General features: G+C 34.0%; 4 protein-coding genes and 1 pseudogene across 8 annotated transcripts in view; 3 read left to right on the top strand and 2 right to left on the bottom strand.

Annotated features, from left to right (window-relative positions):
• Window positions 1–6,809: 6,809 nt before the first annotated feature.
• On the bottom strand, window positions 6,810–7,304 carry LOC110453245 (octapeptide-repeat protein T2-like). The gene has a single exon (XM_021502112.1). It carries the CDS (start codon window positions 7,302–7,304, stop codon window positions 6,810–6,812), a length of 495 nt encoding a protein of 164 aa, XP_021357787.1.
• Window positions 7,305–9,761: 2,457 nt separating this feature from the next.
• Window positions 9,762–17,113, top strand: LOC110453206 (annotated as a pseudogene).
• An 11,903-nt stretch (window positions 17,114–29,016) lies between these two features.
• LOC110453236 (protein CLN8-like) lies at window positions 29,017–32,401 on the top strand. Its single transcript, XM_021502102.1, has one exon. The coding sequence runs from the start codon at window positions 29,241–29,243 to the stop codon at window positions 30,078–30,080; it is 840 nt and encodes a 279-aa protein (XP_021357777.1). The 5' UTR covers window positions 29,017–29,240; the 3' UTR covers window positions 30,081–32,401.
• Window positions 32,402–50,433: 18,032 nt separating this feature from the next.
• Window positions 50,434–58,232, bottom strand: LOC110453217 (mitochondrial import inner membrane translocase subunit Tim17-B-like). Of its 2 annotated transcripts, XM_021502073.1 has the most exons (8): window positions 58,123–58,232; window positions 55,030–55,135; window positions 54,643–54,706; window positions 54,076–54,204; window positions 53,433–53,468; window positions 52,912–52,986; window positions 52,611–52,674; window positions 51,643–51,953 (listed from the first exon to the last, which is right to left on the bottom strand). In XM_021502073.1, exons 1-8 carry the CDS (start codon window positions 58,146–58,148, stop codon window positions 51,944–51,946), a joined length of 510 nt encoding a protein of 169 aa, XP_021357748.1. In that variant the 5' UTR covers window positions 58,149–58,232; the 3' UTR covers window positions 51,643–51,943. The 2 variants fall into 2 exon arrangements, with proteins under 2 accessions (XP_021357747.1, XP_021357748.1); XM_021502072.1 differs by having other exon boundaries at window positions 50,434–52,674.
• Window positions 58,233–58,290: 58 nt separating this feature from the next.
• Window positions 58,291–60,948, top strand: part of LOC110453218 (dolichol-phosphate mannosyltransferase subunit 3-like) — a 5,939-nt gene continuing 3,281 nt past the window's right edge. For 3 of the 4 annotated variants that reach the window (XR_002463270.1, XR_002463269.1, XM_021502074.1), the window contains exons 1-2: window positions 58,407–58,666; window positions 59,804–59,923. Coding sequence is in view for 2 of the 4 variants with exons in the window: in XM_021502074.1 (XP_021357749.1) it covers window positions 58,484–58,666; window positions 59,804–59,923 (303 nt within the window). In the remaining 2 variants the exon portion in view is untranslated. The other variant, XM_021502075.1, reaches the window with a different exon arrangement.

Raw genomic sequence — 60,948 nt, 5'->3', positions numbered from 1 at the left:
AATAGTACCTGGTCCTACATTAGGCCAGGACATAATGATAAGGTGGGTAAAGATGCCATAATCATCTTCACTGTACAAGCGTTCAGCATAGTTCAACCAATGGCTTCTAATATACCATTGGCAGAGTTTCAGCGCAAAGCACATGTCGGACTCAAAAAAGTGTTCTGTTAATAGAAGTAAGGAGGTGATTTTTACACTGTAAAGACTGTGATGTTTTGACATGTCTTTCGTGTAGTATATCAACTCAGAATGGTCATACACTTATATCGGACATAGCATTTAAGAATATGGTGCAGGATGTTTCTCGAGCCTGACGTCACTAGAACATTTTTGCATTTCAGTTAATTCTTTTGCCACAAAAAAGGCAAAAACTAAACAAATTGGAAGTTAAAATTTCTATTTAATAATGAAAAGATAACATTCACCTACATTTATATTATGTATTTAAACAAATTATATAAATAATATTTACAAAGTTTATAGGTTATGTACATATTCAATAGGGTCAAGTTTTGGACTTAGATGAAAAGAAAAAAAAGCAAGCGGTGTCTTCTTTTTCACGTTTCACCTCTTACTCCTTATTAAAACGTTTTTCTTTTGCACAGTGGTAGAAAGACACACCATTAATACGACACTGGTAAGCAGCATCATGTTTTACATTTTTCATTCATATTCATACTATAATCAAATGTCTATGGTTAAAGGACAAACTTCGAACTCGGTACTGATACACAAAACAACAGGAGAATACCGAAGTGTTAACAAAAGCTTAACTCGAACTCACTATAGATACAAATAGGGCAAACATTGAACAATGAATGTAAACGAGACACCAAATCAAAAGGGAACACATCATTACGGTGGCCCAGGGCATATGCTGCACCGACTGGGACTGGTCAGGAATCTTTACAGGTTCAATTCCTTTACAATAGGAACATCCATTGAAAATGGGCATAAACTAAAGCTTTACGTTAGGCGATTCTTGTAAGCAAGTTCACTTAACACAAATATATTTAAAATGGCGATGAGAGGATACGGAACACTGAACACGGATGTTCTACATAACCTGGGTTTGATCCTTACGAAGAAAATTAAATCGGCTAATTTTGTTTCTGAATCAGAGCATTTTATAAAATATGATATGCCAAAGATTTATAAGTTTGTCTTTCTTTGAAGGGAGATTGTTCGAATGTTATGTAGCAATAAGCAAAATGATGTTCAAACATAACATTCGAACATTGACAAATAAAATGGCTCTGTAAACCTTGCATTATTTTGAGTGATGAATACCCCCGTCTCAACCCAAGGGTGAGACAAGGATATCTCAAACAAATATCGCAATGATATAAACTTGAATGCAATTATTTCTTTCCTTTACGTTAATTCAACAAAATGATATCATATTTCAACGCATTAGTCATAACCATAACAGTAAAACTAAGAGCAAATTACAAACAAAAGACACAAAAAACAAAAGAAAAAGAAAAGTGAACAAGTAGCTTCAATAAACAACAGTACAAAACACTTACCAACATTAAATTAAAACAACAAAACATAAGAAGATCCCACAAATAAGTTGGAGGATGATAACCACGCACTTTGGGAGGGTAAGCGTTTACTGAACCACATGTGCAATCCATCAAGATGTCTCATATCGTATCCAACATGTAGGTGTTCAGGTATATCTCGTACACTTGTTTAGTTTTGTTGAGATTTCTAAAGCGTTTGATCGAGTGTGACATAAGGAGCTGGTAGTGAAATTAGCTAGCTATAGAATCTCAGGAAATTTACGGGTCTGGCTAATGAAATTATGCTACTGATATATCCCAACCAGTTTTCTTTGGAAAACAGAACATTTTCTGTTTTGGCAACTAATAAAGGTGTGCCATAGGGTTCGGTTCTCGGCCAGCTATTTTTCATACTCTATATTAATGATAAAACAGATAATTAAGAAAGTCTATCGACACTTTTTGCCGATGATACTTCTCTTTTATCTTTGGATCATGTAAAGATACAACTGTGGGCAGATAAGTGACTAGATAAATTTGATCTTGCAAAAACAGAAGCTTTACTTATCTCTTCCTTCTTTTCTTCAACACTTACACTGTGGAATCATTTGCCTGTTAATAATAAACATAGTCTTACATTACAATCATTCAGAAACTGTATCCAGAATACAAATTTGACAAATGTTCCTAAATACTATTTCTATGGCGATGAAAAACAAATTTCGCATACAAAATTAAGAAACCGTTCAAGTCTTTAAAAAAATACCTATATCGAGTTAATTTGGTTGATGATCAACAGTGTACAAGTAGCTTACCTGTTGAAGACAACTACCATTTCTTTTTGAGTTGCAAGAAATATATAGAACCATGTAGATGCATTTATGACCATGGCTAAAGGGCTTATAATCGGAAGCTTAAATTGTAGAGGGTTGTCTTCAGATCCAATAAAACGAAGGGATTTCTTTGAAAAATGTAGGAATAAATATGACATTGTTTTTCTTATAGATACACATTCAGATTTAAAGGTTGAAAATCAATGGAAAAATGAAAGGGGATATGAAGCCTGGTTTAGTTCATATACGTCAAATAGCAGAGGAGTAGCAATCCTATTTAAAAACTCTTTTGGATTCAAATTTTTGTCAAAAAAAGAGGATCAAAATGGAAATTTCTTAATTTTAAATATTCTTTTGATTTCATCTGATAAAAACTTAACTTTAGTGGCAGTATATGGACCAAATAATACAGATGTTAATTTGTATCATCAACTTTCGCATCATCTTGAATTATGCGAGAATACATCTATCATCATAGGTGGTGACTGGAATGCACCACAAAACTATGTTAAGGATACGAAAAACTACATAAATAGAAACAATATAGTAAATCAGGGTAAAATTATAGATATTATAGATACTTTTGATCTCATTGATATATGGCGAGAGCAAAACCCAGATGTAAACTTCTTTACTTGGCATGGACCAAACAGAAAACAGGCAAGATTAGACTATTTTCTAGTGTCTTCAGATTTGGTTTCTACTGTTGTTAAGAGTGATATTGAGATAAGCTATAGGTCAGATCATTGTCCAATATCAATAGAACTCGAATTCATAACACAAAATAGGGGTAAAGGAACATGGAAATTTAACAATAGTTTATTGAGAGATCCAGATTATGTAAATTTAGTAAAAGAATGTATAAATGTAGTACTTAATCAATATGCAGAAAATCCTGAAGTAGAAAATAGGGACTTATTAACATTTACGATTAGCAATAACTTGTTATGGGAAACCATCAAATTCACAATAAGGGGAAAGACTATTGCTTACTCGGCCAAAAAAAAAAGGGGAAGGGGCCTAGAAGAAAAACAGTTAGAGTTCAAAGCAGAAAACAGACAATTAGATATTATTGAGGAATTCGAGAATGAATTAAGATTACTTAGGGAGAGAAAAATTAAGGGTATTATTTTAAGAGCAAAATCAAGATGGAAAGTAGAAGGGGAAAAAAAGTACTAAATATTTTTGCAATCTAGAGAAAAGACATTTTCAGGAAAAACTCATCCCCAAACTTATTAAAGAAAATGGACAGGAACTTACTGATCTTAAGGATATAATGGCAGAACAGAAACTTTATTATGTGAATTTATATATAAAAAAAACAGAAAATAATCAACACAATTTTTTCGATGATTCAAATCCTTTCATAAGCAAATTATCAGCTGCACAAAGTGATCAATTAGAAGGTATATTAGAGTACCGGGAGTGTCTTTTCTCAGTAAAAAATATGAAAAAATGATTGATAAATCACCTGGTATTGATGGATACACTGTTGAATTCTACAAATTCTTCTGGGCAGATATACATATTTTTTTAATTCGCTCACTGAATCAAGCACATCTAGATGGTTAATTCTCAATTTCGCAACGACGTGGTATGATAACTTGTATCCCTAAAGAAGGTAAATCTACAGTATATATGAAGACCTGGAGACCTATAACGCTTTTAAATGTGGATTATAAAATTGCTTCATCCGTTATTTCAAACAGACTAAAGAAAGTGTTAGACATCCTCATTAGTGATACACAGAAAGGGTTTTTAAAAGGAAGATATATTGGGGAATGTACTAGATTAATTGCTGATTTAATAGAAAAAACAGAAAAAAATAATATTCCAGGCCTTCTTTTATTGATTGACTTCGAAAAAGCCTTCGACTCTTTGGAATTTAATTTTATTTTCGACTCTCTACAATTTTATGGTTTCGGGCCATCCATTATCCAATGGATTAAATCTCTTAACAAAAATAGTTCATGTTGTATTATAAATAATGGACACTGTTCTGATTTTTTTGATGTACAACGTGGAGTACGACAGGGGGACCCTGTAAGTCCCTATATATTCATTTTATGTGTAGAACTACTTAGTTCAGCTCTAAAATTTAACCCAAATATAAATGGCATTACTATCAATAATTCAGAATATTTAATTAACCAATTTGCAGATGACACATCTTTCACATTATCTGATGATCCAGTTTCCCTTGCAACAACTTTAGACATTTTGGACAATTTTGCGAAAGCATCAGGTCTCAAAATAAATGTTGAAAAAGCAGTTTGGATTGGGGCGAGACGGGGTTGTGGGTTGGAACTTCTACCTTAAAGAAATTTATTATGGAATCACCAGGGAATTTTTGAACTTTTGGGAATAAAATACAATTTTCAAAAACCAAATATATTTGAAGACAATTACAATGAAAAATTAAAATCAGTCAAAAATTTATTGAAAAATTGGTCTTTCCGAAATCTCTCATACATAGGAAGAGTAACTGTTATACGAACTCTAGCATTACCTATCCTCATCCAGACATTAACTGTTCTTCCAGACCCACCTTCATATATCATAATAGAATTGCAAAAATGTTTTTTCAATTTTTTGTGGGATGGAAAGCCTGACAAAATCAAGAGAAATGTAATGTATAGTGATTATCATAATGGGGGACTACGTCTCCCACATGTTTTAACTTTTTGTCATGCACTCAAGATGTCTTGGATTAAAAAAATATTAACCCCCTCAAATCAGGCAGCATGGAAAACACTATTATTAGACAAACTAGAGTGTTTTGGAGGCGACAAAATTTTCAAAATGACAAAAGACGGATTAACGTTATTAGCCAAAAAAATTAATACCTTTTGGATGGAAGTGTTTACGGCTTGGGCCTCTATGCAAGAAAATGTGTCCCCCACAACCCCAGAGAAGGTGGTCTCGCAACCAATTTGGTATAATTATTTAATTAAAAGAGGCAATAATTGCATTCTTTATGAAAACTGGTGTAAAAAAGATGTATTTTTTATTTCTGACTTATTAGAAAATAATCAATTCATGTCTTGTGATATTTTTTCTCAAAAGTATAATATAAATGTAAATTTTATAGATTACTATGGAGTTATTAATGCCATACCAAGAAATTGGAAAGACATTTTGCAGAATATAAATGGTGACATACCTTATATAACTTATAAATCAATAATCTATCTTAATACACATGATAAAGGTACTAATTATTTCTATCATATTCTTCTCCAAACTATCTCTGAAAAACCGATGAATAGTCAAAGAAAATGGCAAGAAGATCTCCATAGTAATATTAGTGAAGAATCTTGGGAATATTTTAACTCGATTCCAAGGGCCATAACTGATGACACAAAACTTTTTAGCTTTCAGTATAAAATCATACACAGGATCATCTACACCAACACAAAATTAATGAGATGCAAATTAGCTGAAACTGAAAGATGCACATTTTGTACAAATGAGAGAGAAACTATTATACATCTTTTTTGGGAATGCAGTATAATAAAAAAAAATTGGTTATGGCTGATAGATACGCTAGAAAATAAGTACCAAATTACCTTGCCAAGACACCCAACAACTTTTATTTTTGGTGTAATAGAAAAAGAACATGGAGCAAGATTAATTTTTTATTGCTCATTATGAGATACTATATTATATTCATGTAAGTTAAAAAAACAAAGCTCCTACCATTCTGGAAGGGAAAACATACCTTAAGTTTTATAATAAAATAGAAGATATGGGTCTGTATGCCTATAACAACAAAAAGGCAAGAAAAAATCAAATGCAAATGGATTTTTATCAATCATTTACTTACTTAACTGAGCTGACATTGTTAATGTATTTTGGGTAAAGTCTTTAGAGCCATATATTCATGTCGATAACTTCACATCTAAATGTATTCAAAATAGAAATGATCTGTCTTACTTACGGATGTCATGGTACTCTGTACTTGTCTTTAAAAAACGTGAAATATCCGATGGAAATATAATCTAAATTAATATAAACTTTGTACATGCATGAGTAAACAGTTAAACTCATATATATATATATATATATATATATATAGAACAAAGAGGTAAACTTTATCGTGAGCCTAACAAGTCAAATACATACCTCTTAGTGCTCTTACCATGAACCTACTTCATTTGGCGATTCAAATAATTCGGAACGAGAAATCATTGGCATTTTCATGCACACTCAGCATTACATTCATGAATCTAATCAATTTAAATTACTACATCTCCCCTTCTCCCTCTCTCTCCTTCTCCCTCTCTCCCCTTCTCCCTCTCTCTCCTTCTCCCACTCTCCCCTTCTCCCTCTCTCTCCTTCTCTCTCTCTCTCTCCTTCTCCTTCTCCCTCCTTCTCCCTCTCTCTCTCCTTCTCCCTCTCTCTCCTTCTCCCTCTCTCTCCTTCTCCCCCTCTCTCCTTCTCCCTCTCTCTCCTCTCTCTCTCTCCTCTATCTCTCCTTCTCCCTCTCTCTCTTCTCTCTCTCCTTCTCCCTCTCTCTCCTTCTCCCCCTCTCTCCTCTCTCTCTCTCCTCTATCTCTCCTTCTCCCTCTCTCTCCTTCTCCCTCTCTCTCCTTCTCCCTCTCTCTCCTTCTCCCTCTCTCTCCTTCTCCCTCTCTCTCCTTCTCCCTCTCTCTCCTTCTCCCTCTCTCTCCTTCTCCCTCTCTCTCCTTCTCCCTCTCTCTCCTTCTCCCTCTCTCTCCTTCTCCCCCTCTCTCCTCTCTCTCTCCTTCTCCCTCTCTCTCCTTCTCCCCCTCTCTCCTCTCTCTCTCCTTCTCCCTCTCTCTCCTTCTCCCCCTCTCTCCTCTCTCTCTCCTTCTCCCTCTCTCTCCTTCTCCCCCTCTCTCCTCTCTCTCTCCTTCTCCCTCTCTCTCCTTCTCCCCCTCTCTCCTCTCTCTCTCCTTCTCCCTCTCTCTCCTTCTCCCCCTCTCTCCTCCTCCGTCATTCTCCCTCTCTCTCTCCTTCCCCTCTCTCACGTTCAGAAAATATTTAAAAGCTATATGTCTATCGATATTCGATTATCAAAACAATATACACTGTCGCAATATCGATATAATTGTATGTGAAAATGTATGTGGAAAATGAGCTTGGTCTTTCTTTGTTTGAGCGGAATAGTGAAAACGGAAATACAAGCAGACAAGGATTGAACAGGGGGAATTTATTAGCACAGGAAATGATGAACAATTGAACAGCAAAACGCTATTTTAAGCTTTATTTTCCGTTCAAAAGTAAGCCCTTCTAGGCTTTCGTAGATTATTATGCACGCTTTGAAATAGATCCATACATTTCGCACCAACATGTAGGTTTTGTCTCATTATTATCGGTATGGCTTGTGTCACCACTGTAATAAAGTTGATAATATGATTACTACTTATACATTATTGAATTGCATAATATCAACAGTATTCCAACTGCTCCGCCATTTTAGTATAAAAACAGAAATTGGTAGACGGGATCCCACAAGTTTATTGTTGTATAAACTATGTTTTTTTGTATGAAACTAAACTTTAACATATCCAACTAAGGGAGAATACTCTGAACATGAAATCGACGAAAATCCGTATATATATATATAATCAGAGATAGGATATCACTGACTGTATACGGGAGGTTGAAATCACTTTACTTTGTTAATGTCAGGTAACGTATATAACGTGAGATATAATAAAAACCATTTTTGATAAGATTTTCCTAAAATTGAAAAACTGAATTTATTAAAATGGTATACTGTATTATATTTGTGCAATTCATTTGGAAATAAAGGCAGTCTATAATATTTACGACCGAAAATCTAAACACTGTTTTTTAGCATAAATGCGCAAATGTGTTAACGCTTGCACAATACGAAGTACATGTAGAAGGGAAGTTACTCGCAATGAACGCACATATATATCTTATAGTATCTTAAGGATCCCCGTACCACAGCCAAAATGTATCTAAATATTGGTAATTGTTTTCCGGTAATTATAATAGCTTTGATAAGTCATTTCTGAAACGGAGTTAAGGGGAGGTAACTATATATAGAACAAAACGCATTGTAGCGGGACAGGGACCCTTAAAGTGGATTTTCAGGACTTGTCAAGGTCTTTATTACCAGTCACCTCTTCAACCTCATTAAAACACAGAACAAATCTGGTGCAGTTTGTTCTATTGCTATGGAAACTGTTTTAATATTCTTGCCACCAAATTCAACAAAATATTGTCAACTATTTTAGAAATATATGTATATCATTCTCACGATATCATAAGTAAATTTTGTCCATGCATTTGTTGTGGGGTTTTTTACACAAAAAAATGCTCATAAATATTTTTTTATTTTTTTTGTATTATTTTTATTTTTCAAAGGTATTTCTTGTACAATATGCATAAATAGATACATTATTTTTTCCATACTCCCTTACACCCATACACACGCTCACTGCATTCACATATACTCATTCATCATTTCATAATGTTTTGTTATCATCATCATCATCACTCCAATATCTTTATCATGACACTCGAAACATCATCATCATCATCATCATCATCCTCATCCTCATGACACTAAACACTGAAATCATCATCATCATCATCATCATCATCATCATCATCATCATCATCATCATCATCATCATTATCGTCATCATAATTATCCCACTGATATATCCATCATGACACAAAATCATCATCCAATTGACATAGACTTTTTCATTATTATTATTATTATTATCATCACGACTGAAATCAACATCATTCTCACAATAATATCGTAAGCACACTGTTGCCGTCATCAATCTGATATCATTATCATCATCATCATCATAATCATGACTGAAATCAACATTATTCTCATAATACTATCAGCATCATCACACTGATGTCGTCATCATCAAACTGGTATCATTATCATCATTATATGACATTTCAATCATCCTCATCATTACCCAGACATAGTTAGGATAATACTCTCATGATGTTAATCTGACAACAATGACACATGTCGACTTTAAAGGAAAAGCTGCATAAATAGAACTTATCTAATTTGACACAAGTTAAGGAGAAACAATTTACACAAACAGTTATAGAATATTGATTATATTTATGTCATACGATGGTATAGATTAAATGAAAGTTTGTAGTTTAAAATACGCCAAATAACGAAGATAATGAGATATTAAATTAAAGTTCATTTAGCATTTTTATCATAAATTTCTTTATGATAATTTCCCTAGTTCTACAGACCGAGTTGTTGGTTATTTGCTGATAGCACCTCTTAATCTTTTCCTCTACATAAAACGGGAGTGAACCTGTAAGCCGTGTGATAGCAGTATACATTATACATATAGTATATGTCCTACGACATGTGTATACATCTTATCTGGTCATAGGCCACCCCGTGATTTTATACACCTCGTGACTGTCGGTGATACACCACTATGGGGGCGAGCTGTAGACGAGACTGTACATAACACGGTATGTACATATACTGGACACTGGATACATCACACTGACCAAACAGCAGGTATGCATTTAATCGCTGAACACTGGTCTTGGTGATAACGGTTGACGACATAACGATATATAACGTGTATCCATTCTTACGAAATTGACCCTTGTAATATAAATTCTTGGGTCAGAACATAATGAATAACTAAGTTCGCTATGAGTACTATGTGCAGATTTAATGAGAAATGAAACCAAACTCTTTAAAATATTTGATCAAACGAATTTTCTTTTAGTTGAGGTCCCCTGCACTGCCAAAAACGGAAACTTTGTATTAAACACTTCTTTTTTCGGCTAGAATATAGCTTTGATAAGCCATACCTTACCTTGCGGGAATGTTAGAAACCTTTGTTTGAAATGATAAAGATGAATTGAACGAAATATAATTAACAAAAATGTTCTGAATGTAAAAAATTCTGCTGGGACCAGAACGCAATTCAAACCGTGGGCTTCAGATTGTTAAACTATCGCTCCAGTCTCGTTCAACCAGACTCTTGTTGTCTGCGCAAGCTACGCCGATCAGAGAATTACAAGTGATCAAGCGTCTGGTTGAACGAGACTAACTATCGCTCTAGCCGGTGGTATCCAAACGGAAGTTAAGGGGAGGTTACTGTATATATCATAAAGATTTTTATGATAAAAGTGCTTTTGAACTTTAATTTAATATCTCATTATATTCGTTATTTGGCGTATTTAAAACTACAAACTTTCATTTAATTAATTCCACCCAGTGACATAGTTATAATATGTGGAACTATTTGTTTGTACCATTAGCTCTCTAAACTTACGAAGCTTTTTCTTTGTTTGTCGTTAAAATAAAATAATAAACACTTAATTGTCTGTGTATCAAAATGATGTTAATAATTAAAAAATAATTTATGCATATACACATGATACGTCATACATGACTAATAACTAAATAGTAAGAGTTTACAGTCAACCAAATACAATACAAGCTAAAATATGTACTTAAAGAACTCCCCATATTTCCCCAAGTCGGCATTTATGAATACGGGAAAAAAATAATGAGTAAAAAATAGATATCAAACCAATTGAATATGAATTTTTGAACTGCTGTAATATTGGGTATTGTTAATATTATACTGTAAATATAGCCATATTCACTATATCTATTAATGTAATGGGGTTTCCCAGACTTAAACAAAATAATTTCATCACTTTCCCATCAGAGGACCAACTTTTGAATAAATGTTTTGATTCCGTTAAAATAAATCGTATGACAGTAACGTGCTCAAAATCATGAAAAACATGGTTGATCAAGTTTTTCAAAACTGTTTTTAGGCTAAAACAGATTGTATTTCCATATTAGTGTAGCCGAATGCGTAACGCAATTTCATTTTGACCAGAAGAAGTGAACGGTGCAAGTTCGAATCCACGTTCAGATTTATTTATTTTTAACATTTAGGCACGCGATCTTTTTCTTTAAGTAATGAATATTTTTTTCAAATCAACGGAATATTTTATTGATAATAACATACATATTGATTTATCTTCTGTGGAATCATGTCATCACATTTCTGCACACGTGGACAGTACAGCTAAGCTTTGTAGATAAGACGTCATTTTAAATAATATTTATGAATTGATTTACCCTCCAATTGCACCAGTAACTTTATGTATTATTTAAACACCAACAAATGATGCCGAAATACAGAATATGTGGAATTGTTGCGTCATAATTAGAAAAAGGCCAAGCAAAAAAAAAGATCTGTTATTATCGCTAATATGCACTACATTCCGACAGTCAAGTGTCACACATTTCTGTTGTAAATTATCCCAGATGTAGGAGATTTGATGCTGCGTTCGCGTACTCTATAAAGTCCATCGTCCGGTTCTCAAGGTGTGCTTAGATAATGGTAAAACTCATCGTTATCTCACTAATTAGCATAGGCTGTGATCACTTCCAGCTCACCAGGATGGAAATGATAACTTGAATAATTATAGATATTAAAGGATTTTTATGTGATAGTTATAATATACTTCTAACATCTAGGAATTTAGATGAATCTTTCTTTTAAAGTTTAATTATCAACTGTTAAACACCACACTCTTAGTCACACATAACCATTCTTCCTAGGTATTTAGGTATCTTATTAATTATTACAATAATAAAGAAAACTTTCATTTTATGATTATTTGTATTGTTATTTTAATAATATGTTTAAAGTACAAAATTATTACAAAATAAAATAACACATTTCATCTTATGATATGTTATATCAGCAGCACAATGACTACAGACTGGATATATTTAATATATATATTTATATAATTAATTTTGAAATATTTTAAATTTTAACATTTGCTATTGAAAATTTGAAAGTCTTATGTGATGTATTATTAAATTATATATGATCAGCTTCCAGCTTAGATAGAACACCACCCTACTAGATAGNCCTGATTATGCTTGTAACATCAGTTTGGACCAAGGCCTTGGACTGTACGGTTGTTTTTGGATACTCCAGAAATCATTCACCGATCCAGAGAAAGGTATTCTAATAAATTTATATAAGGACCATATTCATCATCTCCAGAATTTTATATTTCTGATAAGATAACAACGTGTCACAAAATTGTTGTTTTATATATAGGAAAACCCATAGTGCAGTGGGATAGGGACCCTTAAGTCACTTAAATTGTAGACACAGTTTAAACAATTCTTGACCTAGAATTTCAAGTCTCTCCAAATATCAAACATTGAAAATCTTGGAATTTGAATAATCTATCATCGTTATAACGAATTTGACTTGATCACAGGGTCCATATACTGGCCCAGATCTGCCCTCAGATTACAGGGTCCATATACTGGCCTAGATCTGCCCCAGATCACAGGGTCCATATACTGGCCTAGATCTGCCCTCAGATCACAGGGTCCATATACTGGCCCAGATCTGCCCCAGATCACAGGGTCCATATCCTGGCCTAGATCTGCCCTCAGATCACAGGGTCCATATACTGGCCCAGATCTGCCCTCAGATTACAATTATTTATCAAATCGATAGTATAACTATGTAAATAGGTGAGGTAAACTAATTAGATTAGGAATGCAATTCCTTAAATACGCAACATATTTCCTAATTTGTTTCCAATTGCTAAAATGTGTTTCTGTTTTAATAATTTGTTCTTGTGTGATGCATTTGTTGTATATTTTGATAGTTGGTGTTGAATTTGTTTTATTTTGTCCTTAGTGTAGATGCCGTGGTATATTTTGTCTGCTAGGGGTTGACTCTTGTATTTGTATCCGTAAGTGCTCATGCTGTGGGTTTTTATTTATCAGCGTTGATATGGTATTTTGTTATTTATCAGCGTTGATGTGGTATTTTGTTATTCCTAAGTGGTTATGTTGTTGTATTTCTATCTTAAAGTGTTGATGGTGTGGTATATTTTGTCCATGAATATTGACTCTGTAGTCTTTTTTCATCCATAAGTTTTCACGTTGTGATATCCTTTATCAATAAAGGCTGTTGATGTATTTTTATCCATAAGTGTAGATGTTATGGTTTTTATATTCATAAGTGTTGATGCTGTTTTTTTCTTTGTACATATTGATGCTTTGGTATTTATTCCCGTAAGTTTTGATGCCGTGGTATTTCTTAACAATAAGTGTTGATGTTATGGAATCTTTTCATTCAGAAGTGTTAATGCTGTGGTAATTTTTCTCCACAATTGCGGTTGCTGTGTTATTTTTTATCAATACGTGTTAATGTTGTGGTATCTTTTCAATCATAAGTGTTAATGCTGTGGTAATTTTATTTTCTCCTCAATTGTTGATGTTGCGGTATCTTATCCATAAGTGTTGATGTTGTGATCTCTTTCATCATTAAGTGTTGATATTTTGGTATAGTTTGTCCGTTTGTATAATTCATGTTATATTTTCCGTCAAGTGTTGATGGGTTGGTATAACGTATTTTTATCCATTGTGCTTTATATTTTAGGTTACCACATCCCAGTACAACACAGGGATTACAGGATGGGTTTAGTAGAACATATTCACCCTTACTTGGCTGAAGCAGACTACCGTAATCCTTATGTCAAACTCAAGTTCGTTGGTTCATCCTTTGTATTCTTCGCTGTCCTATGCGTCGTGTCGGGTACTCTGGGATCACTAACAAAAACGTACAGAAACCTCAGGCAAAAGGAGAAGATCTTCTGGAATCTGGCGGTAGTCCGCGGGGCCTATGGAATGTTCTGTATTGTCGTTGGGATATGGGCCATTTTCTACGACACAGAACTTGTAAAAGATCCAGTGTTCTCTACAACTCCTACTAGTTACTTTGCTTTGACAACGACCGTCGGGTTTTTCGTGTTTGAATGTGGAACTTTACTTATATCTGACTTCGTGTTCAAGAAAGCCAGCGTTCTCTTAAACATTCACCACTGGCTTTCTCTGAGTGGGTACTCGTTACTCCTGTATCTGGATAGTACACACTGTTTCGGTACGAAGGGTCTTATTCTGGAGATGAGTACGCCTTTCTCCGGAATCTGTTGGACTCTCCTCAAAGCCGGTCAGGCGGACTCTCTCTTGTGGAAGGCGAATCAATTCTTCTTGGTGCACACTTTCCATCTACGATCTGTGGCAGAATGTTATTTGTGGTACTTGACCTATCAAAACTGGGAGCGAATCTGGTCCGCCATGCCCACTGCCATGTTTATTTCCCTGTACACCCAGCTCGTGCTCGTCACATTCCTCATGACGCCATATTGGACTTACAAGAAGACGCAGCAGATGATCACCCCTGTCGACTGGAACTTTGAGGACTCGAACAAGAACAAGTCGCAGAACGGTTCAGTCACCAAGAAGGATGTTTAAATGACAATAAACAATAGTATGTGCCTTCTATCGAGAACTTTAAATGCAAACCAAATTAAAATCGAAAAGATGTAGAATGCATCATCGGTGATATTACTTCCTGTTTGGATAGAATCCTTGTTTTCAGGATATATGACGTTATCAAAATACTAAATTGACAGCGTGTGAGCGATTTCAGTTGAATTAAGATACTCACTGTGCTTTTTGAATGCTGAAACAAATGTAAACACTGTGCAATAGCTGCTGTTTTTAATATTTACATGTTTGTGTGTTTGGCATTGTCACTCTGGAGTGGAAAATTGTTTGCTTTTGCTTTTTGACCTTGATGGTGTAACAGTGTGTGTGAATATGACTTTGAATCAATGTTGTGTTATAAACATGATCGTAAGATTAATCTGTATGATCTATGAGTGTAAACCCGACGGAAAATTATTCTTATGTGAAGTGTAAATCTGGCGGTGATTCAGTGTTGAGCATGGGTGTTTATTCTTGTGGTTGATAAAGTTAAATTCGTGGTGTGAACTTGGAGGTTGATAAGGTTATGTGAGGTAAAACTTTCAGGTAGATCAGTTATGTGTTATGTTAACCTAGAGTGTTATCAATTATGTGCGAGTGTGAAGCACCTGGCGAAAGATTATTATTATGTGCGGGTTTAAACCTGGTGATATATCAAATTATTGGTTGTTGTAACTTGGGTGATATATCAGTATAAGTGTGGTGTATGGTGTAAAGCTGACGTAGTATTAATGTTATAGAGGTTCACATTTGGTCATTAATCACTGTATTATCTGGTGTAAATTTGGTCGTTTATCAGTGTTATATGTGTTGTAACTATAGTGTAAGATCAGTGTTATGTGTTGTGTAAACGTGTTTGTGTATAATCGCCAAGTTTGGTGTAAATATAGTGTAAGATCAGTGTTATGTGTTGTGTAAACGTGTTTGTTTGTTGGTGCCATGTGTGGTGTAAATATAGTGTAAGATCAGTTCTATATGTGTTGCGAATCTGGCGATATATTAAACTTATGTATGATATACATCTAGCGTAATTTAAGTGTTATGTATGGTGTAAATCTGAAGGTATATTAGTGTTATTTGTAGTGTAAATCTAACCATATATCTAACGTGTATTAGTGTTAAATCTAGGGAAAATCTAGGTTGGATACATAAAGATCAGTGTAATGTAAATCTAGCGGTGTATCAGACTAAATATGTGGTGTAAATCTGGCTATGATCTGGCATGATGCAAGTATTGTGGATTAAATCTGGTAGTATATCAGTATAATGTACACACAAACGATAATTCAAGGCTTCATACACACATGTAAAGAGAACTGCTTAGCTGTAGAAAATTGATATTATCTCATCAATGACGCTATTCGCCCTAACTGATATTTGTAAAGTCATCTGTCCTATCGGCGATGTCCGGAACACTGATATAGATACCCTGTCTACGGACAAAGGTTAAATGTTATCTTTGAATATTTATAGCATTATGACAGCAATGCGATTGCAATGGTGTGAGAGTGAAAATTATTTTTCTTGTGTATTTATTTGTTTTACTAATTAACCCGTAGGTAAATAGCAACTTGTATGATGCAGTTACATATACATGCATTTACAATGAAATACTAGATAGTAAATGACTAAAATATTATTCTTTTTACTTGTTTCTTTAAACTTGACAGATAATGAAAATGACACATGCTATCAAAATTACATCGATCCATGACAAGGTTTAAATGTCATCTGAGGAAGGGTGTGTTGATGATCTTTAAAATGAACTGTTAAATATCGTCTTGGTATATATCAAAAATATATTTTAACCACTGAACACATCAAAACAGTAACATCTTAATTTCTATGTTTACATTTCAGATTTGGTAAATTCAAAAGCAGTTACATACCTATTAAAAACCTAAAACATCTTAAAATTCTTAAAACCGTATGCAGTAGGTAAAATGCTTTAATAAGTTGTCAAAACAATTTAAACATTTAAATAGATTTTGACTAAGTTTATCAAACCGTCTATGTGTTTTATGGACAAAAAGACTGAAACTAAATAAATTACACAACCGGAAGTTCCACTATTAATTGTAGCTCGTTGTTGTCTTCTATGTAGATATTTAGTGAACGAATTAAAATGATTGACTTTAGTCTATAATAACAATGTGTTTTTAATTTATGTATCAGTAAGATATCACTAGTTTTGCCATTTACCTCTGAAAAACAATTTGTATATGACATGGACGCCAATCGTTTTTGTCAAACACGTTCGTTTGAATTGAATTCAGTAAAGCAGGCCAGCAATATTCTTTTTTAAATATAATTTTGAATGTGGAAATATAATGTTGTCGTTTTTGGGACACAATACGTACATCGGTGTATACAGTTCCAGCACTTTCTTTCTTTATTTTTTTACTTTTTACTTTTTACTTTATTCAACAGATACATTCCATCGGTCCTTTCTGTTCTGTTGCCTGCTAGCCTTTTCAGCGGGGTTTTGCTAAGAGGCAAGCTTGACGCCTTATTGTATTGGTCAGAAACGGGACGTGGCTTGAGTGCGATTGGAGGAGCTTAACAGGGTTGATCATGATTCTATCTCAGATTAGAACATGGTCCGTGTCCAATCAAAGCACGCGTTGCAAACGAATAGTGTTTGTATATTACAAGAAATTAATACAGTTTAAACTTAAGTGAAATTGTATGAATTGACAGAAATTTCCTTGTTGTGACTTAACGCTATCTTAACATGCAAATCTTTAAAGTTAATACTGAAAGAGATTTAGTCATCAAACTAGAAAGAATGAAATTTGAAAATTGCAGCAATCAAAATAAATACAAACATTTAGTAAAATTGCGTTCCGAAAAACCTATCTCAATAATATATCAAACTTCATATATTAAACCAATCATTTTATTGTAATTGTGGTGACAAATGTTATTTTTTTATATGTAAGTTGACTTTGCTAAGTAAGAAAACATCACAGGCCCTGGGACTCACTTCAGCCACAGGTGCTGAGCAAATATTATATGATACATAATGTGAGTCACTATATGACAGTGCGCCTTGCGCAATAATAGGTCCTATACATCAGCGTTCCTTGTCCACGATGCTCTCAGCGTAATTGCTGCCTTCGGCTGTCTTTAGCCGAGGGGACTATTGGTTTTATATAATAGCTATATTTTCAATTATAGTATATCAATTCTATCTTCTTGTAATATGATGTATATGTACATGTAACTGTTCTGTTTCACTGTGTCTTGAAAAAGGAGCCGATCGCTCCGAAAATTTAACAACCTAAACTTGTCCACACTGTTGGAATTACTTCTTTGCCCCATATAATATAATATACATATACATCTTAAACACTCCGATATGTGTTCTGAGTCTCACCAACCAGTGGCAACATAATTATTAATTACGTTGATTAAGTACACTTTGAAAGCAATCAGATTGTATTAGAAATTTTCATTAGTCAGATTTAACGGCCAAGGCTTTAATTAGAGGTAGTAGCCGCAAGCTATTTGGTTCCTTTGATTGTAAAAATAGGCCGGGGACAATGTTATCATAAAAGAAATCTTTGTTCTCTGTTATTCCACACTATTTGTAGTCAAGGACATCTAAATGTTTGCAGCCAAAGGGTGGTATATCATAAGACGGCGATTTGATTAATGGTCAACACACAGCGAAACAAACGCGGTTTTAACATCGATCGATCCTGGAGTTCGGCCACTACTGATCGACCCTAACATTCGTTTACTACTTTAGATTCTAAACAGTATTTTACATTTCGGCCTTCCAGAAACACGTCTGGTATTCTAAAGTTCTGCATACATTTCAGAGAAACTTACCTTGGAAGGTGGCTATTCTATTTATTAAACAGACATACACGATACATACACTCATTTGAACTATGTGCTGAATTTTATTAATTTTTTGATGATATTTAAATACTCAAAAAATGGTAAACATCAGTATTGAATTGTGTCTATGGCATCTACGGTCTAAAAGAATGATAGAGCTTTGTAAGCAAACAAAACATAAGGCACCTGTGTCTGCAAAGCTACAAAACTACAATGCCATTGATCAAAACTTTACACCCATACATGAAAAATGGATTGTATGCTGCTCTATAACGTAGTGAGTCATGTTATGTTTATTCATTCAGAACAATTGTTCCAGCACGTTCTATCTGGGGCCTCATCATTTGTCACCAATGCACTCAGCAACTAGATGAGTAAGGCTCCTAACACATAATCCTCATGCATAGCTTCCAGCAACAATCCCTTCATCATAAGGAAAGACATTGATTGACAGAGCGTAACCCCTGGAATATCAAGGATGGATAAAGAGCGACGACAAAACAAAATCTCTTAAGATTAGGATTCATTGAAGAAAATCGCTTTAATTAGGGAGAGACAGAAAAACAAAATCGCTTAGGATTATCAGAGTAGTTGAAAAGACAAAAATAGGAGAAACTAAAATACATAAGGAGAGAATTTACCGAACAGCTTTAGATATAGAAAGACACTAATACACAATTGATTTAGATAAGGAGAGGCACTGAACCAAAATCTTTTTACATAAAGAGAGATACTGAACAAAATCATTAAAAATAAGGAGACATTGAATGAAATCGCTTTTCATTAGGAGAGACACTGAATCACAATCACTTTAGATAGGGAGAGACGATGAACAAAGTCGTTTACATTGACAGAGTCATTGAACAGACAAAGATAAGGAGACATTGAACAAAATCGCAAACATCCCAGATAATAATAAAAAAAAAGTACAGCAGATCTATTTAGTTCCTACAGCTGGTCCCACATTGGTCGCTCTATCCAATTTTGCAATGAGATACAGCAAATCAATTATTTGTTATGCATGTTTTATAGTTAAATTTAGTACTTAATCTGAAATAAAGTACATAGCATACATTGATTACAATAATATTTTTGTACAATGGAAACAGCATAACATGTTATACAATATATACAATAATTTGTCCGATATCTTTACAGTTTCATTACATACAATGTAAATAAGATGGTATACCATGTAAACAATTATATTCCATAAAATGAATACATAAGTATTCCATCCAAATTGAAGGTGGATTTTCCAATGACTGAAAGTCGGGTGCTATGTTCATCAAACTCGAGTCAGTTAATTTTATAACTTTGAAAACAAACACCCTCTTTGATTAAAGATTTAGGAAAATTGAAAGGGAAATTCATGGCAAGAAACAACACTTCCTCGGCAACAAAATATGTTACTGATCGTGTTTATATTTCTTCTTCTTCTTTCTTTACTACGGTAAATATGATGTTACAGGACCTGCAATATTGTCCGCGGGTTTCATTTATTTAAATACACATTTAAGAGCAAAACATTAAAGCTAAAAGAACCGTGAGGTTTAAACGTCGTTTATTGTACTTTTGTACGCTGGCCACATCTAGAGCAAGTGTCCGAGTTTTCTGTCCATACATATATGTCAGCTGCATAAGTACCGTTCGATCTGTAAGTGTATACATATCCAGTCCTACGATAAACTTTTACTGGTCAAGTGGTCAAGAGGTTATATTGGCACGACACATATTGTGACCTGTACGTTCTTATCTTATCTCTGGTCAACCAAATATCACCACTTTCCATGCTGGTATTTAGCGTAGTATATTATAAGTGACAACGAAAATGTGTCTCAAAGCCACTGTTATTTATTTACTGCCTAATATCACTATCTATTAAAATCAAAAATATGTCGGAAACAACGTTTGAAGCTACCAGGAAGATAAAGATGATGGACCGTTCTCTTATAACTAGAGTAAAACTGGTCAGGTTTTTTACTACTTTACATCAATACAAAAATAGTCTTATATGTTAGTGGGGTTTTTTAAATACTAAAAGCTTATATTGTTTAAAATGTCCATGGCATATAGAAGGATTACAGTCCGTACTTTCTTCTCCACATTGATAATGAACAGCAGGCCCGGTTGCTCGAATAGTTGGTTAACATTAACCAGTGGTTAATGAAAAATTCCAAGTTTGGCAAATAAGAAGCAGAAACTTTCAAAGCAAAATAAATCCTCAAAACATGTTATCTTAATTGCTACAACCAATCTTAAGCAGTAAATTTGATGTCAGAAGTTCTGAATTTTGTTGTATTCATATTTTGAAGTTTTCCCTAACGACTGGTTAACCCTAAACAACCTTTGAATAAACCGTGGAGAAGTGCGCTAGCTTAGTGATATATTTTGTTTGTAGTGCATTTCCCATTTTATTATCTATTGTAATGCAGTAAGTTTTATTCATGACGACTTTGAGGAAGATAAATTCATTGGTTTTATTAAGGAAACTATTGAGCAATGTCTGCCTTAAATTATGCAGTTATATTTTTTTACTAATGCAGTTTGCATTCATATTGACTTAAATATCTTTGATAAGTGAAGAAGAACGAACGTTTGCTTTATATTACGAGAAGAGCTTACCCTCCGGAACGTTTGGTACTCAGTTTATGTAGGAGTTTATAATACGGACTTTTGATTTGGTGTCTACTCAGTTTCTGGTGGTGTTTTGGGCCTTCAAAACCACATTGTGTTCTTGTGTATTAAAGATATGGTAAGGTTGGTATCGGCTTAAGTGAAAGCTGTTTCCTTGTGCATCGAAGATGTGGTATATGTTGTGTCAAACCTAAGTAAAGATGGTGCCCTAGCGCATTTCCGATGTGGTGTATAGTTGAATAAATATTGTGTCCTTGCGTGTTAGATATGTGGTATATTTGTGACAGCTTTGCGTTAAGATTGGGCCCTTGTGTAATAAATATGTGCTATATTTTGTGACAGCTTTGAGGGAAGATTGTGCCCTGGTTTATTTACGATGTGGTATATTTTGTGACAGCTTTAAATGAAGATTGTGCCCTTGTGTATTTACGATGTGGTATATTTTGTGACAGCTTTAAGTGAAGATTGTGCCCTTGTGTATTTACGATGTGATATATTTTGTGTCAATTTTGAATCCAGATTGTGTCATACTGTATTGATGGTGTAGTATATTTTATTCTGACTTGTGAAATTGTGTATTGGCATTCGGTGTATGTGTCCTTGTGTATTAACGTCGAGGATACAGCTGCTAAACAACAATATAAAACGCTTCATGCTGTTGGGACCTGAAATAAATACACATATACACGTATTCCGCTTAAACTGACTCTACTGTAATATATTACAGACTTCAATTGTCTGGTTGGCTACCAGTTATGAACTACACACAAGTAACCGATCAGGATTTTGCAGCGTGTGATTAAGGTCAACTGATGAATACCTTGTTGGATAAGAAGAATGCAGTGGTATCATCGTACTTCATATATTAAATAACTGAGTGGGGTTTATCTAAACTGTGTAAACCTCGCTTCCCTTGAACTGGTATTTGGACAAGGCGAACCCATACTATCGGTCAAGTGATGTCGGCGTAGACTTTAATCGCAGTGTCCTCACTGGATTGTATCATATGCGAGATCCCCTATAGACTTAATGAATATATTTCATATTCTAGCCAAAAGACAATTGTTTTTATCATTAAATTACTTAACACATTGTTTTAAATCTCTGCTTGTTGATACTAGGTATCATTAGTTTATGCTTTTGTTGAGAAATTGAATGAAGATCCTTATTTATTATTTTATAATTGTCATTATCATCATCATCAATATTTTATATTCCTTTATCTTTATTGCTATTAAAGAAAACAATGGATACTGACATATACAAAATCCACACAGGCATAGACAGGCAGAGAGATAGAGAGACAGACACACAGACAGACGCACAGAAAGATGGATATGTCAGGCTTTCCGAGTAAAGGTCCGATTGATGTATGCTATACTTATGATAATATAAAGATCGCTCATAGCAAAATGCAAGTGGTTGATGAAAAGGCAATTAACAATTTAAGGACTGTATTTAGTAGTTAAGAGAGAGAAAAAAAAGTATCAGTGTTTAGGCAAGTTCAACTACTTTTATCCATTTTCGCCATTCGTTAGTAAACTTATTGAGATATTTTTCTCCTTTACCATAAGCAATATATTTCTTAACATTGTAATATTCTTTAATCAAATTTACTAGAGCCATAACATTAAGTGAGCTTCGCAAACATCTAGTTTCGTATATATAAAAATATATTATATATTAATAAAAAGAATAATTTCATTGTCAATTCTATTATAAATTCCTGCTTGCTCGATACATCCAAAAATAATTATTTATTTATTTATTGAAAAGGGAATGGCATTTAAGAAATTTGTCAAAAAGCTTTGAACTTTGTACTCCCTTTCCATAAAACATAAAACACACAGAGGGTTATTTATTAGTCCAATCTGAAATAAATATGAATTTGTTGTTAAAATGTAATGATTTATTCGAAATTGTAACCATTGTAACTTTGTGTTATTTGTTACCCTGAATGGAACAGCATATATTTTTTTCCATGTTTCCTTATTATAATCAAGAACAGTTTCCCATTTATTTTGTCCTGTTACTGTGATATTATTTTGAATAAGAGCTTTATAGACCCCTGTGATCCTTTTTTATTTCTTAATATAACTTCAAGGTTTAATGGTATGATTGGCTAACTCAACATCTTGTTGGGTACATTGTGATTATTAAGGAATTTCTTTATGCGCATTATCACTCCTTGATACTGAAGAGAATTTGTTATTGAACCATGAATAGTACAAAATTCATTGAAAGAGAAAAAGGAAGAAGTTCTTATATCTTTAACTAAATCATTGATAATCGCAATTAAAATTAGTCCCAATCTTAATTAAATACTCACTACAACAATTAGCTAAGACATTAAAGTTAACTTGGTTTTTTAAAATCATACGCCATTTTCCCTCTGACCAAATAACCTTCTGATCCAACTGATTTTTTAGAGAAAGCCTCACTCTTAACTTTGTCATTTTAGTCATGAAAATGTTTTCTCAATGTTTTCAAAGAGTTAGGACCAAAAACAAAAATAGTTATCAGAGTAAGTTTTCTCCCCTCAATTTCTAAATCCAGTGCCAAAATGTTCCCTGTCAAATCCTTCTTTTGTTTCAGTACCTTCACTTCAAAGTTGTTATTTATCAAAATTACTACCCCCCTAGAATTAGATTTAAAAGAATTAAAATAACAATCATAGCCCTAATCATTCCGTATTAGATCTTCGTTTTCCTCAGTAAAATGTGTGTCTTGAAGACAATAGATATCCTTACGTTTAACCTTGTCACCTAAACCCTGACAAGTTGTGATAAGATACTAATTCCCTCCACTAATGTTTATAAAATTATTAATAGACCCCTCAATATACTTGCTTGCGGAAATCACAATTAAGAAAATTATCATATTTTTATAATCAGGTAAAAACAAAATAAAGGAAAATAAATAGCTGTAATATGCACCCGTATTCAAGACAGTAATCATATTTCCGGATTTCTCCTTCCACTCTCTGCCAAATCTTTCTCTAACTATACAATCTGACAACAGAAAAAAGGAAAGAGAGAAGAAACATACAACAAAGACAATTACACAAATAAAATATTCATGTTTTGGCATATTGTTATACATACAAGTCCTCTAAGCATACAGATTTTGTTCATCTCCACTATACTTAGTTGACAATTTGTTTAGTATACCTTACAGTTATGATGCTCAATTTTTCCTTTTATTAGACCACACATGAAACCAATCATACATTATCTCTCCTTCCAATTTCCTGAATTTTCCACACGATTGTCACCCTTAAGTAAATACAAAATATATTTTCAATTTGATAGTAATTTTTTCAGAATTCCGGTGGAGAAAAAAATGGCATTTTTTTCAGTATTATTATCTAAATACAATTTTAACAACAAGATAGAAACAAAATTAGTACACATATGCTAAACGTAGGACATTCCATAACACTGAACTCAAAACATTGTGCATCATTTACATGTAGCAACGTTCAAATATCTTCATATATATTCCTGGTATCATTACCCTGATATCTTTAATTGTATTGTTGAGCAATCAGTGCTTTCTATATTAAGGATATACTGTACATTTATCAATATAACACATTACATCATTTTAAACAAATGATAATAAGCATTTTTCACCTAGAAATAAACATTGTATAGATTTCTCATTCTTAATAATTAACTTCATCCATTAGTAAACATGTGTCATGTCGGTGAAAATTTCCTCGATCAGCCTATTAGATAGCATTGTCCCGTGTATTGCACTCTTAACATTTCAAAACCCCTAAAATCCAGTTTTAAACGTAAGGTATGGCTTTATGACCTAGGCAACTACGACGAATATCGTGACAGACTTTCTAAAGTTGACACTTTCTTACTACTTATAAGTTCCCATCGCAATGGAAGAGGGCGAATGTTAGTCCCGTGCACAAAAAAGATGATCCATCTGTTCTCGGAAATTACCGTCCTATCTCTCTTTTGTCTATCATAGGTAAAATTAATGGAAAGGTGTATATATAAATATGTTTATAACTATTTAACTGACAAGTCCCTATTTTCATCTTGTCAGTCGGGTTTCAGATCCGGTGATTCCACTATAAATCAACTTGTATCTATTTTAAAATTTAAGTCGAAACGATTTTAGTGAAAGTTTTTTTTTTTTTTTTTTTATGTAATTATTGCTATTGTTTAAACAATGTACATTAACTTTGAAACCTATGTTGTTCGACAACACTTGTGACATGCCAGTATGATATTTAGACTTAATTGGTCTTGTTTATACTTGAATTAATATCGACTACAACACTCTTGCATTTTGCAGGATATCAGTATACTTTTTGATTGGAATCAACGTAAGGCAATTTAGAGATTTCCAATGTATTTAATGCATCCTTATATAAAGCTCATTAGGGTAACCTTTTTATGAATCACATTCCAACCAGATTCAATTAAGTAATGCAGTTCTTCTCGTTATTCTCTTCGTAACCACTTTCTTTCATTTCCTGATGCACCCCTTCCACCCTCATCTCCCTGATTTCTTCTTCTTCTCTTTGTCTGTTATACAATCAAAATGTATGTAACAGTGCCGTGCTACTGCCAGGTTTATTAATAAGGAGACGAATTAATATAAGTACTTATGTACTTGTTTTCGAATCCTCTTTGATTATTTTGTATTATTTTGTCACTGCCATATATTGAATAAAATACTGTTTAAATAAACTTCATTCCAAAGTTATGTACAATTTGGAACCTTCTTTCTTTCTTAAACAGTTATAGTGAGTATGCGTATTCACATGGACATGTACTAATACAAGAAAACGCAGTACAGAAATGCATTCATCAAACAAATTGTTATTGATTTGATATGAATGTGATATAATAACTGACCATAAAGTAATTACTATTACATTGACCCTTTAACATGTATGTTGGATATTTCACTAAACATGAGGTTATTTACCCAGACCAAATTTGCATGGACTTTTTTTTAATCATGCTCAATTGTTAAGCTTGTACATTTGGATATTCACTTGCTATGTAATATCTTTCTGATTTATACACTACTTACAGTGAATTATACACATTTGTATTGGACTCTCATCAAAACACAAACTCTGATCAAGCTTAGGCAGGTTAATGTCATTTCAGCAAGGGGAAGTAATCCATACATACATGTGAAAAGTGCTTTGGTAGTGTAACATATTTTTTTTTTACATATTTGATCTTTGTACCAAGGGAATTTCATAGTTTTTAGTATCCGTTTCAACTCGTTTCTAACAATGAGTGTCAAAAATGAAACACTTATGGTAGTTAGAAATAAGTAGCAATCCAGTTTATGAAAAACATCAATATACACATGTAGTTGAAGCACTTACCATGAGAGGGGTATATGGCATTATATCCATACGGAGAACAGAACAGAACCCTATATTTACACTTCAAATATATTTACCACTGGATGATTGGGACTAATAGACAGATCAGAGGTCCACCCTAATCACCATGTGCAGTTATATCACAATAATTATTTTCAGAGTTAGTGTCCAGTGTTTGTTTGCTGCTCATTCACACCCTGAATGTGTTGTGACAAAATGTCCTTGATGTTGTCATTTAGTCCAAATTTCCCCTGTCCTTTGGTCACAGCAAAGTCCATGCACTTGGCAATTGAAGAACCAACAGTACTCAATGTTTTCATTGTTTCCTACTACTTACATGAGATTTACATTGGGCCTTGTAATGTCATGTATCATTCTTAGACCAGCTCGACGTAATATTTTCTTGTTTTTCATAACCATCGTTTTTATTTCATTGTTAAAAACATTCCCAATAACAGGTCTAGGTGAGGATAAATTTGGTATTCGATGAATGGCCACAACGTCATAGTATCCGTTAATTCTTACACTTGTTATCTGGTCAAGTTTCTGTGGGAACACATCTCTCTAATTCTCATCCTTCTTTTCCTAAAGACCATAGATTTTAATGTTATTTTTCCTGGAATATTGTTCATTTTTGTTTGCTGCTACCTCTGCCAGGTCTAATCGCCTTTGCTGATATATCTTGAAAATCTTGAAAATCTATACCAGGGAATTAATATGATCTAATAACCATGAATAACAAATAACAGAATTCTAACAAGCACTTTGATTGTATATTTTTTTCAATTTCACCCGGCCCGGGACGTTTCGCCTATCGATAGTCATAGCTCGACAAAGAGACCAGTCGGTCTTGAAACGTTGCGACACGTTTAATAGTACACTGTTTGTGTAGAAATTAAAACTTTGATCCAAACTGATGAATCTTATTGAAGAATTTTGACATGCGGATGTCCGTTAATGGTCAATAAAATACTCAGAGATACCATCACCTAAGATCAAACTAACAACACTAGATAGAAATGTTCTCCAATCTTATATTTGGTTTTAATTACACCAAGTTTTCATCATTTCAAATCTAACCTTGTTTTCCAATCTCTCTGAAACCATATTATGCAATAGTTCTACTATACAATTATGGACTTTTGTGCTGGTGAATATGATGTGATATGAACTTGAAAAAGTGATATTTACCGAGGCGAAGCCGAGGTCTATATCCCTTTTTCAGGTTCATATCACATCATATTTACCAGCACAAAAGCCCGTTAGTGTTTTATTATATGCTTCAACAATAAAATAATACAAATCAAAACTCAAGGTTCTGATTTTCGTACGCGAGCCTCCGTGTAAAATTTAGACAGGTTGGAATTCAACAGTTCAGCATTGTAGCTTTCGAAGGCATCGTCTAGGTTCTTTTCTTAAGATAAGCATGGAGGACATGCACTGCGTATGCAATAGCCTTTTTTATGTTAACAGCATCTTTGTCCTCGAATAGTTTTGGTAATTTTCTGATGTAACGGAGGAGAAACGTTCGCCAGCAGCCATCTTTTATTGTCATCTGACAGATCGCGTTCAGGTCTAACTACGCATGCGCTACGACACGGGCATTTTCATATAGGCTATATTTAGAAATCGATATTCACCGGATGACCAGTCTACATGAGTTTTTGAGGACTGGTCACGGGTATAGGATCCGACCAATGTTTTTTGTGAGAAATTTTCATGCATATAATAAGCATGTTTGACTATTGAATAAAATACTAAACCGTTTTTCCCCGTAGAAACCCCACGTGGTATGTAACACATATTGCAATTAACAAATAATATACGATTCGGGTTGTCTTGACGCTAATGCACTTCATACAATATGATACGCATGACACGGAATTTAATACTGTCACGAGAATATTTTCAAAAAATGAAATTTTAATATATATTTGTGGCGGCTATAATTGATTAAACATCCACCAAGGGTTGGAGATCAGTTACACCCTATAAAGAACGTCATGGTTTGACACGGGTTGCTAAAGAACGATATGGTTTGACACGGGTTCATTTCATTTCAGCAGATTTTATTGACATGGTGGTATGGTCAAATGGATCCAAAAACAGGCAAGCCTATATTAATTCTTTCCATAGGTGGCTAGAGTGTTAGAAGAATATTATATAACTTTAGCTAAATATATTTTATAGATATTTTGAAATGAAAATACATAAATGTGAACGATAAAGTAATTAAAGGGAGGTAACTCACTTTTGATGACTTACAATACAACATATGACATACACACACCGACACAGACACAGACACACAAACAAAACATAAATATAGTTATTACTTATAAAAATTACACGTGTACACATGAGTTACTATTTAACATTCGATACAGTTAGGTAGATAGACCATGGGTTGCTAGAGAACGTCATAATTTGACACGGATTGGTGGATGCATGTTGGTACATGGTGTATAGATACAGAGCCAAGCTATGTAATATTTGTTTGAGAGTTGACAAGGTGAGATAAACACGCGATCAGTCACTACGTCAGAGGCGTAATCATATATTAAACTCAGCTATCAGTCCTGTAATTTCACTCACACACTCTTAAATGTAAATACAGGACCTTTGCTTTTAACGTCAACACTGCAGCACTCATTAACGTCAACACTGCAGCATTCCTTACCGTTGTTGAGACGATGGGTTTGGTAGAATGCATACACCCTTCTTTGGCAGAGGCGGATTATCAAAAAACTTCTACAAAACTGTTTTTCATTTGTGCGTCTTTTATATTTTTCGGTACCGTGTACCTATTGTCTGCTGTCTTCGGATCTTTGACAAAGACGTATAGAAATCTGAAATCCAAGGAAAAGATCTTCTGGAATCTAGCGGTAGTTCGCGGAGTATATGGATCTTTTTGCACTGTCGTTGGAGTATGGGCTATTTTCTTCGACACAGAACTTTTGAAAGATCCAGTGTTTTCCACAACCCCTACTAGCTATTTTGCTCTTGCGACAAGTTTGGGATTTTTCGTCTTCGAATGTGGAACTTTACTTATATCAGACATGGTGTACAAGAAAGCCAGTGTTATGTTAAATGTTCATCACTGGATGGCTTTACTTGGGTTCGTTTTACTCATGTACTTGGACAGCGCACACTATTTTGGTGTAAGGGGGCTCCTTCTAGAGATGAGTACGCCCTTCTCTGCTATATGCTGGACACTCCTCAAAGCTAGTAAGGCACACACGCTGTTGTGGAAGGCGAATCAGTTCCTGTTGGTTCACACCTTCCATCTTCGATCTGTGGTGGAATGCTACATATGGTATGTGACCTATCAGAACTGGGAGCGGATCTGGTCCGCCATGCCCACTACCATGTTTATTTCCCTGTACTCCCAGCTCGTGCTCGTCACATTCCTCATGACGCCATATTGGACTTACAAGAAGACACAGCAAATGATCACCCCCGTCGACTGGAACTTTGAGGACTCGGGCAAAAACAAGTCGGAGAATGGTTCTGTCAGCAAGAAAGCTATTTGATGTATTTCGTAATAAACACTTGTTATTTTGACAGTGTTGTCAATACAACAATAGACAGAAACAGATTATAAAACCTACGAAACCGGAAACACAGAATGTGATCTTTGTGAAATATTTGCAATATGGACAAAAGTGTTATTAGGATTAGCACTCTTAGATAAAGGCAGTAGCTGACAATGTGTACGGTAAATGTTTGAGCGATATATTACTATTTTATACCCATGCTTTGATATCTCAATTCCAGCCAAAACATCAAACAATAACTAGAAATAAGGCATTAGGAAACATTCCTATAATAAGTTAGTTTTTCGAGAGAGAAAAAACGCCAAACAAAGTTGGTAATTTACTGCACCGCATGGCCATTCTGTCCACTAAGAATTACCAGAGACTAAAACATGAAAATCCATGTCTAGAGGGATCAGTGTTCTGAAACATATTATAATGCTTTCGAAAAATTCCTATAAAAAACACTTATACCGATAACAATTACAAGTTTGGGCTACAACACGTGATTTGTTATATTCGTAATAGAATTTCTTAATATAATGAAATTAATTATAGCTATCAAGACAAGGGTAAAACAAGGATTGTTACTCATATATAACTGACATTTAATGCACGTTAACCGTTAGGCTGACGAATTCTCTTATGCAATTGAAGTGACAGGCTTCCGATTGTTCATTGAGTAAAAGGGTTCTGTTACAAAGCGATATTCAAAACAAATCAATTAATATTTATAGTTATAATTATAACTATAATTATAATTATATATTCATAATTTTTGTTCACCCACGAGGTGGCATGTTCAATATACATTGTACTCCAACGATTTATTTTCAACACTTGGTATGTACTTGAGGATGGTTGATCATTCAGTGTTGCAAATATTTCACTCTTTATCACCACTCAGGGATGACGATATCGCACTCTTTATCACCAATCAGGGATGACGATATCGCACTCTTTATCACCACTCAGGGATGACGATATCGCACTCTTTATCACCACTCAAGGACGACGATAGTTCACTCTTTATCACAACTCACGGATGACAATAGTTCACTCTTTATCACCAATCAGGGATGACGATAGTTCACTCGTTATCACCACTCAGGGATGACGATAGTTCACTTTTTATCACCACTCAGGGATGACGATATCGCAACCTTTATCACCAATCAGGGATGACGATAGTTCACTCTTTATCACAACTCAGGGATGACGATATCGCACTCTTTATCACCACTCAGGGATGACGATAGTTCACTCTTTATTACAACTCAGGGATGACGATAGTTCACTCTTTATCACCACTCAGGGATGACGATAGTTCACTCTTTATCACAACTCAGGGATGACGATAGTTTACTCTTTATCACCACTCAGGGAGGACGATAGTTCATTCTTTATCACCACTCAGGGATATCTCACCGACACACCAGTAATTTTTGCATTAAATGGTCATCAAAGAACAGCAACACATCACTTCCCACCACTTAGTCCCAATATATCGTATTCTTGTATACAAGGAACAGCAATGTAACACCACAGGTACCTGCCTCATCAGTCAATACCCCCATAATATAATCAATATATTACGGGTGTATTGACAGACCAGGCTTGTGCCTGATGTAATACCGAGTGTTTGTGTGATGTATATTACAGTATGTCACATAATTGAATACCATTTGTTGAATTTCAGAGCAGCCAGCTTCTTTTTTATGATCACAAATATATTTAAGGAAAAGTTTGATATTTTTGCCAGGTGATGAGGTGATAACTTAAACTGTTCATGTTTATATTTGCAATCTTCTTGGTATGCACTACTACTATATCTACTTAGTTATTACAATTAGCAATTACACATGATCAACACGAGTTATCTCCTCATAACCTGACCAAAATAGAAATTTATTCTATATATATAACATTATTTTTCTGTTAGTGAACGTACATAGCTCATGTGTCTATTTTAATACATTTATCTTATAAGTGGACACACAAAATTATTTTCAAAATATAAACTAATGTGTTATCAGTTAAATAAAAGTAACAGACTGAATTTTGTATGAGTCTACTCCAGTAACACCAGTACACTTTGGCACTGATTGCTTCGCCATAAATACAGTTCACTCCTGCTGAACTGGTGTTATCACCACATGACCAAAATAGGAAACTTTTCCTGAAATATCTGTTCTATTTTTCATTTTAACATGTAAACATAAGTTATTTATATTATATATGTACATTTAAATATTTCTATAATAATATGTGTATATTTCTTTGTTTCTAGTTTCTATCAAAACAATACTTGTGCTATTTACGGGTTCTAACATTTTATATAATACTTTTATTTGAATATTGTGACCCACGTAGTTAGTTTATTTATTAGAATTGATATTAATTGCTAAAATTAAAATAAAACAGTCGTTTCAAATGTATGTATGTGTCTCTTTGTTATAATTTTATTACTATCCATTGCATCTTTGTTCACAGATTGGTTGTCTCACAAATTCCCTGACGCAGATTGACACACAGAACTATATTCAGTATTGATCAATTCATTTATTGAAAGAAATCAACGTTATCATGTCAACACGTCGACCTTTTGAGAACCGGTTTATTTTAGTTGACATTATGTTACTTCGTTAAAAGTACCAAATCCGTCACATTTATATGAAAATAAAATGCAAATTGAGTTGTTTTAATTATCCAATTATATCAATCTGATGTTTATTTTCTTATATGAACACATTAAAAATTTAATTTATTTCAACAAAACAAAAAAGACAGTTTGATGTGTTAGAAATTTGATTTGAAATCAAAAATAAATAAAAACAAAATCAAACAAAAACAAAACAATACATTTTTAAATTTTACAGATTGGAACTGTATAAAATCTGATGTGTTACCTTATGTATCAAAAACACAATAATTACATCAGTGAAATATCTACTTTCTCCACCGGAAATGCACATAATCAGTCTATCATATTTAATTATTTATCCCAGCTTCTACACAGGAATTAACACTTACAAGAACGTATGTTAAACATAAGTTTTATCTACAAAAAAATAAGCAATATGATCTATCACAAGCTTTATGTAAATTATGAAAATCAATAACAGCTTTGACGACAGCTATGCAAACTTAGGACAATTTCAAATAATGGCACAAGGCACACTGATGAGTATTATCAAAACCATCAGCCGTCAATAGCTAGCATATATAAGTTGACCTGTCAGCAGTCGACATTTATCACGGAAGTCATGGTAATTGGATCGAATCAACTGCGTAGGATGGGAAAAAGGACGCCACTATCAAGAAAAGGAAAGTTCACGATTGGCAAATCAAAATCGCCACGCTCATTTTACAGTTTATCACATGCCCTTGTTTGTCCTGTTGTAATTTATATCGAGGAATTTGGCTGAAGTAAAAGAATTTGTATTGTCCTTGATTTTTCATGATTGATGACGCATAAAATAGTTATGGAAATGAAAGCTGACCTAAATTCTAATTATAGTATCTGCACTGAGATAACGATAACAACAGATTACATGGGCACAATAACTAGCTGAGCCTCTCGATAACCTTATTTAAAGAGAGATGGGAAAGATAGCGTTTCCATTTGGCATACGTTGATATGTTTACTAGTATATACCTCTCCGAAAAATCTTCTTTATATGGATAAAGTAATTATATTTAACAGCAAAGCTGATTATAATACCTTATCTATATGTTAAAACGTCTCTAATACATCTAAACACGTCACATGATCGGGACACAAACCATATCATTGCAAAGCGTGCTAGAACTTGTGGTGGGGCAACAAAACAGTACACATGATATGTCTAAGAAACGCGTGCATCAGTTCAATGTTTCACATTTGGCGTGAACTAAAGTATTTCTCTTTGAAAAATGGCTTTTGTTTCAAAAGAAAGAAATCATCTGATGAATGACATGTTTCTCTGTAAGTCATTGCTTTTTCATTGTCAGTTTAGAAGGAAACTATGAAGATCTGTTCTCTTAATTAATCATACTTTTCTGCATTAGGGAAACACGGTTTAATGAGGAAATCAAACCTTCATATCTCCCTCCGAGAAGAGCACAAACTGTGTAGTGTGATATTTTGCATGATGATAACCACCGACAAGTATAAATTCCATTTGTTTCTACTAAATGATATTCAATATGACACTTAGGAAATAAACATATGACCATATTTGTGAGTTTACGACGGAACCATAAATTTTCTGGTAGTCAGACTTCTCAAAACTGTATTCGGTAGAATAGATGTCGACAGGAGGAAATCCCCCGATTGACTCGAACCCTTAACCCCTGATACAATACGTAGCTATTATCAATTTTATCGACAAGATTATCAATAACAACTTTACGAGGAAAACAAGACTTTTATTAACAATGGGAACGTAAAGGAACGTTATTTAGTTTGGGTTTCTATGTGAACGTCATGTAGGATAATTTTGTTTAAGGAATGTTATGCAGGATAGGTTTATGTGGCAACATGTAGCAAAATAGGTTTATGCGGGAACGTTATGTAGGATAGGTTTCTTTGGGAACGTTATGTAGGATAGGTTTCTTTGGGAAAGTTATGCAGGAGAGGTTTTATTGGAAACGTTATGTAGGAGAGGTTTTATTGGAAACGTTATGTAGGAGAGGTTTTATTGGAAACGTTATGTAGGAGAGGTTTCTTTGGGAACGTTATGTAGGAGAGGTTTTATTGGAAACGTTATGTAGGAGAGGTTTTATTGGAAACGTTATGTAGGAGAGGTTTCTTCGGGAACATTATGTAGGACATGTTTCTTTGAAAACATTATGTAGGATATGTTTCTTTGGGAACATTATGAATGATAGCGTTTTGGTCTTTACGTTGTTCATATTCATTTGTGAAAATTATGCAGGATAAATGTCCTTGTGACCCTAGGTTATGAAGGTTTAATGAAGATCATTTTGTGCATAAGGTTTCTTGGAAACATTATGTAGGATAAGTTCCTCGAGAACTTTATCAAAAATGGTTTCTTCGAATCACTTTTTTAGGTTAGGATTTCGTTCTTACCTGATGTAATGTCAAAATCATAGTTTTAAATAAATACGAGTTTGGGAAACTTGGATCGTATGTTGCCATTGAGGAAGTATAATTGTCAACAACTAAATATCTCGATACAGGTAAGGCTTAGTCGGGACCAGGGAGTCCAAGTGCGATGCAACACATAGTTATCAGTCTCTGATTGTTTATCAATGAAAATAAAAATGAAAGTGGTCAATGTCTAAATTGATAACTTGCTTTATTTGAATGTTATCTATACACATGAGGGTCAAGAAGGGATTTTTTGTGTCATTTCTATAGGGTTAAAGAGATTGTACCATTGAGGTTCTACAATCTATAAGGTTAAAAAAAACGTACTAATGAGGTTCGACACTCTATAGAGTTAAAGAGATTGTACCATTGAGGTTCGACAGTCTGTAGGGTTAAATAGATTGTACTAATGAGGTTCGACAGTTAATAGGGTTAAAGAGAGGGTACTAATGAGTTTAGACAGTTAATAGGGTTAAAGACAGTGTACCATTGAGGTTCGACAGTCAATAGGGTTAAGAGATTGTACCATTGAGATTCGAAAGTCAATAGGGTAAAGAGATTGTATCAATGAGGTTCGACAGTCTATAGGGTTAAGATATTGTACCATAGAGATTCGACAGCCAATAGGGTAAAAGAGATTGTATCAATGAGGTCCGACAGTCAATAGGGTAAAGAGATTGTATCAATGAGGTTCGACAAAACTAATTTATTAAATTTAATATTGTTTCCATTGAGAAGAGACAAACAACAAATGAATAGTATGGTGAAAGAATATGTGTGATGAGTTTGGACCAAAATACAATTTTAGCCACCAGCTTTAAGCTGAAACATAATTGATTACTATGGTTCATTAGAGATTGCAGCTTATGTGACTAATCTTATGTCGATCGAGGGGTGGGCTTTGCGAGAAAAAACACAACTTACTACGATTGTTAACTTAAGATTCTGATTGCTGACGTACAACAATATTATAGAAATGACAGCTGACCTAGATTCTAATTATAGTATCTACCCTAACTGTACTGAGATAACGATAACAATAGATTACATGGACATATTCAATTAGGATATTAGCTGAGCCTCTCGATAACCTTATTTAAAGAGTGATGGGAAATATAGCGTTTCCATTTGGCATACGTTGATATGTTTACTAGTAAACAAATAAAATAAAATCTTCTGTATGTAGAAAAGGTTATTACAATTAACAACAAATCTGATTATTATACATTGTCTATATGTTACAACGTTTCATATACATGTGAATTCGTCACATGACCGGAACACAAAACGTTATATATCCTTACAAGGCGTGCTCGATCTTGTGGTGGGGTAACAAAACATTACGCTGGATATCTAGGATATAACAATAAATGACAACTTAACGGGGAAAACAAGGTTTTTATTAACAATGGGAATGCTATGAAGGATTGGTTTCTTCGGGAACAGTATGTAAGATTGATTTCTTTGGGAACAGTATGCAAGATAGGCTTCTTTGAGAACGTTATGTAGAACACATTTTTTATGGAACATTATGTAGTATAGGTTTTATTGGGAACATTATGTAGGATAGGTTTATTAGGAACATTATGTAGGATAGGTTTATTGGGAACATTATGAAGGATAGGTTTATTGGGAACATTATGTAGGATAGGTTTATTGGGAATATTATGTAGGATAGGTTTATTGGGAATATTATGTAGGATAGGTTTATTGAGAATGATTCATCTAACTTGAATATGATAAGCATATTTTTATTAAATACTTCCCGTTATATCAATCTGCTCCGAGTATGTTTGTGTGTGTGTGTGTGGGTATAGAAGTATGTATGTTGCCAGTGGCGCAGTACTTGTGCATTACATGGAAAGTGACATAGATGTCTACGCCACTGGTGGATGAGTGAGCCTGCTTATTAGTGTGTGTAGTTCAATATTCAGCAATATCATTAATTCAAAGATAGATACATATTTCCCATAAAATTGTCCGTTTATTTCAATATTTTTAATAAGTAAGTAATTATCGATAATTTTGTAAATATACCTTATTATTCTGTGTAAATGTATATATGTTGTACCGGTTCAGGAGAAGACTTATATAGGCAACGCCTGTTGTCTAATCCTTTTGTTAACTCAATAAAATTTGTTGAAACCAATATATAAAAGTTTTTTTCGGGAACGTTCAATAAGATTGGTTTCTTTGGGAACATTATTTTAGATATGTTTCTTTAAGAACATTATGTTGGATATGTTTCTTTGGGAATATTATGTAGGATATGTTTCTTTGAGAACGTTATGTAGGATATGTTTCTTTGAGAACGTTATGTAGGATATCTTTCTTTGAGAATGTTATGTAGGATATGTTTCTTTGAGAATGTTATGTAGGATATGTTTCTTTGAGAACATTATGTAGGATATGTTTCTTTGAGAACGTTAAGTAGGATATGTTTCTTTGAGAACGTTATATAGGATATGTTTCTTTGGGAACGTTATAATGTAGGATATGTTTCTTTGAGAACGTTATGGAGGATATGTTTCTTTGAGAACGTTATGTAGGATATCTTTCTTTGGGAACGTTATGTAGGATATGTTTCTTTGAGAACATTATGTAAGATATGTTTCTTTGAGAACATTATGTAGGATAGGTTTCTTTGACAACTTTATGTAGGATATGTTTCTTTGGGAACATTATGTAGGATATGTTTCTTTGGGAACGTTATGCAGGATATGTTACTTTGAGAACATTATGTAGGATATGTTTCTCTGGGAACGTTATGTAGGATATGTTTCTTTGAGAACATTTTGTAGGATATGTTTCTTTGGGAATATTATTTGGGTATGTTTCTTTGAGAACGTTATGTAGGATATCTTTCTTTGGGAACGTTATCTAGGATATGTTTCTTTGAGAACATTATGTAGGATATGTTTCTTTGAGAACGTTATGTAGGATATGTTTCTTTGGAACGTTATGTAGGGTATGTTTCTTTGATAACGTTATGTAGGATATACTTTTTTGAGAACATTTTGTAGGATATCTTTCTTTGGGACGTTATGTAGGATATGTTTCTTTGTGAACATTATGTAGGATATCTTTCTTTGAGAATATTATGTAGGATAAGTTTCTTTGAGAACTTTATGTAGGATATGTTTCTTTGGGAACATTATTTCAGATATGTTTCTTTGAGAACGTTATGTAGGATGTTTCTTTGAGAACATTATGTAGGATATGTTTCTTTGAGAAAATTATGTAGGATATGTCTCTTTGCGAACATTATGTAGGAAAGGTTTCTTTGAGAACATTATGTGGAAGGTTTCTTTGAAAACTTTATGCAGGATATGTTTCTTTGAAAACGTGATGTATAATATCTTTCTTTGGGAATATTATGTAGGATATGTTTCTTTGAGAAGGTTATGTAGGATATGTTTCTTTGAGAACTTAATGCAGGATATGTTTCTTTGAGAACGCTTTGAGATGGTTATGTAGGATATGTTTCTTTGGAAACGTTATGTAGGATATCTCGTTATGTAGGAAAGGTTTCTTTGAAAACTTTATGCAGGATATGTTTCTTTGAAAACGTGATGTATAATATCTTTCTTTGGGAATATTATGTAGGATATGTTTCTTTGAAAAGGTTATGTAGGATATGTTTCTTTGAGAAGGTTATGTAGGATATGTTTCTTTGAGATGGTTATGTAGGATATGTTTCTTTGGAAACGTTATGTAGGATATCTTTCTTTGGTAGGATATGTTTCTTTGGAACGTTATGTAGGGTATGTTTCTTTGATAACGTTATGTAGGATATGATTTTTTGAGAACATTTTGTAGGATATCTTTCTTTGGGAATATTATGTAGGATATGTTTCTTAGAGAATATAATGTAGGATATCTTTCTATGAGAAGTTTATGTAGGATATCTTGCTGTGGGAATATTATGTAGGATATGTCACTTTGAGAACATTATGTATGATATGTTTCTTTGAGAAGGTTATGTAGCATATGTTTCTTTGAGAACTTTATGTAGGATATGTTTTTTTGGAAACGTTATGTAGGATATCTTTCTTTGGTAGGATATGTTTCTTTGGAACGTTATGTAGGGTTTGTTTCTTTGATAACGTTATGTAGGATATGATTTTTTGAGAACATTTTGTAGGATATCTTTCTTTGGGAATATTATGTAGGATATGTCACTTTGAGAACATTATGTATGATATGTTTCTTTGAGAAGGTTATGTAGCATATGTTTCTTTGAGAACTTTATGTAGTATATGTTTCTTTGGGAACGTTGTGTAGGATATCTTTCTTTGAGAACTTTGTGTAGGATATCTTTCTTTGAGAACGTTATGAAGAATATGTTTCTTTGGGAACATTATGTAGGATATCTTTCTTAGAGAACTTTATGTAGAGTATGTTTCATTGGGAATATTATGTAGGATATGTTACTTTGAGAACGTTACGTAGGATATGTTTCTTTGAGAACATTATGTAGGATGTTTCTTTGAGAACATTATGTAGGATGTTTCTTTGAGAACATTATGTAGGATAGGGTTTTTTGACAACTTTATGTAGGATATGTTTCTTTTGGACCAGTATTTCAGATATGTTTCTTTGAGAACGTTATGCAGAATATGTTTCTTTGAGAACATTATGAAGGATATGTTTCTTAGGGAATATTATGTAGGATATGTTTCTTAGAGAATATAATGTAGGATATCTTTCTATGAGAAGTTTATGTAGGATATCTTGCTGTGGGAATATTATGTAGGATATGTCACTTTGAGAACATTATGTATGATATGTTTCTTTGAGAAGGTTATGTAGGGTATGTTTCTTTGAGAAGGTTATGTAGGATATGTTTCTTTGAGAAATTTATGTAGGATATGTTTCTTTGGGAGTATTATGTAAGATATGGTACTTTGGGACGTTATGCAGGATATGTTTCTTTGAGAACATTATGTGTTTCTTTGAAAACGTGATGTATAATATTTTTCTTTGGGAATATTATGTAGGATATGTCACTTTGAGAACATTATGTATGATATGTTTCTTTGAGAAGGTTATGTAGCATATGTTTCTTTGAGAACTTTATGTAGGGTATGTTTCTTTGGGAATATTATGTAGGATATGTCACTTTGAGAACATTATGTATGATATGTTTCTTTGAGAAGGTTATGTAGCATATGTTTCTTTGAGAACTTTATGTAGGGTATGTTTCTTTGGGAATATTATGTAAGATATGTTACTTTGGGACGTTATGCAGGATATGTTTCTTTGAGAAGGTTATGTAGCATATGTTTCTTTGAGAACTTTATGTAGTATATGTTTCTTTGGGAACGTTGTGTAGGATATCTTTCTTTGAGAACATTATGTAGGATGTTTCTTTGAGAACATTATGTAGGATGTTTCTTTGAGAACATTATGTAGGATGTTTCTTTGAGAACGGTATGTAGGATATGTTTCTTTGAGAATATAATGTAGGATATCTTTCTATGAGAAGTTTATGTAGGATATCTTGCTGTGGGAATATTATGTAGGATATGTCACTTTGAGAACATTATGTATGATATGTTTCTTTGAGAAGGTTATGTAGGGTATGTTTCTTTGAGAAGGTTATGTAGGGTATGTTTCTTTGAGAAGGTTATGTAGGATATGTTACTTTGTAGGATATCTTTCTTTGGGAATATTATGTAGGATATGTTACTTTGAGAACGTTACGTAGGATATGTTTCTTTGAGAACATTATGTAGGATAGGATTCTTTGACAACTTTATGTAGGATATGTTGTCGTGAGAACGTTATGTAGGATATGTTTCTTTGTGAACATTATGTAGGATATCTTTCTTTGAGAAGGTTATGTAGGATATGTTACTTTGTAGGATATCTTTCTTTGGGAATATTATGTAGGATATGTTTTTTTGAAAAGGTTATGTAGGATATGTTTCTTTGAGATGGTTATGTAGGATATGTTTCTTTGGAACGTTATGTAGGGTATGTTTCTTTGATAACGTTATGTAGGATATGATTTTTTGAGAACATTTTGTAGGATATCTTTCTTTGGGAATATTATGTAGGATATGTTTTTTTGAAAAGGTTATGTAGGATATGTTTCTTTGAGAAGGTTATGTAGGATATGTTTCTTTGAGATGGTTATGTAGGATATGTTTCTTTGGAACGTTATGTAGGATATGTTTCTTTGAGAACTTTATGTAGGATATGTTTCTTTGGGAATATTATGTAAGATATGTTACTTTGGGACGTTATGCAGGATATGTTTCTTTGAGAACGTTATGTAGGATATGTTTCTTTGAGAACTTTGTGTAGGATATCTTTCTTTGAGAACTTTGTGTAGGATATCTTTCTTTGAGAACGTTATGTAGAATATGTTTCTTTGGGAACATTATGTAGGATATCTTTCTTTGAGAAGGTTATGTAGGATATGTTACTTTGTAGGATATCTTTCTTTGGGAATATTATGTAGGATATGTTTCTTTGAGAATATAATGTAGGATATCTTTCTATGAGAAGTTTATGTAGGATATCTTTCTGTGGGAATATTATGTAGGATATGTCACTTTGAGAACATTATGTATGATATGTTTCTTTGAGAAGGTTATGTAGGATATGTTACTTTGAGAACATTAATAGTAATAATAATAATAATATCTTTTATTTATCCAGGGTTACATATTTAGACAATGTCTAGTTTTCAATATGGCCCTGCATTAATACACATATACAAGCATGACAACAATTTTAGCATCATAATAGGATGATATGTTACATAAAATAGAATTACAACATTACGAACAGTATATTTAATATCATAGATCAGACAAATCAGGATTTTGTAAAGTAATGATCCAGATATCTGCTTTTAAAAACACTAACACTACATGAATCTCTAACTGTGTCACTTGTTTCGTTCCATAACACTGAACATGTATATGCAAATGATCTCTTAAAATACGTGGTTCTGGCTGCTGGAACATACAGTTTATTTGTTACAGAAGCTCTAGTAGGTCTTACAACAACATTTCTAACATAGGAAAACATGTTATCTAACATCCCCGGGGATTCACAGTGTAGAATTTTGAAAGAAAGAACCATTTTTCTAAAAACATAAAAATCTGCTATTGGCATCCATCGCAATTTTTCAAAAAGAGACCTGGATGCAGTAAGAATGTCACTAACTTTTAATAAGATCCTAGCTGCTCTCTTTTGTAATTTAAAAATCTTATCCGTATATAATTTGTTGCTAGGTTCGCTCCAGACAGTTGAACAATACATAAAATGAGGAAAAACAATACTGTTATAAACTTTTTTGATAACATCATTTGACATGAAAGACCTAAGTCTTCTCAACACACCAATCTTTTTGGATATTTTCTTTGATACATACTCTATATGCTCTTTCCATGAGAGACGACTATCGATAAAGACACCCAGTAGTTTTGCACATTTAACTGTTTCAATCGTAAGGTCACACACTTTCAAAACCACCTGTCGACATTTTGCGAGCTTTTGAGAGGACCCTATCATCATACATTTGGTTTTTGTTAAGTTAAGGCTTAGTTTATTTGCCTTCATCCATTTAACTGTACATTCAAGATCTTCTGACATTTTTTCTTCCAGACTCTCTGCTGTTTTACTCTTTATACTNTCCCGTTATGGTCAACATTATCATCATTGGCCGAAATGGTGTCACGAACGTAGGTAGCAACGCCCCCACCATGCCTATTACGGTCCTTCCGAAATAAGTTGTATCTTTTGACAAATCTGAATCGTCTATAGTACTGTCGAGATGACTTTCTGACACAGAAAATATGTCAAAGGTATGATTCCTCAATAGAATTCGTATGTGGTCAATTTTGCTAAGAAGACCCCTCACATTAAGATGCCCAAAAGTCAGGCCTTTTGGGAGGTTTTTAATAAAATTGTCCGATGATTGATAAAAGTCATAAAAAGTAGAAAAGTGGTCCACCCAGCTATCACAAATCCATTCCAGGTTTGACTGCGTTTGATTACAAGTAGTCACACAGGTAGATGGAAAACTGCCGGACAGCTCAAACAGGTAACGGATTCAACTTGAGTTACGGGTAAGGTACACTGAACACAGTTCATTCCAGTACCGCCAGGTAAGTATGGCCCTATTAAGACACTGCCAGGTAGGGGATTAGTGTCCTGATGAAAGGGTCCTGGATTTAGCTCCACATCGTTTGAGAGAATAAGACACAGATGTAAAAACAGAGTAATACTGTTCACTCTTCTTGTTTTCCGTGAGCTCTTAGTAGTATGTATAACTCCGTGTAAAAAAGTTCTTACTAAAATTTCTTTTCCATAGGATAGAATTTTTAACTTTAAAACTGGCCATGTGTTTACGTAGGATATGTTTCTTTGGGAACATTATTTTAGATATGTTTCTTTGAGAACGGTATGTAGGATGTTTCTTTGAGAACATTATGTAGGATATGTTTCTTTGGGAACATTATGTAGGATTTCTTTCTTTGAGAACTTGTTGTAGGATATGTTTCTTTGGGAATATTATTTAGGATATGTTACTTTGAGAACATTATGTAGGATTTCTTTCTTTGAGAACTTTATGTAGGATATGTTTCTTTGGGAATATTATGTAAGATATGTTACTTTGGGACGTTATGCAGGATATGTTTCTTTGAGAAGGTTATGTAGGATATGTGACTTTGAGAACGTTATGTAGGATATGTTTCTTTGAGAACTTTGTGTAGGATATCTTTCTTTGAGAACGTTATGTAGGATATGATTCTTTGAGAAGGTTATGTAGGATATGTTACTTTGAACACGTTATGTAGGATATGTTTCTTTGGGAACATTATGTAGGATATCTTTCTTTGGGACGTTATGTAGAATATGTTTCTTTGGGAACATTATGTAGGATATCTTTCTTTGAGAAGGTTATGTAGGATATGATTCTTTGAGAAGGTTATGTAGGATATCTTTCTTTGAGAACGTTATGTAGGATGTTTCTTTGAGAACGTTATGTAGGATATGTTTCTTTGTGAATATTATGTAGGATATGTTTCTTTGAGAACGTTATGTAGGATATGTATCTTTGTGAATGTTATGTAGGATATGTATCTTTGAGAACGGTGTGTAGGATATGTTTCTTTGAGAACGTTATGTAGGATATGTTTCGTTGAGAAGGTTATGTAGTATATGTTTCTTTGAGAACGTTATGTAGGATGTGTTTCTTTGAGAACATTATGTAGGATATGTTTCTTTGGGAACATTATGTAGGATATCTTTCTTTGAGAACGTTATGTAGGATATGTTTCTTTGAGGACATTATGTAGGATGTTTCTTTGGGAACATTATGTAGGATATCTTTCTTTGAGAAGGTTATATAGGATATGTTTCTTTGAGAAGGTTATGTAGGATATGTTACTTTGAGAACGTTATGCAGGAGAGGATTCCTTGTGGACATTATGTAGGAGAGGTTTCTTTGTGAATGTTATGTAGGAGAGGTTTCTTTGTGAATGTTATGTAGGAGAGGTTTCTATGTGAATGTTATGTAGGAGAGTTTTCTTTGTGAATGTTATGTAGGAGAGGTTTCTTTGTGAATGTTATGCAGGAGAGGTTTCTTTGTGAATGTTATGTAGGAGAGGTTTCTTTGTGAATGTTATGTAGGAGAGGTTTCTTTGTGAATGTTATGTAGGAGAGGTTTCTTTGTGAATGTTATGTAGGAGAGGTTTCTTTGTGAATGTTATGTAGGAGAGGTTTCTTTGTGAATGTTATGTAGGAGAGGTTTCTTTGTGAATGTTATGTAGGAGAGGTTTCTTTGTGAATGTTATGTAGGAGAGGTTTCTTTGTGAATGTTATGCAGGAGAGGTTTCTTTGTGAATGTTATGCAGGAGAGCCTTCTTTGTGAATGTTATGAAGGAGAGGTTTCTTTGTGAATGATATGCAGCAGAGATTTCTATGTGAATGTTATGTAGGAGAGGTTTCTTTGTCAATGTTATGCAGGAGAGGTTTCCTTGTGGACATTATGAAGGAGTGGTTTCTTTGTTAATGTTATATTGGATAGGTTTCTTTGTGAATGTTATGCAGGAGAGGATTCCTTGTGGACATTATGTAGGAGAGGTTTCCTTCTGAACGTTATATAGGAGAGGGTTCTTTGTCAATATTATGTAGGAGAGGTCTCTTTGTGAATGATATGCAGCAGAGATTTCTATGTGAATGTTATGTATGGGAGGTTTCTTTGTGAATGATATGCAGCAGAGATTTCTATGTGAATGTTATGTATGAAGGGTTTCTTTGTGAATGGTATACAGGAAAGGTTTCTATGTGAACGTTATGTAGGAGAGGATTCTTGGTGAATGTTATGTAGAAGAGGCTTTTTTGTGAACGTTATGTAGAATATGTTTCTTTGGGAATATTATGTAGGAGTAAACAGGTTATAATAGTTCTTTTGAGAACGTTATGTAGAAGAGGTTTTTTTGTGAACGTTATGTAGAATATGTTTCTTTGGGAATATTATGTAAGTTATGTTACTTTGGGACGTTATGCAGGATATGTTTCTTTGTGAATGATATGCAGCAGAGATTTCTATGTGAATGTTATGTATGGGAGGTTTCTTTGTGAACATTATGTAGGAGAGGTTTTTTTTGTCAATATTATGTAGGAGTAAACAGGTTATAATAGTTCTTTTGAGAACGTTATGTAGAAGAGGTTTTTTTGTGAACGTTATGTAGAATATGTTTCTTTGGGAACATTATGTAGGATAGGTTTCTTTGACAACTTTATGTAGGATATGTTTCTTTGTGAATATTATGATGTTTCTTTGAGAAAGTTATGTAGGATGTTTTTTTGAGAATTTTATGTAGGATATGTCACTTTGAGAACGTTATGTAGAATATGTTTCTTTGAGGACATTATGTAGGAGAGGTTTTTTTGTCAATATTATGTAGGAGAGGTCTCTTTGTGAATGATATGCAGCAGAGATTTCTATGTGAATGTTATGTATGGGAGGTTTCTTTGTGAATGATATGCAGCAGAGATTTCTATGTGAATGTTATGTATGAGAGGTTTCTTTGTCAATGTTATGCAGGAGAGCCTTCTTTGTGAATGTTATTTATTAAATGTTGCTTTGTTAATTTTATACATGAGAGGTTTTTTTGTCAATATTATGTAGGAGTTACCAAGTTATAATAGTTCTTTTGAGAACGTTATGTAGGAAAGGTTTCTTTGAAAACTTTATGCAGGATATGTTTCTTTGTGAATATTATGATGTTTCTTTGAGAACTTTGTGTAGGATATCTTTCTATGGGAATATTATGTAAGATATGTTACTTTGGGACGTTATGTAGAATATGTTTCTTTGGGAATATTATGTAGGATATGTTTCTTTGAGAACGTTATGTAGGAAAGGTTTCTTTGAAAACTTTATGCAGGATATGTTTCTTTGGGAACGTTATGTAGGATATGTTACTTTGAGAACGTTATGCAGGAGAGGTTTCTTTGGGAATGTCATGTAGGAGAGGTTTACTTGTGAACGTTATATTATGTAGGATATGTCACTTTGAGAACGTTATGTAGGATATGTCACTTTGAGAACGTTATGTAGAAGAGGCTTTTTTGTGAACGTTATGTAGAATATGTTTCTTTGAGAAAGTTATGTAGAATATGTTTCTTTGGGAACGTTATGTAGGAGAGGTTTCTTTGTCAATGTTATGTAGGAGAGGTTTCCTTGTGAACGTTATATAGGAGAGGTTTCTTTGTGAATGTTATGCATGAGAGGTTTCTTTGTGAATGTTATGTATGAGAGGTTTCTTTGTGAATGTTATGCAGGAGAGGTTTTTTTGTCAATATTATGTAGGAGTTACCAAGTTATAATAGTTCTTGGGAAAAAAGAGAATGTGTAAGCCTCTTTTGGGGAGATTTTGTGTTTATTTTATGTGCCCCCATTGTTCGTCTGTTAGCTGATGTCCAGCATGATGATGGGTTAATTTTAACGATGTTATTCGAGATCTTGTATAGCATTGACAATCTAGCTTTTGCTCTTCTTTGTGATAAAGATTCCCAATCTAATGATTTCATCATATTTGATAGGTTTCCTTGTAATCATTAATTATGATAGGTTTTTTGTGAACATTAAGTAGGACATGTTTCTTTGGGAACATTATGTAGGATAGGTTTCTTTATGAACGTAATGTAGGATAGGTTTCCTTGTAAACTTTATGTAGGACAGGTTTCCTTGTGAAGATTATGTAGGATAGGTTTCTTTGTGAATGTTATGCATGAGAGGTTTCCTTGTGGACATTATTATGTAGGAGAGGTTTCTTTGTGAATGTTATGTAGGAGAGGTTTCTTTGTGAATGTTATGTAGGAAGGGTTTCTTTGTGAATGGTATACAGGAAAGGTTTCTATGTGAACGTTATGTAGGAGAGGTTTCTTTGTCAATGTTGTGTAGGAGAGGTTTCTTTGTTAATGTTATGCAGGAAAAGTTTCTTTGTGAACGTTTTGTAGGATAGGTTTCCTTGTGAACGTTATGTAGGAGAGGTTTCTTGGTGAATGTTATGTAGGAGAGGTTTCTTTGTGAATGTCATGTAGGAGAGGTTTCTTTGTCAATGTTATGTAGGATAGGTTTCTTTGTTAATGTTATGCAGGAGAGTTTTTTTGTGTGAATATTATCAAGGAGAGGTTTCTTTGTGAATGTTATGTAGAAGAGGTTTTTTTGTGAACGTTATGTAGGAGAGGTTTCTTGGTGAATGTTATGTAGGAGAGGTTTCTTTGTTAATGTCATGTAGGAGAGGTTTCTTTGTCAATGTTATGTAGTAGAGGTTTCTTTGTTAATGTTATGCAGGAAAAGTTTCTTTGTGAACGTTTTGTAGGATAGGTTTCCTTGTGAACGTTATGTAGGATAGGTTTCTTTGTGAACGTTATGTAGGAGAGGTTTCTTGGTGAATGTTATGTAGGAGAGGTTTCTTTGTGAATGTTATGTATGAAGGGTTTCTTTGTGAATGTTATGTAGGAGAGGTTTCTTAGTGAATGTTATGCAGGAGAGTTTTTTTGTGTGAATATTATGAAGGAGAGGTTTCTTTGTGAATGTTATGTATGAAGGGTTTCTTTGTGAATGTTATGTAGGAGAGGTTTCTTTGTGAACGTTATGCAGGAGAGGTTTCTTTGTGAATGTTATGCAGGAGAGGTTTCTTTGTGAATGGTATGTACGAGAGGTTTCTTTGTGAATGGTATGTAGGAGAGGTTTCTTTGTGAATGTTATGTAGGAGAGGTTTCTTTGTGAATGTCATGTAGGAGAGGTTTCTTTGTCAATGTTATGCAGGAGAGGTTTCTTTGTCAATGTTATGCAGGAGAGGTTTCTTTGTGAATGTTATAGAGGAGAGGTTTCGTTGTGAATGTTATGTAGGATAGGTTTCTTTGTGAATGTTATGTAGTATAGGTTTCAGTAGGAACATTATGTAGTTCATATTTGTTTTGGGAACATTATGCGGGAGGAATTCTTTTGGAACATTATGTAGGACATTGAGTAAACATGTATAGACTAGAATATGATTCTTACCCGATGCAATGTCAAAATTGTACTATTTAGAAGATGTGTATTTGATAAACATACATTGTATATTTGGTACTTTCGTTGATTTTGTATTGCGGTGCCGTTGCTTTGAGAATGAAGTAATTTCTACCAATAAATAGATCGATAAAATAAATGTTAGCTGGGACCTATGCAACGTATTGTTATCAATTTCTGATTGTTTTGATATGAAAATAGAAATCAAGGTAAAGTGGTCAATGTCTAAATTGATAACTTGCTTTATTTGGGTGTTATCTGTATAAATGAGCTGTCACGAAGGGTTTTGATGTTTGTGTCAAATTATATTTGTTTCTAAATAGATTGTATTTTGCTACCTTACACGTGCTCCTTAATTATAGCCTTGTGTCAATTACATAGTCAGTGTCGTCTTTGTGTGATAAGTATTTCAGTGAATTAAAAAAGACATAGCGTAGCATTATGTTATATTTCACTTGAACACTGTACATGCGACACACAAAGTACCTTCATTTATGATAAGAGAGTGATAATATGTAACTTTCAAAAATATAGGCATTTTGTATACGGGTTATCCGATTGGAAGTTAACAAAGCGTTTTCCAGATCTTTTGGTTAGTCTGTAATATGTAATAAACGTAAAAAAAGTATCGTTACGACTGATAAGCCACAGAGAGCAAATGTACACTGACCTAAGCAGTGATGCCATCATCTGTGGTCCCATTTACAAATGTACGGTGTTAACTGCTGTTGATCCCAATCTTCTTGTTTACATGTAACTTGGCATGAAACATCTTTAGACCAGGATATTTAACATTGTATTTTGGGGATTATGTATTTTAAAACTATGTTGCGACTTAAATTTAATCAGGAATACAACTTTCATAAATGAATCATTTTTTGCTCATGGATATATATTAACCATATGATAGAGATCAATAGAGGAAGGGCCTAATCAACACCGTACATTTGCAAGGATGCTGCTCGATACCAATTTGGTCAAAATGTTTCCAACCGTTCTTAAATCTAAAGATGTGGTTGGGATTACAATCTTTATTTGTGATATATCCAATTCATTTTGCCCTTAGAATCCATACAAAATTGTTAAACTGTTGACGAAGGATGGATGGACATACAACGCACCTTCAGCAATATTGAAGAGTTCTACCAACGTGTAAGCCGATGCATAGAAACTGCCAAACAGTCATGATCTGAGCCATCTGTAAAGGTTTTTTTTAATATTCAGTATTTTTATGGATCCCTGTCCCACAGCATCGTAGTTTTTCATAAATAGTAAGCTTCTTTTAGTTTCGTTTTGGATATAACTGAAGCACAGTTTGAACAGACTCCCGCTGACCAGGTAGCTCATCCAGTGTGAGGGATAGCTTAACAATCTGAAGAGCAGGGTTCTGATCCCGATTTGTCTCGGCCGAAATTATTTCATCTTCCCTATTTTTTCATAGAAGTCCCGCAATGTATGATATTCTTTTCAGAAAGGATTTATTAACACTAAAGTCATGCTGGGGAAAAAAAGTTTTAGGCAGTTGTACAGGGTTCCTTTAATACTAGGTTAACACTTAAGTAAAGGTAAAATAAGACACCGTTGTTTTTCCGTCAAACATGTCATGAAAAAACATTGATGGCTGGTCTCCCAAACAAAACATTGATAGCCGGTCTCAATATAAAAATGTGTTAGTCGTTACATAAAACAAAGCATGACAACAATTTAGTCCTTTCCTATTTTTATTTTTTGTCAAACTTTACATATCAAACAGCCATATATATATCAAACAGGTACTCTTTTACATCATATCTCCACAGTAATTCCATATAGGTATGTCAACTTCATGAGTGGACAGAAGTCACATGTGTATGACAACAGTAGTACCCATCCATTCTAGCCATAGGAATTGTTATAAATACATGAAGTATGTTGCGTGCTTATATTTAAAGACATGATAATTTGTTCCTCATTATGGAGGGCAAAAGTTAAACACAATGACTTCCAGTACACACAAGCAGAATGTCATTGTTTGGTAGTAACCTACTGCATGTGTACGGTACTGTAAAGAGATTTAACACAATTCCATACAACCATCTTGGTAAGACTTTGTATATAACGTATTATATTAAAGACATTGTCAAACAAGATGAATATTAAATCAATCAAGTTTTATCTAGTTTATTACCATTTTTAACTGTGTACGTGAAATCTTAGAACAAAGCTTTCATCAGGACTATCCGACTTTGATGAGTTAAACGTGAATTAAATCTTGTAAAATGTGCTATTACAAGAATAAATGATGTTGTGACCTCGACTGTTCAATGTCACCGACAGTCAAATATCAGTGACATTGACAGTCAAATATCACTGTTAAATAACACAATATCAATGAAATAGACAAAAAATGATGTGAATGTGTAATAGCTCAGTAACAACCGTTAATAAAACAATGTTCACCATAAAATTAACACAGATTAATCAGCTGTGTATGTAATACATATATATACTAAAGATGAACTTATACAACTCTCTTACTACACACTCAAGTCTTTTAACAAACGCTACACACAAACAAACTCTACACACAAACACACATTTACATTGTAGAGGTGGTAACAAACTCAAAACTCTCACCATGGCATAAACTTACGTAAAAATACATAAAAACATTGAAATCCATGCATCATACACATGATGTCAGGGGATCTTTATGTCGGTACCCGTAATATTATTTATATGCTTTCTCGATATCTGAACAGTTCTAATTCTGTAGAGAAATTGTTCAATTTCCGCCACTAGTTATTTATACAATTGTTTGATCAACAATTAATTCATAGGAATTTAAATTCACAAAAACAAAATTGTGTTACCGAGGCCCTATGCAAATTAAACATAAAAACATGTATTTATAGTGAAATACACTTGTAGGTATTACAGTGCTGACTCAAATTCACAATGCTGCACTGAACTTAATGTTGAAACATAAATTCGCAATCAGAACTTTGGTTATTGCTTTTCTTAGCAACTTTTAAAAGTATTATTTGAGATATGACCTAGACTCCACATACAAGCCCACCCAACCCAAAAACAGAACGTTTCGAAGTTTCCAGCGTGATCACCAAGGAAGTCTGAGTTACCACCAGGATAAGTAATATTTCAGATCTGTAAAAAGCATGTTCATCCCAAGTTACCCCTTCAGAGTCAGATATCAAGTGATGTCCTGGGTTGAATTCAATGATTGCTGAAAGCCAGAAAGGTCATATTTCATAATCCTGATTAAAACACTAATTTAATTGCCACTAATATAATGCAATATTTCATCATTTTGATTAGACAAAAAGAATTTATGAAGGCAGACTTTTCATTTCCAAGTAAACGAAATCAATAAATATTTGTTAATGCTCGCTGACATATGCCAGCAGCTGCTGTAACGTAATTAACCACAGTGCACGGGACAGGGCACCACCACAATGACCTCTAACACACAACAAACACTTGCATCATGAAGCACTCACACAGTATAATTTGAACCACGGAAACCACAGATCGTACGAGGCATTCATAATTTCACACTGTTCTGTATCAACTGCTTGGCACAATGAAGTGTCCATGACCGTGATATCTTTCTACCACAGCGTTTCCTCTCTATGAAGGTGATACCTCTCTTTTAGTGTGATACCTATGTACATCATTTCTGTATTCATAAACATAACCCACAAGAGTGATATCTATCCATAAGGGCTATATACATGAGAGCAGCATCTGTCCTGGAAAGTAAATGCCTATCCATGAGGTTAATATCTGCTCAAGAGGATGACATTGAGCAGAAAGCAGTCATTATCACATTCTCTATAACGCCTACATTGAAGAACATCATTGATAGGAAGCCATTCCGTACATATTTGTATTTCCTACTGGTTTGTCAGGGAGTTGATTGGGATCCTCCATCATTTGTCTGTTGGCTGTTGACAAAAGAAATTTGCTGTTATTTGAAAATATAAATATGGAAAATTTCCTAATAGTAGAGCAGTTCAAAATTGACAATCAAAATGTTATGCCCATACATAATATGTACGACAAAATTTAGGTTATAACTAGATTTTTAGCGAAGATTTTTTTTCATTTCAGACCATAAGATACAGTTATAAAATATCTATATACATAACATACAAGATAATACGACATGATATTAGACTTACCAGGATCAAACTGGGAAGCTGTTATGTAGGTAATGAAGATACCGACTCCTTCAATCATACCCAGCAATAAACCACCTGTAAAGGGAGATAACCTTGGAATTATATATATATAAATACAAAAACCTCAGGGAGTGTATGGTAGCATTTTTATGAATTGGAAATTTAAACATCATTTACTGCCCCCAAATGATTGGCATGTTAAAGATTTAAATTTCCACAAAATACAAAGCTATGTTTATATTTGAACTGTCTCATTAAAAGAAAGTTGTTATTCTGTACCACTATGATACACTGTTATACAAGATTGTATTGGAGTGTACCATAGTGAAACGGAACTTACAAGTCTAATTCTAAACAGACTCATGCTGGACATTTTTCATGTAATATCATCTCCGTAAACATTTACAAATCATTTGTTTACTTGTGTAGGGTTTAACATCCTTGCAACAGCTATGGTATATGAAGACGGTCTTATGAACATGACAGCTTTATTTACAAACGTTTATACGTAATGTACTTACCTATAGCAGCTGATGCCATCATCTGATACGGTCCATCTAAAATGGTCAAATAATATTGACAATTGAGACTTAAACTTGTTACTCAGCTAGATTGTTCATCTACTATACAATGCTTTGACAAGGCCTGAAGAATCTTCTATATAAACTTTTTTTTTTAATTCTGCTACATCGCAATTCCATAACATTTTAAAAAGTAAACAAAGGTTTAATTTGAATGAACTCTTCAATCTGAAGATCTTTCGGTAGTGTCAGCAATACATATTCATTCCATTTTTTTGGTATTGTGTCTTATTGTGATACTGTAATAGAAAATACATATGTACTGTATCCTGGGAAAATTTGGCCACAGTTTAACTTTTCCCTTTTTCCCCTCTGTATGAGTTTAACATGATAGTGAATATAAGGACACCACAAACCATATATAATTATTACATGTGAAGGGCAAAATCAACACTCAGCGAATAAGGATTACACCAGAGGATGGCTAAATTCTGACTGCGAAATTTTCCTCTTGAACAGTATCAAACAAAATAATATAATGGAAAACAGCAATCAACAAAAAGTATCATAGGTAAATTAACATCTAATGCCCATATAAAGGCTAGCACCCCTGTGTTTGTTTTTACAATATTCTCATACTCACTTCGTACAGAAAGAATCCCCCCTGTGGCAGCCCCGCTGACAATTGAGTTGATATAGTCTTCCTTTCCTCGAAAGTAAACCAACAAGCAGTCAATTCCGGAAAATAAACCTCCCCATATTGCAAAGTTACCTGTAATGATAAAGGTGACACATCTATCAAGAAACATTCTTACACAAACACTTAAACAGTGCCAACTTTTTTTTCCAAATATTGAAGAGTCTGAAAGATCAAAACCAATGACTAGTCTAATACCAACCTGAATTTTTTTCCTTGCATTTATAACTTTTATATTTCATCAACAATTTTAATCACCAATGATTATATGGCAATACTGATGGAATTTTGAAGTCATTGGAGATGTGTAATACTTGCTGTCAAGCAGGTTTGCCTGCACAACCTACTTTGGGCAAAACAAAAATATAAGTGTGTTACCAGAAACATGTTTGAAAAAGTTTGCCTAAAAAAGGCAAGGCATAAAAATTTGGGAAGGTAAGGTTACTGGAAACACAAAATATTATTTGTTTGACTTTATCATACTTGATTTGTAAATTTAAAGAGAATAATTACCTCCAGTGATTGGAGATTTAGTCCTAATATTGTGTGCCATCCCAGTAAGCCTGTTCCATTTGCCCTGCAAAACAAAACAAAACAAGAAGTTGTATAACACATATAATCCTGATAACAACTGTCTAGTTCTGAAACAAGGAATTCTTTAAGACTTTAATTTGATTTTTCTTAGGATATATATAATACATATATTTTTCTGTATCAAAAATTCCTTACTTGTCTGATATGGGATATTATTATTTCTAAAATCTGTAAAATACCAAAATTACTTGCTTTATATTTTTTATCTGTTAAGCAAAAAAAACATCATTACCAGTAGCATCTGGATTAATAGAGTTGGACTGTAATTCTTATCGAAATGTAAGAAATGATTTGTTCATTACATACCGGTATTTTTGCAGCATTTCTATATCCCGAGAATCCGTGGAATATTGAGCCGCCAATAATACCAATGGAGAAGGCTCCCCCACAGTCATCCATGATTCTCCATGGACTGCAAGGCAAACAAAGCAGATACACTATAGTAATATTACATATCAACATTTCTGCTTAAATGATGTTTTTATTCACAAATATACAAAGTTTTAAGTTTTATATATTTCACTCAGAACAAATATCATATAACATGTACCAGCAACTCAGATGTGTACTGTAATTACAAAAGTAAATGTATTGTCATTTAGGGATCATGATCAGGAGCACTTTGGATTTCTTTGAAAGTAAAATAAAAGCTATTGAAATGGTTTGTGTTTGATAAAACAAAATGAAGAAAATATATGTGTAAATGAAAAAAAATACAGGTAACTTTTCTCTAGTCTATATCTACTAATCTTTTCATAAACATCACAGAAAAGTGATTCGTGACTAAATAGGTAGTTTGAAATAATTGCTTATTTAGGTATTATGGCTAGCAATTCTTTTTTCAGCATCCCAAAACAACACTTGATGGTGTCGATCATTTATTGTGTATCATAAAGTATAGTCTGTATTAACTAATAATAAAACTTCTCTTAACATATTTTCGATGCGATGTCCTTGTTTGTTTTTTTTGTTGAAAAAATTGTGCACTGGGTTCGGTGAGAACTTCACTAAATGTTTACTCGTATTCTGAAGTATATCCGCAATGAGGAAAACATACTTTCCACATACAAGGATGGAAAGCCGATAGGTTTAAATCTCTGCCACTACATGGATGAAAATATTAACAATGACAATTTAAAACCTTCTTTTCATCATCAAGTTGCCGACCATTGCCACAACTGTAGGCAGCAGTCAGGCGACGAAATACTTTTGGTATGAATAAAAAAAATAATGTAGTAAAACCTTTAACAGATACTGATTATGATTATTATAACTAGAAAATAAATTGTACTGAAATGCTGCTTAATAGTGTACTTATAATAAAGCAAATATTTGGGAAAACACCTTTGTCTCGCAAGATCTCACGATATTTGGACCTACCAAAGTGATTGTCGAAATCTATGTTGTTAGAAATTTAACCGTTCTGTAAAGGTTTGAAATGGTTGATGTCTACCTTTCTAACGGCACAGTTGCATCTATAGAATATTAACATAATGTGATATCCATATATGCAAAGTATGTGGATATGCGCTATATACAGTAAAACAAGTGTGAAGTCTGGACAAAACAGTTTCGGGTCAATTCGTACTAAATCCTGTTCGCCTCGGGTTATTTTTGCAAATTGGCACTAAGTTGTTTCGTCCTAAAAATATTTTTGGGCGAAATTGTTTTATCCTGTTTAATTGAGTATGGCTAATAAAGTTTTTCTAGGTCCACCTTTTTGTTATAAGACTCGTTAAATTTGTACGTGGTCAACCAGATCTACACACACGTATACGATGTAGCATGATTTTTTTTCAACAAGACATGGGCTCATGAAACCACAGACTTCAGATTCCATAGTGAAACATAAAAATAATTAGCTTTTTTGATAATTAAAAACCATTTCAAATTTCAGCTGATGTTCATAACCTAAAAATGTATAATTATTTAAGGGCAAAACAACCTTGGGCGAACAGGATAAGGTCCAAACGACCGTACTGATCCAGACTGAAAACGAAAAATATTATTCTTGTATAAAAAAGATTTCCAGACCGCGTCTAGTCACTCCAATGACCTACAAAATGGCCTTTGCTCAGACGAGAAACTTTCAACAATGGAAAACTAAGTACTCTACTGGCGGAATTTAGCAGCTGTTGGTGATAATAAGAGCGAATTTGGATAAATAAATAATCCATTTATCGATATATGCGAGGTATTTGTTATGTCATAGTAGATTTTTTTGTTGTCAGCACCACAAAATTCCCCAATACCAAACGGTGTCAGATAATTCCCTGTTTTCATATAGCAGTGAGCTCTGGCCCCACACCAGACATCTATCTGTCAAAATGTTGAAGTCTGGTGTCAGGGCCGGAGGAAACTTATAGGCTGCACGGTCCACAACCCTAAGTCTGGTATCTTTAAAAATGTCAAAAGTCTACTGTTTCCAGATACCACGTTCACTCTGCCAGTTGGTATTCGAACCCTAGACATATAGGCTACGACACAAAGATTTTTTTCTATAATATGCCGTTACCTTATGCAATCATCTACATTATTATTGAATGCTAGTCGTTTCGGTAAGGTAACAAGTCGTTTTGGGAGTCCCGAAGTCGTTTCGGGACATGACACAAGATATTTCGGGACTAAATCAAGTCGTTTCGGGAAATATACAATTTTCACTTATAAATTACATTTCGCTCCTGTTTTATATAAAGTCCTGTAAATACACAAGTATGGTTTTAGTCTATGACCTGTGTCACAACTTACCCGTCCTTGGGATCATATATGGTGTTACCAGATTGCTAGTGCTTGAGGGGATACCGACCAACATTTACCTGATGAAACTAATCTCATTATTAAATACAGATCTAGAGGAACTTGTGAAATTCAACATTCACTTTCTTTCGTTATTGATAGGTTGATTCCTTGTTTGATATTGTAATAAATAATGTTCACTCTATTCTCCATTATTGATTTTTATCAAATCGATTGTTTAAATTTATTTGACATTAAAATATGTTTAAAGAAAAAGACAATAGTATCTACAGAGGGAAAAAAAATGAAAAATCCCGAAACGACTTTCGTCTTGTTACCGAAACGACCCCGACACCTTATTATTTATGTAATAAGTTATATCTGGGCCTATAGCTCCCTTTCCACTTCTGCGTCTCAGTAAAACGCTTGGCATTTCATTTCGAACATTAAATCTAAATACGACTTTTAAAGATACTATCAATTTGAAGGACCTAGTAGAAAACTGAATACATTGCCAAGCACATGTATGGCCTGATGTAACCATGTGGTTGGATGTCAGTGGTACTGGCGAAGGCATTTGTGGATTAAAATTACATAAAACCATGTGAAACTAGCGAAATACTGGCGTTAATATAACACTGTACATTCTTGAAAATAGTTTACCATGGATCTCTCGCGTAATCTTCCATTTTTCTTCAAAAGTTGCTTCACGACGATTACGACCTTCTTTTTTCCATCGAAAGGTTACTGCGTTAAAAGAATCTTACAAATGTTTGCTATTGGGGGAGTGTTACGGAAATTTTACAAGCATAAAAATGACACAGAATGCGTCTGACCGGCATGGCGCAAACAACGACGTGGATACAGGATTGGACTGAAGATCTACTTTCATTTTAGACCATTCCTGTCGATTCCAGGCTTTCAGATTATAATGTCAGGGGTAGGTTTTAAAAATTGGTAAAAGTCTTAATTTTTGTATAAAATATGCATTTGTTCAGGTTGTGAATTCGCTGTCACAGCCGGAATGGAATCTTCTTCTTCCAGTAATTGCCTCCATCAACAGGTTGATGCTCCACCATTCAGGAAGGAAATTACCTACCTATGCTTACCTTGTGTAAGAGGAATTGCGTTTATGACGAAATCTAAAATAAGACGAGTCGAGATCTACATATCTGTTTATGAAACAGTCAAGATTCGTGATGATAATGTAAGTGATAATAGCTAGCTGATGTGTAAAGGGAGATAACTGTTACAACTTACAAGTGTGTCAGAAGTTATTAATGTACATAGGATTAGGGTCGCCTTCTACTTTCGGGCGAGAGAGAATTTCCCTTTAGCTCAGCGGTAGAGTGTCCGACTAGGAACCTGGAGATCGAGAGTTTGATCCCCGGTGGAAGCACACTATTCTCTGTCCTGTTACACAAGGATTGATTCTCAGAGGGATCGACAGCTGTCGAATTTTAACTTTGAGAATTATTAGTTATTGATAAAAACATATTTAACTTTGGCATATGAGCCGAACTAGACCGTTAAAACTGATTATAACAGAGTTAGAATAGATCATAATTGTTAAGGCTGCTGTAACAGGAAGAGAGTAAGTGGACTATTCCACAGGGATCAAAACTGTGATCCTAGATTTCCTCAGTCGGACACTCTACCACTGAGCAAAAGGGAAATTCCCTCTAGCGAAGAACCTTACTAACATCAAGGAAACCGGTTACACCACTCTAGTAAGACATATTTCGGAATATGGTTGTATCATCTGGAATCCCTACACCCAGGCCAACATCTTCAAGCTAGAGAAGGTTCAACAGAGAGCACCCCAGTAAGCTATGGGCGATTCCAACTGATACAGCAGCGTCACTGCCATGTTCGAGAGACTTGGGTGGTTGGACGCGGGCTCCAAGCCCAACAGATGATGCTGTAGAAGATCATCCACAGCGTGGTCAACAATATCAACCCGGACATGTACCTTCATCCAACAACTGAACAACTCCAGGTAGGAGAGGACATCAGTATGGCTTCCTCCAGCCTTTGAGTGAACGAGTCACAAGTACAGACATACCAATATTCATTCTTCCCATCAGCAATTAGAACCTGGAACTGATTACAATCCTCAGTTGTATCAGCTATGTCGACAGATGCATTCCACCTGAAGCCATTCGTCAAATCCATCTTTCCACCATCTTGATGTGCTCTGTTTTTATCCTTTTAGCTGTATATATGGGCAATATTGTGATAAAACATGTTACAGTTGTTATCAATATAGACACCTAACCGAGTTCCACCGGATAGGACAATTAAATGGAATTGGTGTCTTGTACCATTTTCATTTTTCTTTCAGATACCCAAGCTGTTCCAGTGGTTGTTTGGGGTGGGGGCATTCCTGGCTGTGTGGCTGAGCCTCGTGCTGAATTATGTAGAGACAGACTTTTCCACATCACATAAAGGTGTCGTACTGTTTGTAAGTATACACTGTGTGTATAAACCTCTGTTGTCTGGGTATAGGGTGTAAGGACATCAAACTTCATTTGGGTATACATTAAAACCTTGATATAATACCTCTCGTTTCAATTACCACCTCGTTTACCACCAACTTATTTCAATGCTCCGTTTCCTCATTTCTTAAGAATTCCTTTATACATCCTCAATTTATCGCCAAACCCCTGTATAACGCAGGGGACTGTTGAGGCCCATGTGAATCTTTATGCCTGCTGTTTATGGATATGTGTTTTTCATGTTTTATACTTCTAAATTTTGTATGTATCTATTAAAATGATCAAGTCTATTCCTTTACTTAAGACACATCCCATTTCAAGGCTTTCGACAAGGTCAGTCATTCTCTCCTAAACCATAAACTAAAACATTATGGTATACGTGGAAATGTCGCAAACTGGATCGAGAGTTTCCTGACCGGTAGAACTCAGACAGTAGTAGTTGAAGGGGAGAAGTCTGATTTTGTCGATGTCCATTCCGGGGTACCCCAGGGGTCAGTTTTGGGACCCAGTTTATTTCTTTACTTTATAAACGATATCCCTGTGGGTCTAGATGCTACGATCCGTTTATTTGCAGACGACACTATTACATATCTAGTTATCAAGTCAAAGAGTGATGCTGAAACACTTCGAAAAGATCTTGACAAACTAGCGCTCTGGGAAAATACATGGAAAATGATCTTCCACCCAAACAAATGCAATGTGTTGTCGGTGACTAAAAACAAAACTCCAATAGTCCATAATTATACTTTACATGGACACATACTGGAACATCTTAGTCAGGCCAAGTATCTGGGTGTAACACTATCATCTGACCTTAACTTGGATTCACATATAAATACTATCTGCCCAAAAGCAAATTCTACGCTAGGCTTTTTAAGACAAAATCTGTAAATTGGCTCAACATCAGCCAAAGTAGTCAAGTACAGGCATACAAATCATTAGTTCGACCATCACTTGAGTATGCCTGTACAGTATGAGACCCTCACACCCA

This window comes from Mizuhopecten yessoensis, unplaced genomic scaffold, assembly GCF_002113885.1.
Source record: "Mizuhopecten yessoensis strain PY_sf001 unplaced genomic scaffold, ASM211388v2 scaffold7201, whole genome shotgun sequence".
In the NCBI taxonomy this organism is placed as follows: domain Eukaryota; kingdom Metazoa; phylum Mollusca; class Bivalvia; order Pectinida; family Pectinidae; genus Mizuhopecten; species Mizuhopecten yessoensis.
The sequence above is the reverse complement of the archived record's forward strand: the minus strand, read 5'-3'. Positions and strand labels throughout refer to the sequence as shown.

What these genes read in the sequence shown, in the direction of transcription:
- LOC110453245 (XM_021502112.1), bottom strand. Translation starts at nt 7,304, where the DNA reads ATGACGGAGGAGGAGAGAGGGGGAGAAGGAGAGAGAGGGAGAAGGAGA.
- LOC110453236 (XM_021502102.1), top strand. Translation starts at nt 29,241, where the DNA reads ATGGGTTTGGTAGAATGCATACACCCTTCTTTGGCAGAGGCGGATTAT.
- LOC110453217 (XM_021502072.1), bottom strand. Translation starts at nt 58,148, where the DNA reads ATGGAAGATTACGCGAGAGATCCATG. An exon ending in GATTACGCGAGAGATCCATG is followed by an intron (nt 55,136 to 58,122) that starts GTAAACTATTTT and finishes TTTGCCTTGCAG; the next exon opens with TCCATGGAGAATCATGGATG. An exon ending in AGCTTCCCAGTTTGATCCTG is followed by an intron (nt 52,675 to 52,911) that starts GTAAGTCTAATA and finishes TTTTGTCAACAG; the next exon opens with CCAACAGACAAATGATGGAG.